The 54,053-nt window shown below is 46.1% G+C and overlaps 2 long non-coding RNA genes across 2 annotated transcripts; one reads left to right on the top strand and one right to left on the bottom strand.

The window, feature by feature from the left end:
• Nucleotides 1-23,373: 23,373 nt before the first annotated feature.
• On the bottom strand, nucleotides 23,374-37,707 carry LOC139226507 (uncharacterized). Its single transcript, XR_011587272.1, has 3 exons — nucleotides 37,523-37,707; nucleotides 24,118-24,271; nucleotides 23,374-23,809 (listed from the first exon to the last, which is right to left on the bottom strand). It is a non-coding gene; the product is annotated as an uncharacterized lncRNA (long non-coding RNA).
• An 11,640-nt stretch (nucleotides 37,708-49,347) lies between these two features.
• On the top strand, nucleotides 49,348-51,410 carry LOC139227044 (uncharacterized). The gene is made up of 3 exons (XR_011587363.1): nucleotides 49,348-50,328; nucleotides 50,853-51,007; nucleotides 51,254-51,410. It is a non-coding gene; the product is annotated as an uncharacterized lncRNA (long non-coding RNA).
• Nucleotides 51,411-54,053: the final 2,643 nt, after the last annotated feature.

Genomic DNA, 54,053 nt, shown 5'->3' with positions numbered 1-54,053 from the left:
CACTGGCTAGGACATCGGGCAAGCCGTGTGTGGCAAACATGGTTTGTAGGCTTTCAGTAGTGGCCGTGGACGTGCTTACTGACATTATTGCACATTCAATCCATTTTGAGTAAGTGTCCACAACAACCAAAAACATTGTGCCTAGAAATGGGCCCGCATAGTCTACGTGGATCCTCGCCCATGGTTTGGAGGGCCATGACCACAAACTTAGTGGTGCCTCTCTGGGTGCATTGCTCAGCTGAGAGCAAGTGTTGCATTGGTGCACACATGACTCTAAATCTGAGTCGATGCCTGGGTGGGCGCTGTGCAGTTCACCTTTCTTGGGCAAGACCACGCGATTGCCCCACAATCGACAGTCCGCCCGCAGGGACAACTCGTCTTTGCGTCTGTGGAATGGCTTAATCGCCTCCTGCATCTCCACTGGGACACCGGACCAGCTCCCATGGAGGACACAGCTTTTTTACCAAAGACAGTAAAGGAACCTGGCTGGTCCAGGTCCTGATCTGGCGGGTCGTAATAGGGGACTTCTCGTTCTCGAATGCCTCCTTGACCATAAGCAAGTCCGCTGGCTGTGCCATTTCCACCCCGGTCCCTGGTGGTGGGCAATGGCAGCCGACTGAGAGCATCTGCGTAGTTCTCTGTGCCGGTCTATGGCGGATTACATAGTTGTATGCCGACAGCATGAGCGCCCATCTTTGGATGCAGGCAGAGGCATTGGTATTAATCCCTTTGCTCTCAGAGAACAGTGATATGAGGGGCTTGTGATCAGTTTCAAGCTCAAACTTGATGCTAAATAAGTACCGGTGCATTTTTTTCACCCCGTAGACGCATGCCAGAGCCTCTTTTTCAATCATGCTGTTGGCCCTTTCGGCCTTGAACAAACTCCTGGACGCATAAGCGACTGGTTGCAAAATCCTCTATTCATAACACACATCCGACCCCGTATGAAGACGCATCGCAAGCTAGCACTAATCGTTTACATGGGTTATACAGGACAAGCAGTTTGTTGGAACATAACAGATTTCTGGTTTTCTTAAAGGCAGTCTCTTGTGAATTCCCCCATACCCAGTCGTCTCCCTGGCGCAGTAGCGCATGTAGGGGTTCTAGTAGGGTGCTTAACCCAGGTAGGAAATTAGCGAAATAGTTAAGGAGTGCCAGGAACGACCGCAGTTCCGTCACGTTCTGTAGTCGTGGCGCGTTCTTGATGGCCTCCATCTTGGTGTCGGTGGGTCTGATACTGTCCGCTGTGATTCTTCGTCCCAAGAATTCGACGTTCTGTGACAGGAAAACACACTTCGAGCGTTTCAACCTGAGCCCCACGCGATCCAATCGACTAAGAACCTCTTCCAGATTCTTCAAGTGCTTCATGGTGTCCCGACCTATAACCAATATGTTGTCCTGGAAAACCACTGTGCATGGAACCGACTTTAGCAGGCTCTCCATGTTCCGCTGGAAGATTGCCACGGCCGACCGAATCCCGAACGGGCAGCAGTTATAGATAAACAGACCTTTGTGCGTGTTGATGCAGGTGAGGCCTTTCGAAGACTTCTCCAGTTCCTGCATCATGTAGGCTGAGGTCAGGTCCAGCTTGGTGAACGTCTTCCCTCTAGCCAGGGTCGCAAATAGGTCGTCTACCTTGGGTAGCAGGTACTGGTCCTGCAGCGAAAAACGGTTAATCGTTACTTTATAGTCCCCGCAAATTCTAACCGTGCCATCCTCCTTAAGTACCGGGACAATCGGACTGGCCCAGTTGTTGAATTCCACCGGCGCGATGATGCCTTCACGTTGCAGCCGGTCCAGCTCAAGTTCCACTTTTTCACACATCATGTACGGTACCGCTTGAGCCTTGTGGTGGATGGGTCGCGTACCGGGAACCAAATGGATCTCTACTTTTGCCCCCTGGTATCTTCCAATGCCTGGCTCGAACAACGATGGAAACTTGCTCAGAACCTGAGTACATGAGGCGTCGTCGACGGACGAAAGCATTCGGATGTCATCCCAGTTCCAGCGGATTTTTCCCAGCCAGCTTCTGCTAAACAACGTGGGGCCATCCCCTGGCACAATCCACAGCGGGAGTTCATGTACTGCTCCATCATAGTAGATTTTGACTTCTGCACTGCCAATTAAAGGAATTAGTTCCTTGGTGTAAGTCCTTAGTTTGTGTGAATGGGGCTGAGCTTGGGCCTGTGTGCCTTTTTGCCCCACAGCCTGTCGAATGCCTTTTTACTCATTATGGACTGACTTGCCCCCGTGTCCAGATCCATAGATACTGGAATACCGTTCAGTTCAACTTTCAATATTATTGGTGGACATTTAGTAGTGAACGTGTGTACCCCATACACTTCTGCCTCCTCCATACGAGTCTCCAATTCAGTCTGATCCACAGTGGATCGACCTTCCTCTGCAACGTGGTGGTTTGCAGGGTTTTCAGCTCGTATGCACATTCGCTGGAGGTGTCCCATTGTTCTGCAACCATTGCATGTATAGTGCTTAAAGCGGCATTGATGGGGCCGATGATCACCTCCGCAATGTCAACAAGGTGTTAACTGCCTCGCATTAACGATTGATGGCAGATGCTGGGTCAATTGAGGTCGGGCCACAGCAGCCGGCGTGTACGTTCTGCCATGTACATTTTTGCTTGAGACCGACATTACTTTATGCACAGTACTCGCCGAAACTTCTTTACTCTGCGAAATCTGTTTGGTGTTGTCGCTGGTGGACATAAATGCCTGGGCTATCATTATGGCTTTACTTAGATTCGGAGTTTCTACTATCAACAGTTTGCGAAGGATTGTCTCAGGTCCAATGCCCAGTACAAAAAAGTCTCTGAGCATTTGTTCGAGGAAACCCTCAAACTCACAATGTCCTGCGAGGCGCCTTAGTTCGGCACTTCCTGACCCTCCAATCGTTGACACGTGTAGAACCGATACCTTGCCATCAAAACGCTTTCCTTAGGATTTAGGTGCTCCCGGACCAGCGTACACAATTCTTCGTAGGATTTCTCTGTCGGTTTTGCTGGGGCCAGGAGATTCTTCATGAGGCCACAGGTTGTCGCCCCACAGACAGTTAGGAGGATCGCCCTTCATTTGGTAGCGTTCTCGTCTCCTTCCAGCTCGTTGGCCACGAAGTATTGGTCGAGTATCTTCACGAAGGCCTCCCAATCGTCCCCTTCTGAGAACTTCTTTAGGATGTCAACTGTTCTTTGCATTTTCACACGGTTGTTCGTTACTTCATCGCCAATTGGTACACTCATGATAAAGGATGAAACTGAGTAATGTGTACAGTGAGCAAGTGTGACCTTAGCTCCTTTAATAAAACTCCAGAGTGCAGGTACCTCGTGGGTGGCCTGCTTATATACTGTGCTCCCAAGGGATGCCGGGATTCCTTGGGATTCCAACAGGTGGGCCCTCTGGTGGTCAGGTGTCATGTAGGTTACACAGGGTTAAATACATTACACTTGGTACAGCTTGTATTTACAAATTGAGACGGTCCGGGGCCTTCCGCTCCCTGGTTGATCATCTCAGTTCGAACCCAAGCTTGGGTGAGTTAGTAGAACCATTGCTGCATTGCAGAGCAGTCAGTCTGACAGGACTGTCAGGGATGGTAGGTTCCTCTTCGTGAATGACATAAGGATCAACTGATGGTTGGATGTGTGTTTGTTGGTCGATGATGATGTCATCTTCAATTTGTTCTAGGTTGCCTGTGAATCGCAGTTTGGTTTGGTCCATGTGCCTCTTGCACGTTTGGCCATTTAACAGTTTGACTACAAACACCCTGTTCCTCCTTGGCCAAAACTGTGCCAGCAACCCACTTTGGACCATGACCTTAATTCAGAACAAACACAGGGTCATGAACAGCAATGTCACGTGATACGGCCGCGCGATCGTGATACCATTACTGCCGTTGCCTTCTGGTTGCGACGTGATCATTGAGATCCGGGTGTACAAGGGAGAGCCTGGTTTTGAGGCCTCTCTTCATTAACAGCTCGGCAGGCGGGACCCTGGTGAGCAAGTGGGGTCTCGTCCGGTAACTGAGCAGAATGTGGGACAGCGGATCTGTAGGGGGCCGTGAGTCACGCGTTTTAGGCTCTGCTTAATAGTTTGGTCAACCCGCTCCATTTGACCATTAGACACGGGCTTGAAAGGGGCAGACCTGACATGCTTGATGCCATTACAGGTTATAAACTCATGGAACTCCGAACTGGTGAAACATGGTCCGTTGTCGCTGACAAGGACTTCGGGCAGGCCATGGGTGGTGAACATGACCCGGGGGCTTTCAATAGTGGCTGTGAACGTGCTGGATGACATGATTACACATTCAATCCATTTGGTGTAAGTGTTCACTACCACTAAAAACATTTTGCCGAGAAAGGGGCCAGCAAAGTCTATGTGGATGCTTGACCTCGGTTTGAATGGCCATGACCACAGACTCAGCGGAGCCACCACAGGTGCGTTACTCAGTTGCATGCAAGTGTTGCACTGATGCATGCATGACTCCAAGTCCGAGTCAATGCCGGGCCACCAAACGTGAGACCTGGCAATGGCCTTCATCATGACAATGCCTGGGTGGGTACTGTGTAAATCGCGCACAAAAGTTTCCCTGCCTTTTTTTGGCATAACAACACGATTGTCTGTTATGGGGTAATCAGACTGAATAGACAATTCATCTTTGCGGCGGCTGTAAGGCTTAATTTCATCCTGCATTTCCTTGGGAATGGCAGACCAATTTCCATTTAGGAAACACCTTTTTACGCTTGGCAGTACAGGATCCTGGCTGGTCCAGGTCCTAATTTGGCGAGCTGTGATGGGTGACCCCTCGCTCTCGAAGACGTCCATGACCAGCAGCAAGTCTGCGGGCTGCGGCATTTCCACCCCGGTTGTGGGCAATGGTAGCCGGCTAAGCGCATCAGCTCTGTTTTCAGTGCCTGGTCTGTGGCGGATGACATAATCATAAGCGGATAATGTCAGTGCCCATTTTTGGATGTGGGTTGAGGCATTGGTGTTTATATCTTTGCTCTCAGAAAACAATGAAATGAGCGGCTTGTGGTCTGTTTCAAGCTCAAATCAAAAACCAAACAGGTGATGGTGCATTTTCCTAACCCCATATATGCATGCTAAAGCCTCTTTCTGTACCATACTATCGGCTCTTTCAGCCTTTGACAGACTTCTGGACGTGTATGCAACTGGTTGGAGTTTGCCTGATACATTGGCTTGCTGGAGCACACAACCGACCCTATATGATGAGGCGTCGTAGGCCAGCACTAACTGCTTACATGGATCATAGTGTACCAGTAATTTATTGGAACATAGCAGGTTCTTGGCCTTCTCAAAGGCTCTGTTTTGAGATTTGCCCCAAACCCAGTCGTTACCTTTTCTCAGCAACAAGGGCTCTAGCAATGTGCTCAAACTAGGTAGAAAGTTACCAAAATAGTTGAGAAGACCCAGGAATGAATGCAGCTCCATCACACTCTGGGGTCTGGGTGCATTCTTGATGGCCTCTGTCTTCGAGTCTATAGGCCTAATGCCATCTGCTGCAATCTTTCTCCCCAGAAATTTGACTTCTGGTGCCATGAAAATGCACTTGGAGCATTTTAGCCTGAGTCCCACTCTGTCCAGATGACGTAGAACCTCTTCCAGATTGTGCAGGTGTTCGGTGGCATCGCGACCGGTGATCAGGATGTCATCTTGGAACATGACGGTTCTCGGGACGGACTTTAGCAAACTCTCCATGTTTCTCTGAAATATGGCTACGCCGAGCGAATTCCGAAAGGGCATCTGTGGTATATAAACAGTCCTTTGTGCGTGTTAATACATGTCAGTTTTTTCGATGATTTGACCAGCTCCTGCGTCATGTAAGTGATGCAAGTCATGTCAGGTCCAATTTGGTGAACGACTTCACCCCTCCGCTAGCGTTGAAAACAGGTCGTCAGCCTTGGATAATGGGTACTGATCCTGTATCGAGACTCGGTTGATCGTTACCTTGTAGTCGCTGCAGATCCTGACTGTGCCATCACTTTGAAACACCGCGACAATTGGACTGGCCCATTCGCTGAACTCGACTGGTGATATGATTCCTTCCCGCTGAAGTCTGTCCAGTTCGATCTCGACCTTCTCCCTCATCATGTACAGAACCGCCCGAGCCTTGTGATGGATGGGTCTTGCATCCGGGCCTAGGTGGATCTGCACCTTGGCTCCCGTGAAGTTGCCGATGCCTGGTTCGAACAACGAGGGAAACTTGCTCAGCACTTGAGCACACGAAGCATCATCCACTGATGATAAGGCTTAGATATCGTTCCAGTTCCATTTAATTTTCTCAAGCCAACTCCTGCCGAACAGCGTTGGGCCATTGCCTGGAACGATCCATAACGATAAATCATGCACAGCGCCATCGTACGATACCTTTACTGCCACGCTGCCAATGATTCGTATGAGCTCTTTGGTGTAAGTACGCAACTTCGCATTAATTGGGCTCAGTTTGGGTCTTTTTGCCTTAGTGTCCCACAGCTTTTTGAAAGCCCTCTGGCTCATTATCACACCCATGTCCAATTCCATGGATACTGGAACCCCATTTAATTTAACTTCCAGCATTATCGGAGGACTTTTGGTAAAAGAATGTACTCCATACACTTCTTTGTCCTGTACCTCGAGTTGAGTTGCCTATGCCGCTTGATCTATGCTGGATTGATCATCCTCAGCCACGTGGTGTGTTGCAGCACGCTTGCTCAGTTGTGGACAAATTCGCTGAAGGTGCCCCATTGTTGCACAGCCTTTGCACATGTACTGCTTGAATTGGCATTGGTGGGCCTGGTGATAGTCCCCGCAACGTCAACAAGGCGAGATTTGATTCACGCCCGATGGCGGATTTTGAGCAGTTACAGGTCGTACGAACGTGGACAAGTAGGCCCTGCCATATGCAGCTCTGCCTGCCGACGATATTATTTTATGCACAATACTTGCCGGTGAGTTTTGATGCTGGGAAGATATCTGTTTCGAATTTTTATCCATGGACATGCATGCCTGGGTGATCATAATGACCCTGCTCAGGTCTAGAGATTCAGCAGCCAGCAGTTTTTGAAGGATGACCTCGTGGCCAATGCCAAGCACGAAAAAGTCCCACAGCCTTTCCTTCAATGCAGTTCCGAAGTTGCATGGCCCAGTGAGACGTCTCAGATCAGTGACAAATTCCGCCACGTCCTGGCCCTCGGAGTGATTGTGCGTATAGAAACGATACCTCACCATGATGATGCTTTGCTTCGGTTTAAAGTGGTTTTGAACCAGCGTACACAATTCATCGTAAGTCTTATCCATTTGTCGAGTCGGTGAGAGTAGATTCTTGATAAGGCCATAAATTTTTGACCCACAAACGGTGAGGAGAACCGCCCTGCGCTTAATTGCGTTATCGGTTCCTTCCAATCCATTGGCTACGAAATACTGGTTGAGGCGACCAGTGAAATCCTCCCAGTTTTACCCTTCCACAAATCTCTCCAAAATTCCAACAGACATGGTTGAATGAAAGTTCGCATTTTTAACTCATCGCCAATTGTTAAACATCGAATAACTCCACAAGGCTAAGTACGGTGAGCTAGTTCAGGCATGACCTTACTCCAGTTTATTTATTCTCAAAGTGAGGATTCAACATGGCTGCCAACATTATATACACGGCTTGTACGTGTCTGCCTGTGACCATTAGGACTCCGACAGTCGTGCTCTCTGGTGGCAGGTAAAACCCAGTTAACATACATAACCAACACATTGTACCAGATAAGATAGGGACAAACATGGTCTGACAAAGAGCCCGATCTGAAACTAGTTATTAAGAAGCTATAAAGTAAGGATTAATTATTCACAATGTGGAAGGGCTCAACTATTATAGAATCATATAATAGTACAGCACAGAAGGTGGTCTATTTTGTGCTAGCTGACAGATGTGGAAGAAATGTACTCAGATAACCTGTAATTTTCTACTACCCAAGAAATAGTGTACATTTACTCATTTAATAAACGTCTTAAGTACTTTCCTTCCACCCCTGTAATCTAATCAGGCTGCAATTAGCTTTAAGATTAGGGACACAAAACTATACACAATGTTAAAAGTTCAGTCAAATGTGAAAATACTCAAATAAAAACAGAAAATGCTGGAAATCTCAGCGGCTCAGGCAGCATCTGTGGAGAGAAACAGAGTTAATGTTTCTGGTCGTAGTATTTTGCTTTTACATTAGCGCTCACTGCCATTTCTCAGTTTGTCTCTTCTGAAGAATCTGTTCATTTCGAACATTCGCCAGTTCTGACAAAGGGTCATCGACCTGAAATGTTAACTCTGATTTTCTCCACAGATGTTGCCTGACCCGCTGAGATTTCCAGCATTTTCTGTTTATTTCAGATTCTAGCATCTGCAGTATTTTGCTTTTGTATTAGTGAAAATACTCAAACTGGAGGAGGGCTAATTTCAGTGAGTTTAAAAGAGGATCTGGCCCAGGTGGATTGGAATCAAAGATTGGCAGATAAAACAGTAAATGTACAATGGGAGGCCTTCAAACAGAAGATAGTTCGGGTACAGACGAGACACATTCCCACGAGGGGGAAAGGCAGGGAATCCAAAGCTAGAGCTCCCTGGATGACTAAAGATATAAGGGATTAAAATTCAACAGAAAACAGAGGCTTATGATAAATGTCAGGCATAATACAGTAGAGAAACATACTGAATATGGAAATTACAAAGGAGCACTAAAAAGGGGAATAAGAGGGGCAAAGAGAGAGTATGGGAATAGATTAGCAGCTAGCATAAAAGGGAACCTAAAAGACTTTTATAAACAGATAAATAGAAAAAGAGAAGTCAAAGGAAGATGGGGCCGAATGGAGATATTCTTGTTTAGGCGCTGGCATGACAAAGGTATTAAATCAGTACTTTGCATCTGTTTTCACGATAGAAGAGGATGCTGCCAATGTAGCAGTACTGGTGATATTGGATAGGATAACGATTGATAAAGAGGAAGTACTTAAAAGGTTGGTAGTGCACAAAGTAGAAACGTCACCCGGTCCAGGTGGGATGCATCCCAGGTTACTGAGGGAAGTAGGGGTGGAAATTGCAGAGGCTCTGGCCACAATCCTCCAATCCTCCTTAGATATGGGAGTGGTGCCAGAGGACTGGAGGATTGCAAATGTTACACCTCTGTTCAAAAATGGGGAGAAGGATAAATCCAGCAACTACAGGTCAGTCAGCCTAACATTTGTGCTGGGGAAACTTTGAGACAATAATCCAGGACAAAAAGTAATTATCACTTGAAAAATGTGGGTTAATAAATGACAGCCTTTGTTAAAGGCAAATTGTGTTTGACAAACTTGATTGAGTATTGATGAAGTAATGGCGAGGGTTGCTGAAGGTAGAGTAGTTGATGTGTATATGGACCTTGAATAGGTGTTTGATAAAGTACCACATAATAGACTTAGAGATTGAACTTCTCTGGTCCGGCACCCTCGGGACCTGACTGGTACCGAAAGAGAGAATTTTTCGAACCCCACGGGGAGGTCAGTGCTGGTGATCACTGAGTGAGGGAGGAGAGGCGGGGAATGTTTGTGATTGGTCATTTCTCTGTCAGTCTCGGGTCTGATGCCCCTTCACTGCACCGTCAAGTCCCACAATGAGGAAGCAGAATGAGATGCTGAGCATTACGGGAGCGCTTAACAGTGAGCTTCAAGCCCAGGAAAGCAGCAGTTCTGCCACGGATGCCGAACTATGGATGTTTCCGGACCAGAGAGGTTCAACCTGTATTAGTAAAATTGAAGCCCATGGGATTAAAGGGACAGTGGGAGTGTGGTGTAGATACAAAGCTTTTCTGCCACAGGAGACCCCCAGTAAGCCATGGTTAGTAGAGCACCCTCTAGTGGCAAGGAGCAATATTGCAGCATTAAGATTCACTGCTGCATCAATTGGTACTAAGTCTCCCTCGAGTTAGGTCAAATATCACCAACTCCGCCCCCTTCCCCCCCCAGCACAATTCTCACTAACCCTTTTCTGCGCATGCGTCCAACACCATGTTGCCTCCAATCCATCCAGCAGCCGCCCTGAGGCCCGAGTAGCCGAACCTCCCAGAGCGCCGGGGAGAGAGAGAGAGCTGGGGGTGGGGGAAGAGAGAGGAGAAAGAGCTTTGGAGAGGGAGAGAGAGCTTGGGGTCTGGGGCAGAGAGAGCTGGGGGCTGGGAGGTTGGGGGAAGAGAGCTGGGGGCTGGGGGGAAGAGAGCTGGTGGCGGCGGGGGGGCAGGAAAAAGAATTTGGGGGGCAGAGAGAGAGCGCGAGCTTGTGGGGAGAGAGAGAGCCTGGGGGTGTGGACGAGAGAGACACAGGTGTGCGGGGGTGGGGGGTGGGGGGGATGGGGGTGGGGGGGGGAAGAGGGAACTCAGAAGACGGATCACATTTTTCCTACTCCCTGGTGCATGCAAGCTCGGTGCATGTGTTACAAGGGACATCGTTGGGGTGGATGAAATCCAGAAGTCACAACATGTCACTATTTACTTCATACCCAATAAACATGTTAACAATCCATACACAATGCCCCATCTATGGGGGTGGGTACGGGGTTATAAGGTCTTGCGCTTGGGTAATGGACTTCAGCTGGCGGAGGGATTGCTGGGGTAAGGGTCTTCAGCTGGCGGAGGGATTGCTTGGGTAAGGGTCTTCAGCTGGCAGAGGGATTGCCGGGGTAAGGGTCTTCAGCTGGCAGAGGGATTGCCGGGGTAAGGGTCTTCAGCTGGTGGAGGGATGCACTTGCGCTGATGTAAGGGACCTGGAACTTGGTGGCTTTGGGGGAGATCTATCCCCTGTAGCTTCTGAAGTCAAAATGGATCGAATTACAAATTGGAAATTCACTCAGAACTTGGGCTGGACGGTTCCAGTTACACATTCCAGAGGAACTTCAGGGTGTGGCTTATCCTCCAAGGGGACCAATCAGCAATAGGTCTGGAAAGCCAATCAGAGAAACGGCTGCATTTCATTTAATACAAATAGACACATCCTTTTTTCTTTAAATTGAGCTTTTCATAGTTGTCCCCAAACTCGAACTGATTTCCCATTCTGAAGAGGAAAGCTGCTGGAAAGGAGCCCTGCAAGGGGTCCTTGAACTGTGTGTGGCAATTCAGGCAGGAATGTGTCCTGATGTCTCGTACAGCAGAGATGGCACTCAATTAATGAGTGCATTGCGGGAATTTTAATGTGAGAAATGACAATTTCCATTTATATTGTGTCTTTTAAGATATATGGAGAATATCTGAAGCGGATGTCAGTCCAGGGAGAGATTGTGAGGGATGACCAAAGGATAGCTTGATAACACCATGCACAAACAAATAATGGACTGGTCAAGTGGGCAGAAAAGTGGCAAATGGAATTCAGTCTGGAGAAGTGGAAGGTTCGGGGAGGACTAACAAGGCAAGGGAATACACAATGAATTGTAGGGTACTGAGAAGTGCAGAGGGACCTTGGGAGTGCATGTCCACAGATCCCTGAAGGTAGCAGGACAGATAGATAAGGTGGTTAAGAAGGCATACGGGATACTTGCCTTTATTAGCAAAGAAATGAGGCCTGAAATTGGGCAACATACCACCCCTACCGCCAAAAATGCAATTTTGGTCAAAAACACCTACACACCGCTGACATACCGCTTGGTGGAATATCCATCATTGACATACCGCCGAGCGGTATGCACACTGTCCGCCATGCAGGACCGTCCGCATACCGCCCAAAAAGTCCCATTTTCATTGCATACCACCGACATACCACCAGAGCTGCATACTGTTGTATATGCTGACTATGAATGTACTCTATGTGTAGTCACCGTGAGATTGTATAAGATGGAGACTTGTTTACTATTAATAAGGTTCACACTGTGCACATGCTGGCACCACTAGAGCGTGCAACTAGTGGAGATCGGGGGTTTCCCGCCCTGGTGGCAGGGCCCTGTATAAAAGGCTGCACACCATGCTTGCAAGGCACTCTGGAGTTTGGAATAAAGGACCAAGGTCACTAGAGTTTAAGTACAACACATTGTCTTGTGGAGTCATTCATTCTAGACATAACAACTGGCGATGAGAATAAGGACTTTCACGTGATCATGGCTACCTTGAAATACACTAAAATACTTTGCAGAGGGTGATGATTGGGATGCCTTTACGGAAAAGCTCGAGCAATATTTTTTGGCAAACGACCTGACAGGGGAAACTGACACATTGGCGGAGAAGCGCAAGGCTATACTGCTGACCAGTTGTGGGTCGAGGCCTACCGCCTCGTCAGGGACTTGCTGGCACCCACGAAGGCCAAGGATAAGACATACGATGAGCTGACTGAACTAATTCATGACCAACTTAAACCAAAGGAGAGCATCCTCATGGCCAGGCACAGATTCTACACGCATCGCAGACCTGAGGGCCAGGAGATTTCAAAATATGCTGCCGACCTCAGGAGACTTGCGGCACCATGTGATTTTGGCATGCACCTCAACGAAGCATTGCGAGACATCTTCATTATAGGAATTGGCCACGAGGGCCTCCTTCACAAGCTACTATCTGCCGACACCACAGTCAACCTGCAGAAAGCCATCGGCATCAATCAGGCATTCATGACCTCGACCTACAGCACCGAGCAAATCATTCAGCCTGTGGATTCAAACTCGGTAAGTACTGTACACAGGATGGTGCTTTCACAGGCAAAGCTGTAGAATATGGCTCTGCCCAGGGCATTGAGCATAGACCTCAGGGTTCCAGACCTCAGAGTCCGCCAATGGGTGCTAATCGAGTAGCACCATGCTGGTGTTGCGGAGGAAACCATTGGGCTCACCAGTGTCGATTTGTGGAGTACGTATGTAACACTAAGGGCCACCTCCAGTGCATGTGTAAAAGAAATACAACTTACCGTCTAGCAGAGCAGTCGGTAGATGACTTTGAATCCAGCAAGGAGTATGATGATTTGGCCAGAGAGGCAGTTCAGCCCCAAAAAGAAGTGTATGGAGTGTATACCTGCACCACTGATTGTCCTACAGTGAAGATGGAAGTCGAGATAAGCGGCGTTCCAGTTTTCATGGAAGTGGACACGGGAGCGAGCCAGTCAGTGATGAGCCAGGATGCCTTCGAGAGGCTGTGGAATGAAAAACGACCCGAACTGGTTCCATTGCAGGAAAAGTTGCACACCTACACCAAGGAGCCGATCCCAGTCCTTGGTAGTGCGGATGTAAGTGTAATCCATAATGGCGTGATGCATAAGTTACCTCTGTGGATTGTTGCAGGTGATGGCCCAATGCTACTCAGAAGAAGTTGGATGGGGAAGATCTAGTGGAAATGGGAAGACCTCTTCATTCCAGCAATCAATGTCCCCCATACTGTGTCTGACCAGTTGAAGCCTGAGCCACAAGGTAAATGCTAGATGCTGGGGGACAAAGGGTATGGCCTCGCCACCTGGCTCTTGAGCCTCCTGCGGAACCCTCAGACAGAAGCCATGTAACGATATAATAAGAGCCATATAGCCACATATAATATTATCGAAAAGACAATTGGAGTGCTGAAGCAGCGCTTTCGATGCTTGGACCACTCGGGAGGCAGGCTGCACCCTGAGCAGGTTGCTCAGTTCACAGTGGTGTGCTGCATGTTGCATAATTTAGCAATTATGCGGGGGCAGGAATTGCCACAGGGGACTGCGGGACCACCTGAGGAGAGAGTGCAGGAATTGGAGAAGGAAGAAGAGGACAATGACAGGCAGGAGGATGAAGAGGAGCTTACAGATGAACCGAAGGCACCCCACACCACCCCCCAACACCACAGCGAACGGCACGCGGAGCGTATGCCACTGCAAAATTACCAACAATGTCTCCGCAAGATCCTGCAAATCCCTTGGGAGGACAGACGCACCAACGTTAGCATCCTTGATCAGGCCAACATCCCCAGCATCGAAGTACTGACCACACTTGACCAGCTCCATTGGGCGGACCACATTGTTCGCATGCCATGATTTCCAAAGGTGGACACCCTGAAAGCCTCCTTGATTAAATGCAACATCCCCATTGACACCTGGGAGTCCCTGGCCAAAGACCACCCTAAGTGGAGGAAGTGCATCCGGGAGGGCGCTGAGCACCTCGAGTCTCATCACCTAGAGCATGCAGAAATCAAGAGCAGGCAGCGGAAGGAGCGCACGGCAAACCATTCCCATCCACCCTTTCCTTCAACGACTGTTTGTGACAGAGACTGTAATTCCCGTATTGGACTGTTCAGTCACCTAAGAACTCATTTTTAGAGTTGAAGCAAGTCTTCCTCGATTTCGAATGACTGCCTATGATGGTCCGGCAGTGTGATGACTCAAGAGTCTTTATTCCAACCCAAGAGTGCCAGCATAACAAAGACACCCAGCTTATATACAGGTGACCAAGCACACATGCCACATGCGTACAGCCCGATGACCTCCGACCACGGCGTCCTCTGGTGTCTGGTGACCCCCAAGCATTAATACATAACAACATCCCCCTTTTAAAATCTTAACAACAGTTTTTTTACAAATTAAGACAGTCTGGGGCTTTCCTCTCACGAGTTGATTGTCTCAGTTCAACTTTGGCTCTGGACGAACGTTCTGAGTCCGTTGAGGCTGAGGGCTGAGTAGCCGATTGAATATGCAATGAATATTGAATATTGAATATATTCAATGACCCAGCCTCCACAGCTCCCTGGGGTAGAGAATTCCACAGATTTACGATACTCAGAGAATTTCTTCTCATCTCAGTTCTAAATCGGTAACATCTTATTCTTAAACAATGTCCCCTAGTTCTAGATTCCCTATGAGTGGAAACATCCTCTCTGCATCTACCCTTTATGAGCCCCCTCAGTATCATATGTTTCAATAAGATCACCTCTCATTTTTCTTAACTGCAATGAGTATAGGCCCAACCTGCTCAACTTATCTTCATAAGTCAACCCCTTCATCTCAGGAATCAAACTAGTGAAGCTTCTCGGAACTGCCTCCAATGCAAGTATATCCCTCCTTAATTAAGGAGATCAAATACCCTATACAGTTGTAGCAGGACTTCCCTGCTTTTATACTCCATCCTCCTTGCAATAAAGGCCAGCATTTCTATTGCCTTCATAATTACTTGTACCTGCATACTAACTTTTTGTGTTTCATGCACAATGACCCCCAAGTCCCTCTATACTGCAGCATTTTGTAATATCTCTCCATTTAAATACTAAATTGTATTTTTATTTTTTCTGCCAAAGTGGATAACCTCACACTTTCCCACATTATACTCATTTGCCAAATTTTTGCCCACTCACTTTGCCTGTCAATATCCCTTTGCTGACATCATGGCCCCCCGACCTGCGAGGAACAGCTCCGCAGGTCGGCAAGTAAAAGAGCTGGAGCAGCATACCACTTCAACCTCCAGCGCGAGCTGCTCCAAGTATGCGATGATTTTGAGATGAGCGACTGGGTGATGTCATCAAAACCCTGGTCGCCGTTTTGGCACGTGGGCAGGAACATCGGCAGTGCCCAGGTACAGAGGAGTGGGAAGGTTGGCGCAGATGAGCGGCAAGTGTTTGTGGCGAGATGCGGTGAATGTTTGTGGCGGAGGAGCGGCGAGAGATTGTGGCGGAGGTGCGACAGATGAGGGTACAGGGCCCAGAAGAGCCGAGGGCCCAGGGGTAGCACGGGCCTGCCCACACTGTGATATGTGTGCGCTCTAAGTTCGTGCAACAAAGCAGGTTTCCAGTTGTCCTGGTTTAACCCTTGCCACTGGATAAAGGCCTAGCTCTGTCAAGCCCGTATGGTGGCTGATGTGCAACGGCCACCACACGTTAAAAAAATCCATGCACAGGCATCTTCCACCCCCTCAATTGGAGTTCAGGACTGGAACATCGGGTCCTTTATCAAAACACCTGTGAACTCGTGGAAGCAAGTCATCCTTGTTCGAGGGACCGGCTATGATGATTGTTGTAGGCATTAGGCACCCTAGGGCAACGGCACCTGTAGTATAAGGTTAGAACTATATGTAACTTGTATCATAAAATGGCTACCAGTGAAGCCTCAAGGGATTTCTGTTAGCTGAATTAGACCGCATTCCTGGAAACTGATAATTGTTGTTTCCCACACACAGGAATAACAAGCAAATTCTGTCGGTGTCTTTAATCAGCCAGGCCTCAGGACTAAGTGTTCTGGTGGAAGTAAGGACAATACGACTCTGTAACAGGATTAAGATAAGGAGGCTACCAAAGACAGCACCCAAGGACAGTAAGATAAGGGGGGCCTGGAACATGAGTCATTCCTAGCAACACACCCCTTAGCAACACATCTCTTAGCAACACATGAGCCACTTTATGTTTAGAAACTAACTCTATCTATTGGTCTAATTGAATTTATAATCTATATGATGTAACTGTAGTAAACTGTTGTAAAACATATAAAGATCCATGAAACCCTTTGTTCTGTGGAGTGAAGTGCCTGGATCCAGTCCTGAGGCTTCCTCCCCGCTGGCGTTAATAAAGGCCGCATTGGCGTTGGAACCGACTCTGAGTGTTGAGTGATTCTTCTGATAAAACACTAACACTAACAATGATGATGATGATGATGATGAGTAGTCGATCTGATGGGCATGGTCATGACCACATCAGAGACTGAAGGTTCAGAATCAGTAATGTCAGCAGAGTCCTCTGATGAATGAACAATGGTTGGTTGGTCACTGTCTGCATTTTCCTCACTTGGTTCCAGTTCATCCGTGTGCCGCAGTTTAACCTGGTCAAGGTATTTCCTGCATGTTTGCCCATTCTTGAGCATGACAATAAACACTGTTACCCTCCTGGGCTGTAACAGTGCTGGCGATACACTTTGGACCTTGACCATAGTTCAGTACATAAACCAGATCATTGACCGAGATGTCACGTGACACGGCAATACGATCATGACACCATTGCTGACTTTGACGTCTGTTTTCAACACGATCATTCAAATCAGGATGAACAAGAGAAGCATGGTCTTGAGAATTCTCTTCATCAGTAGTTCAGCAGGAGGAACCCCAGTAAGTGTATGAGGTCTTGACCTATAACTGAGCAATATACATGACAACCATCTCTGCAGTGAGCCCTGAGTTACACGTTTCATACTTTGCTTGATCGTTTGAATGGCACGTTCTGCCTGACCATTAGAAGCAGGCTTGAATGGAGCTGATCTCACATGTCTGATGCCATTGAGTTTCATGAACTCCTGGAACTCAAGACTTGTGAAGCAAGATCCGCTGTCACTCACAACAATGTCAGGCAAACCGTGAGTAGCAAACATGATATGAAGGCTCTCAATGGTAGCTGTAGACATACTGGATGACATAATAACACACTCTATGCACTTAGAATATGCATCTACGATGACAAAAAACATCTTTCCTAGGAACAGGCCCGCAAAATCAATATGGATCCTCGACCATAGTTTGGATGGCCACGACCAAAGACTCACCGGAGATTCTGCTGGTACTTTACTTAGCTGCATGCAAGTATTGCACTAATACACACATGATTCCAGATCAGAATCAATTCCAGGCCACCATATATGAGACCTAGCAATGGACGTCATCGTGACAATACCAGGATGAGTGCTATGAAGTTCACATACAAATTTTTCTCGACCTTTCTTAGGCATGATTACACGATTACCCCACAGTTACCAGTCTGACTGAATGGACATCTCATCCTTGTGACAGTTGTAAGGTTTGGTCTCCTCACGCATCTCCATAGGTATGGCAGACCAATCACCACTGAGTACACACCATTTCACAACCGATAAAATAGGGTCATGGCTGGTCCAGATCCTAACTTGTTGAGTAGTGACAGGGGTTCCTTCACTCTCAAAAGCATCCATTACTAACAGTAGATCTGCAGGTTGAGGCGTCTCCTTCTCAGTTGTGGGTAAGGGCAGACGACTCAGTGCATCGACACAATTCTCAGTACCAGGTCTATGACGGATGATGTAATCATAGGCAGACAATGTCAACGGCCGCCTTTGAATGCGGGACAATGCATTGGTATTAATACCTTTGTTTTCCACAAACAATGAAATGAGTGGCTAGTGATCCGTTTCTAGTTCAAAACGAAGACCAAACAGTTACTGGTACATTTTTTTTTACCCCATACACACAGTCTTTCTCTACCATACTATAAGCTCTTTCCGCTTTAGACAGACTTCTTGAAGCAAATGCAACAGCTTGTAGCTTGCCCGATTTCATTTGCTTGTTGGAGTACGCAGCCAACCCCACATGATGAAGCATCGCAGGCCAATACAAGATGCTTACGCGGATCATAATGAACATGCAACTTGTTTGAACATAGCAGGTTCTTGGTTTTCCCAAAGCCTCTGCCTTGAGACGCACCCCAGACCCAGTTGTCGCCTTTTATTAGTAACACATGCATTGGCTCTAGTAAAGTGCTCAATCTGAATAAGAAATTACCAAAGTAGTTAAGTAGCCCAAGGAACGAACGCAGCTCTGTTAGCCTGGGTGTAATTTTGATGGCCTCGGTTTTTGAATCAGTGGGCCTGATGCCATCTGCAGCAATCTTCCTCCAGAGGAATTAGACTTCGGGTGCCATGAATACATTCTTCGAGCGTTTCAACCCAAGTCCCATTTTGTCCAGACGCTGTAGGATTTCTTCAATATTGTTCAGATGTTCAGCAGTGTCACGATCTGTGATCAGAATGTCATCTTGAAACACGACAGTTCTAGGAACGGACTTCTATAAACTCTCCATATTCCTCTGAAATATGGCTGCATCCGAACAAATCCCAAAAGGACACCTGTTGTAGACGAACAGTCCTTTATGGGTGTTGATGCAGGTGAGTTTCTTCGAAGTGACGACAAGCTCCTGGGTCATATAGGCCGACGTCAGATCCAGTTTCGTGAACGACTTTCCACCAGCTAGCATGGTGTACAGGTCATCAGCCTTCAGTAATGGATACTGATGCTGTTTCGAAAATTGGTTAATTGTAACCTTGTAGTCTCCACAAATCCTGACAGTGCCATCACTCTTCAACAAAGGAGCAATGGGACTTTCCCACTCGTTAAACTCGACCGGTGATATAATCCCTTTACACTGGAGTCTGTCAAGTTCAATTTCAACCTTCTCCCTCATCATGTACGGAACAGACCGAGCTTTGTGATAAAAAAGCCTTGCATTGGAGTCCAGGTGAATCTGCACCTTGGCTCCCGTAAAATTACCAATGGCCGGTTCAAACAAAGAAAGAAACTTTTTCAAAATTAAGTACATGAAGTATCATCCACCGAGGACAACATCTTGACATCATTCCAGTTCAGTTTGATTTTCTCGAGCCAATTCCTGCCGAACACCATTGGATCATTAACTGGGATGATCCATAATGGTAGCTCATGAACCACACCGTTATACGACACCTCGATTGTTGCACTGCCGAGTACCGGTATGAGTTTCTTAGTTTAAGTACGCAACCTGGCATTGACTGGACTCAGCTTCAGTTTCTCAGCCTTAGTATCCCACAGCTTGTCGAATGGCTTTTGGCTCATTATCGACTGGCTCGCACCAGTGTCCAGCTTCATTGATACAGGCACGCCATTCAGCTTCACATTAACGACTATCGGCTGGCTCTTGCTCAGGAACGAATACAGTCCATTCACTTCCTCCTCGGGTTGCGTATCTGGGCCATCACTGAACTGGTCCTCATCAACCACATGGTGAACAGCATCACGCTTGCTCCGTTGTGGACACATCCTGTGAAGCTGCCCCACTTTCGAACATCCATTGCATGAGTATTATCTAAACCGACACTGATGAGGCTGATGATTGCCCCCACAATTCCAGCAGGGTGAAAACTGGATCGAACCAGTTGGTGGGCTCTGAGCAGCGGCAGGCATGTTTCGCGTAAGCAGCTCTGCCCGAAAACGATGCCATCTTGTTTACAGTACTCGCTGTGGAACTCCGACTCGTCGATGATATCTGCCTCAAATTATCATGCGTCGTCATGCATGGCTGGGCAGTCATGATTGCCTTTTCCAAATCCAGCGTCTCTGCAGCCAACAGCTTCCTGAGGGTCGCATCGTGGCTGATGCCTATCACGAAGACATCACGCATTATGTTTTCCAGCATGTTCCCGAACTTACACGGCTTAGCAAGACGTCGCAGGTCAGCGACAAATCCCGACACGTCCTGGCCCTCAGCATGAACATACTGTAGAAACGGTAGCATGATATGATGAGCCCCTCTTTTGGCTTCAGATGGTTACCCACCAACGTACACAATTCCTTGTTCCCTTTTTCCACTGATGTACAGGCGAGAGAAAATTCTTCATGAGGCCTTAAATATTTGGACCACAAACGGTAAGAACTGCCCTGTGCTTAACTGCATAGGTCTCTGCCTCCATGCCATTGGCCACAAAATACTGATCCAGGCGGTCGACAAAATCTGCCCAATCCTCGCCCTCCACGAATCTCTCCAAAATTCCAACTGTGCCCATTGTGCATGCGAAGGTTCTTACATTACCTCGTCGCCAATTGTAATGACTCAAGAGTCTGGTTACTGTAAACTCACTCAGGTGCAACCTGATCCATTTTTATTCCAGCCCAAGAGTGCCAGCATGACAAAGGCACCCAGCTTATATACAGGTGACCAAGCACACATGCCATATATACATATAGCCCGATGACCTCCGACCGCGGCACTCTCTGATGTCTGTTGACCCCCAAGCATTAATACATAACGGGCAGAATCAGAGGAGCCATGGGGAAATCCCCTGAATACAGACTCTGTGGTGGAGGATGTTCCAGCTGTCCCACATGAAGCTGGTGTATCTCCTCCCTCCACCCCCACCTCCACTGGCTGCAGGATCAGCGGCTCATAGAAACACAGAAAATAGGTGCAGGAGTAGGCCATTCGGCCCTTCAAGCCTGCACCACCATTCAATAAGATCATGGCTGATCATTCACCTCAGTACTCCTTTTCTGCTTTCTCTCCATACCCCTTGATCCCTTTAGCCGTAAGGGCCATATCAAACTACCTCTTGAATATATCCAACGAACTGGCATCAACAACTCTCTGCGGTAGGGAATTCCAACAACACTGAGTGAAGAAGTTTCTCCTCATCTCAGTCCTAAATGGCTTGCCCCTTATCCTTAGACTATGTCCCCTGGTTCTGGACTTCCCCAACATTGGGAATATTCTTCCTGCATCTAATCTGTCCAATCCTGTCATTATTTTATATGTTTCTATGAGATCCCCTCTCATCCTTCTAAACTCTAGTGAATACAGGCCGAGTCGACCCAGTCTCTCCTCATATGTCAGTCCTGCCATCCCGGGAATCAGTCTGGTGAACCTTCGCTGCACTCCCTCAATAGCAAGAACGTCCTTCCTTAGATTAGGAGTCCAAAACTGAACACAATATTCCAGGTGAAGCACAGCTGTAATAAGACCTCCCTGCTCCTATACTCAAATCCGCTAGCTATGAAAGCCAACATACCATTTGCCGCCTTCACCGCCTGCTGTACCAGCATGCCAACTTTCAATGACTGATGTACCACGACACCCAGGTCGCGTTGCACCTCCCCTTTTCCTAAAACCGCCATTCAGATAATATTCTGCCTTCGTGTTTTTGCCACCAAAGTGGATAACCTCACATTATACAGCATCAGCCATGCGTTTGCCCACTCACCTAACCTGTCCAAGTCACCCTGCAGCCTCTTAGCATCCTCCTCACAGCTCACACCGCCACCCAGCTTAGTGTCATCTGCAAACTTGGAGATATTACACTCGATTCTAAATCATTAATGTATATTGTAAATAGCTGGGGTCCCAGCACTGATCCCTGCGGCACCCCACTAGTCAATGCCTGCCATTCTGAAAAGGACCCATTTATCCCGACTCTCTGCTTCCTGTCTGCCAACCAGTTTTCTATCCATGTCAGTATATTACCCCCAATATCATGTGCTTTAATTTTGCACACCAATCTCTTGTGTGGGATCTTGTCAAAAGCCTTTTGAAAGTCCAAATACACCACATCCACTGATTCTCCCTTGTCCACTCTACCAGTTACATCCTCAAAAAATTCGAGAAGATTTGTCAAGCATGATTTCTCTTTCATAAATCCATACTGACTTGGACCGATCCTGTCACTGCTTTCCAAATGCGCTGCTATTTCATCTTTAATAATTGATTCCAACATTTTCCCCATTACTGATGTCAGGCTAACCAGTCTATAATTACCCGTTTTCTCTCTCCCTCCTTTCTTAAAAAGTAGTGTTACATTAGCTACCCTCCAGTCCATAGCAACTGATCCAGAGTCAATACACTGTTGGAAAATGATCACCAATGCATCCATTATTTCTCTGGCTACTTCCTTAAGTACTCTGGGGTGCAGACTATAAGGCCTCGGGGATTTATCGGCCTTCAGTCCCATCAATTTCCCCAACACAACTTCCCGCCTAATAAGGATTTCCTTCAGTTCCTCCTTCTCACTAGACCCTCGGTCCCCTAGTATTTCCGGAAGGTTACTTGTGTCTTCCTTCATGAAGACAGAACCAAAGTATTTGTTTAACTGGTCCACCATTTCTTTGTTCCCCATTATAAATTCACCTGAATCTGACTGCAAAGGACCTACATTTGTCTTCACTAATCTTTTTCTCTTCACATATCAATAGAAGTTTTTGCAGTCAGTTTTTATGTTCCCAGTAAGCTTCCTCTCATACTCTATTTTCCCCCTCTGAATTAAACCCTTTGGCCAATTTATATGCCTCTTCCTTGGATTTAACACTATCCTTAATTTCCCTTGTTAGCCACGGTTGAGCTACCTTCCCTGTTTTATTTTTACTCCAGGCGGGGATGTACAATTGTTGAAGTTTATCCATGTGATCTTTAAATATTTGCCATTGCCTATCCACTGTCAACCCTTTAAGTATCACTTGCCAGTCTATTCTAGCTAATTCACGTCTCATACCATTGAAGGTACCTTTCCTTAAGTTCAGGACCCTAGTCTCTGAATTAACTGTGTCACTCTCCATCTTAATAAAGATTCTACCATATTAAGGTCACTCTTCCCCAAGGGGCCTCACACAACAAGATTGCTAATTAATCCTTTCTCATTACACTTCACCCAGTCTAGGATGGCCAGCCCTCTAGTTGATTCCTCGACATATTGGTCTAGAAAACCATCCCTAATACACTCCAGGAAATCCTTCTCCACCACATTGCTACCAGTTTGGTTAGCCCAATCAATATGTAGATTAAAGTCGCTCATGATAACTGCTGTACCTTTATTGCACGCATCCCTAATTTCTTGTTTGATGCTGTCCCCAACCTCATTACTACTGTTTGGTGGTCTGTACAAACTCCCACTAGCTTTTTCTGCCCTTTGGTATTCCGTAGCTCCACCCATATCGATTCCACATCATTCAAGCTAATGTCCTTCCTTACTATTGCATTAATTTCCTCTTTAACCAGTAACGGCACCCCACCTACTTTTCTTTTCTGTCTATCCTTCCTAAATGTTCAATACTCCTGGATGTTGAGTTCCCAGCCTTGGTCACCCTGGAGCCATGTCTCCGTGATGCCAATTACATCATATCCATTAACTGCTATCTGCGCAGTTAATTCGTCCACCTTATTACGAATACTCCTCGCATTGAGGCACAGAGCCTTCAGGCTTGTCGTTTTAACACTTTGCCCCTTTAGAATTTCCTCTTTCTGTTCCTCTTCCTCATTTCTGCAAGTGGTGAAGTCGGGAGAGGGCTTGATGACGCTAGAGGTGGAGGCAGTGGGTCTGTCATCTGTGTCGGTCTGAATCATCCGAGTCTGGAAGTATCAAAACAACATTTAAAAAAGCTTGGCACCAGGGGAGGGGTCAGGGTTACATGAGTACATAGTACAGTGATTTATCGCAACTTACTTAAATGTCCACCACTGCTGCAGTACTGCATTACATATCGCAGACAGACAATACATATATGCATTGCATTACATGGCCACAACATTGCAATACATCACATGAGGCTAACATTACAGTGCAATAAACTTTCATTACACCAGGCCAACATTACAGTTACAGTTACATTACATGACATGAGAGGACCGCAACACAGACTACATTTTATTCAACTTACCATCTTGTGTGAGTGGGTCAGCTCCAATGTCGGTGGTGGCACGGTTGCTATCCTCAACCAGGGACAGGGCACGGATTCCGATGTCAGTAAGAGGCTCCTGGGTTGTGTGTCCTCCCCTCGTATGCCGCTGATAAGCTATTATTGCAGATGTCTTCTTTTGTAGAAAGTAAAATAAATCAAAGTAAAAATCTTCAATCCATTTAACATCGCACACACACACAAAAAAAGTACTGCGTTGATCCTCTTGTCATTGCCCGAAAGCAAGAATACATCGCTGTAACAAGATAAATATCATCCGTCTGACACGGAACCTACATTTACATGGTACATGGCACATGGGGGGTGCATAAATAAAATCATTACTTACTCTTGCTACCCTCACCAGTCATTCCACCTCTTATGGCACCTTTACCCGGTGCGTACCCTGGTACTTTCAGAGGACACAGCCGCCCCGATCTCGTCTCATATTCGGTTGTACTCCTTTTGGGGAGCTTTCCACGACCACCCTTCATTAGCTTGGAGTACCTCTGTTATGTGCTCCAGAAGGGCAGGTAACTCCATCTCATCGAAGGCAGGCGCCCTCAACCTCCCCTCCTTCTCGATGTTCCTGCGCTTTGATTTATTTTTTTAACATTGCCATAATCTTTCTATTTGTATGATTTTTACTTTGTTAAATATCTCTTCTTGGTCTTGAAACTGAAGAATTATTAGTTGTTAGGAATATATTTGCACTGTGCTATGTATTTTTAAAGTAACTGCCTGTTGATTAGCTTGCTGCTCCTTCTCCCTCTCTCTCTCCCCTCTTCAACTCACTGCGCATGCACAGGTGATGCCTGACCCCCAAAATCGCGAGTAAAACGCTTCTGTAAAAAAAAGGGGAAAAAAAATTTGCGCATGCGCAGTTCCGTGCCGCACCGTCCATGGAAGTGAAAGTCGATCTGGTTCGACTACTAGGAGACATACCGTCTGATGCAGACCGCTGGCATACCTCCGAGAAATGGGCGGACCTCAAGAAATGGGTGGATATCGGCTGCATAGAATATAAGAGCAGGGAGATTATGCTTGAACTGTACAAAACACTAGTTAGGTCACAGCTAGAGTACTTCATCATCATCATAGGCAGTCCCTCGGAATTGAGGTAGACTTGCTTCCACTCTAAAAATGAGTTCTTAGGTGACTGAACAGTCCAATACAGGAATTACAGACTCTGTCACAGGTAGGACAGACAGTTGTTGAGGGAAAGGGTGGGTGGGACTGGTTTACCGCACGCTCTTTCCGCTGCTGCTGGTTTCTGCATGCTCTCGCCGATGAGACTCAAGGTGCTCAGCACCCTCCCGGATGGACTTCATTCACTTCGGGCGGTCTTTGGCCGGGGACTCTCAGGTGTCGGTGGGGATGTTGCATTTTATCAAGGAGGCTTTGAGGGTGTCCTTGAAATATTTCCTCTGCCCACCTTTGGCTCATTTGCCATGAAGGAGTTCTGAGTCGAGTGCTTGCTTTGGGAATCTTGTGTCAGGCATGCGAACAATGTGGCCTGCCCAGCGGAGCTGACCGAGTGTGGTCAGTGTTTCGATGCTGGGCATCCATAAGACAAAGGTCCTCCACCAGCCTGTCCACACCGCACAGCACTTCCCCCCAATCATCAAGTTCCACGGCGCGGCCCTGGACAACGTGGACCATTTCCCATACCTTGGGAGCCTCTTATCAACAAGGGCAGACATTGACGATGAGATTCAACACTGCCTCCAGTGCACCAGTGCAGCCTTCGGCCACCTGAGGAAAAGAGTGTTCAAAAATCAGGCCTCCTCAAATCTGCCACCAAGCTCATGGTCTACAGGGCTGTAGTGATACCCGCCCTCCTGTATGGCTCAGAGACATGGACCATATACAGTAGACACCTCAAATCACTGGAGAACCACCAACGTTGTCTCCGCAAGATCCTTCAAATCCCCAGGGAAGACAGATGCACCAACATTAGCGACCTCGACCAGGTCAACATCCCCAGCATTGAAGTACTTTCATCATCATAGGCAGTCCCTCGGAATTGAGGTAGACTTGCTTCCACTCTAAAAATGAGTTCTTAGGTGACTGAACAGTCCAATACGGGAATTACAGACTCTGTCACAGGTAGGACAGACAGTTTTTGAGGGAAAGGGTGGGCAGGGAGCCTGGTTTGCCGCACGCTCTTTCTGCTGCCTGCGCTTGATTTCTGCATGCTCTTGGCGATGATACTCGAGGATCTCAGCGCCCTCCGAATGCACTTCCTCCACTTAGGGCAATCTATGGCCAGGGACTCCCAGGTGTCAGTGGGGATGTCGCACTTTATCAGGGAGGCTTTGAGGGTGTCCTTGTAACGTTTCCTCTGCCCGCCTTTGGCTCGTTTGCCGTGGACGAGTTCAGAATACAGCGCTTGCTTTGGGAGTCTCATGTCTGGTATGCGAACTATGTGGCCTGCTCAGCGGAGCTGATCAAGTGTGGCCAGTGCTTCAATGCTGGAGATGTTGGCCTGGACGAGGACGCTAATGTTTGTGCGTCTGTCCTCCCAGGGGATTTGCAGGATCTTGCGGAGACATCGCTGGTGATCTTTCTCCAGTGGCTTGAGGTGTCTACTGTACATGGTCCACATCTCTGAGCCATACAGGAGGGTGGGTATTACTACGGCCCTGTAGACCATGAGAGCTTGGTGACAGTTTTGAGGTACAGTTGTGGTCACCACATTACAGGAAAGATGTGATTGCACTCGAGAGGGTGCAGAGGAGATTCATGAGGATGTTGCCAAGACTGGAGAGCTTTAACAATGAGGAAAAATTGGATAAGCTGTGGTTTTCTTTGGAAGACTTGATTGAGGTGTATAACATTGAGATAGAGCGGATAGAAAGGACCCATTTCTCCTAGCAGAGAGGTCAATAGCCAGGGGGCATAGGTTTAAAGTAAGTAAAAGAAGGACTGGAGGGGAGTTGAGGAGAACTTCTTTCACCCAGAGGGTGGTGGGTGTCTGGAACCCACTGCCTGAAAGGGTGGTAGAGGCAGAAACCCTCATCACATTTAAAAAGTACTTGGATATGCACTTGAAGTGTTGTATCCTACAAGGCTATGGACCAAGCACTGGAAAGTGGGATTAGGCTGGATAGCTCTTTTTCAGCTGGCACGAACACCATGGGCCGAATAGCCTCCTTCTGTGCTGTAAATTTCTATGATTCTGTGAAATAGGCCAAGAGACAGAAAACAGAGAGTAATAGTGAACGGTTATTTTTCAGACTCCAGTCTTGGCAACATCCTCATGAATCTCCTCTGCACCCTCTCGAGTGCAATCACATCTTTCCTGTAATGTGGTGACCACAACTGTTTGCTAGTGCTGTTGGGGAGGAGTTAAACTAATATTGCAGGGGGATGGGAACCTATACAGGGAGACAGAGGGAGACAAAAATGAGGCAAAAGCAAAAGACAGAAAGGAGATGAGGAAAAGTGGAGGGCAGAGAAACCCAAGGCAAACAACAAAAAGGGCCACTGTACAGCAAAATTCTAGAAGGACAAAGGGTGTTAAAAAAGCAAGCCTGAAGGCTTTGTGTCTTAATGCAAGGAGTATCCGCAATAAGGTGGATGAATTAACTGTGCAAATAGATGTTAACAAATATGATGTGATTGGGATTACGGAGACGTGGCTCCAGGATGATCAGGGCTGGGAACTCAACATCCAGGGGTATTCAACATTCAGGAAGGATAGAATAAAAGGAAAAGGAGGTGGGGTAGCATTGCTGGTTAAAGAGGAGATTAATGCAATAGTTAGGAAAGACATTAGCTTGGATGATGTGGAATCTATATGGGTAGAGCTGCAGAACACTAAAGGGCAAAAATCGTTAGTGGGAGTTGTGTACAGACCTCCAAACAGTAGTAGTGATGTTGGGGAGGGCATCAAACAGGAAATTAGGAGTGCATGCAATAAAGGTGCAGCAGTTATAATGGGTGACTTTAATATGCACATAGATTGGGCTAGCCAAACTGGAAGCAATACGGTGGAGGAGGATTTCCTGGAATGCATAAGGGATGGTTTTCTAGACCAATATGTCGAGGAACCAACTGGGGGGGAGGCCATCTTAGACTGGGTGTTGTGTAACGAGAGAGGATTAATTAGCAATCTCATTGTGCGAGGCCCCTTGGGGAAGAGTGACCATAATATGGTGGAATTCTGCATTAGGATGGAGAATGAAACAGTTAATTCAGAGACCATGGTCCAGAACTTAAAGAAGGGTAACTTTGAAGGTATGAGGCATGAATTGGCTAAGATAGATTGGCGAATGATACTTAAGGGGTTGACTGTGGATGGGCAATGGCAGACATTTAGAGACCGCATGGATGAATTACAACAATTGTACATTCCTGTCTGGCGTAAAAATAAAAAAGGGAAGGTGGCTCAACCGTGGCTATCTAGGGAAATCAGGGATAGTATTAAAGCCAAGGAAATGGCATACAAATTGGCCAGAAATAGCAGCGAACCTGGGGACTGGGAGAAATTTAGAACTCAGCAGAGGAGGACAAAGGGTTTGATTAGGGCAGGGAAAATGGAGTATGAGAAGAAGCTTGCAGGGAACATTAAGGCGGATTGCAAAAGTTTCTATAGGTATGTAAAGAGAAAAAGGTTAGTAAAGACAAACGTAGGTCCCCTGCAGTCAGAATCAGGGGAAGTCATAACGGGGAACAAAGAAATGGCAGACCAATTGAACAAGTACTTTGGTTCAGTATTCACTAAGGAGGACACAAACAACCTTCTGGATATAAAAGTGGTCAGAGGGTCTATTAAGGAGGAGGAACTGAGGGAAATCTTTATTAGTCGGGAAATTGTGTTGGGGAAATTGATGGGATTGAAGGCCGATAAATCCCCAGGGCCTGATGGACTGCATCCCAGAGTACTTAAGGAGGTGGCCTTGGAAATAGCGGATGCATTGACAGTCATTTTCCAACATTCCATTGACTATGGATCAGTTCCTATCGAGTGGAGGGTAGCCAATGTAACCCCACTTTTTAAAAAAGGAGGGAGAGAGAAAGCAGGGAATTATAGACCGGTCAGCCTGACCTCAGTAGTGGGTAAAATGATGGAATCAATTATTAAGGACGTCATAGCAGCGCATTTGGAAAATGGTGACATGATAGGTCCAAATCAGCATGGATTTGTGAAAGGGAGATCATGCTTGACAAATCTTCTGGAATTTTTTGAGGATGTTTCCAATAAAGTGGACAAAGGAGTACCAGTTGATGTGGTATATTTGGACTTTCAGAAGGCTTTCGACAAGGTCCCACACAGGAGATTAATGTGCAAAGTTAAAGCACATGGGATTGGGGGTAGTGTGCTGACGTGGATTGAGAACTGGTTGTCAGACAGGAAGCAAAGAGTAGGAGTAAATGGGTACTTTTCGGAATGGCAGGCAGTGACTAGTGGGGTACCGCAGGGTTCTGTGCTGGGGCCCCAGCTGTTTACATTGTACATTAATGATTTAGACGAGGGGATTAAATGTAGTATCTCCAAATTTGCGGATGACACTAAGTTGGGTGGCAGTGTGAGCTGCGAGGAGGATGCTATGAGGCTGCAGAGTGACTTGGATAGGTTAGGTGAGTGGGCAAATGCGTGGCAGATGAAGTATAATGTGGATAAATGTGAGGTTATCCACTTTGGTGGTAAAAACAGAGAGACAGACTATTATCTGAATGGTGACAGATTAGGAAAAGGGAAGGTGCAACGAGACCTGGGTGTCATGGTACATCAGTCATTGAAGGTTGGCATGCAGGTACAGCAGGCGGTTAAGAAAGCAAATGGCATGTTGGCCTTCATAGCGAGGGGATTTGAGTACAGGGGCAGGGAGGTGTTGCTACAGTTGTACAGGGCCTTGGTGAGGCCACACCTGGAGTATTGTGTACAGTTTTGGTCTCCTAACTTGAGGAAGGACATTCTTGCTATTGAGGGAGTGCAGCGAAGATTCACCAGACTGATTCCCGGGATGGTGGGACTGACCTATCAAGAAAGACTGGATCAACTGGGCTTGTATTCACTGGAGTTCAGAAGAGTGAGAGGGGACCTCATAGAAACGTTTAAAATTCTGACGGGTTTGGACAGGTTGGATGCAGGAAGAATGTTCCCAATGTTGGGGAAGTCCAGAACCAGGGGTCACAGTCTAAGGATAAGGGGTAAGCCATTTAGGACCGAGATAAGGAGAAACTTCTTCACCCAGAGAGTGGTGAACCTGTGGAATTCTCTACCACAGAAAGTAGTTGAGGCCAATTCACTAAATATATTCAAAAGGGAGTTAGATGAAGTCCTTACTACTCGGGGGATCAAGGGGTATGGCGTGAAAGCAGGAAGTGGGTACTGAAGTTTCATGTTCAGCCATGAACTCATTGAATGGCGGTGCAGGCTAGAAGGGCTGAATGGCCTGCTCCTGCACCTAATTTCTATGTTTCTATGTTTCTAAGTGTGCTGTGGTGTTCCCCAGGACCATTGATCTTTTTAAACCTGTATTAATGACCTGGACCTGGGTATATTGGCCATAATTTCAAGGTTTTCAGGTGACACAAAGCTCAGAAATGTAGTAAACAAGGAGGCTAGCAACAGACTTCAAGAGGACATAGACAGAGCGCTGAAAGGGCAGACACATGACAGATGCAATTAAACGCAGAGAAATGTGAGATGATGCATTTTGGTAGCATAAACTAAATGATACAATTTTAAAAGGTATGTACGTACACAAATCTTCGAAGGTGGCAGGACAAGTAGAGAAGTCTGTTAAAAAGGAACGTGGGATCCTTGGCTTTATAAATATAGGCAAAGGGTACAAGTGCAAGGAAGATACACAGAAGTCAAAAAAGAAGTAGAAAGAAATCAAAAGGTGACGTCACAGCCAACGTGGTAAGTGATTGGCTGCTGATTGGTGAGTAGTTTTTCTTTTTCTTTATTAGTCAGTAACTTTTAACATTGTTGTCGGCAATTTAAGTGTATCTAAGGGTTAAGTCATGGCAGGACAGCTCGGTCACGTGATATGCTCTTCCTGTACCATGTGGGAACACGGGGACAACACCAGTGTCCCTGACGACTACATGTGCGGGAAGTGTGTCCACCTCCGGCTACTGACGGTCCGCGTTGCGGAGTTGGAGCTGAAGGTGGATTCACTCTGGAGCATCCACGATGCTGAGAATGACGTGAGTATCACGTGTAGCGAGTTGGTCTTACCGCAGGAGAAGGGTCCACAGCCAGCGAGGGAATGGAAGACCAGCAGGAAGAGTAGTGCAAGGAAGGTAGTGCAGGGGTCCCCTGTGGTCATCCCACTGCAAAACAGATACACTGCTTTGAGTGCTGTTGAGGGGGATGACTCATCAGGAGTGGGCAGCAGCAGCCAAGTTCATGGCACCGTGGCTGGCTCTGTTGCACAGGAGGGCAGGAAAAAGAGTGGGCGAGCGATAGTGATAGGGGATTCAATTGTAAGGGGAATAGATAGGCGTTTCTGCGGCCGCAACCGAGACTCCAGGATGGTATGTTGCCTCCCTGGTGCAAGGGTCAAGGATGTCTCGGAGCGGGTGCAGGACATTCTAAAAAGGGAGGGAGAACAGCCAGTTGTCGTGGTGCACGTTGGTACCAATGACATAGGTAAAAAAAGGGATGAGTTCCTACGAAATGAATTTAAGGAGCTAGGAGCTAAATTAAAAAGTAGGACCTCAAAAGTAGTAATCTCGGGATTGCTACCAGTGCCACGTGCTAGTCAGAGTAGGAATCGCAGGATAGCTCAGATGAATACGTGGCTTGAGCAATGGTGCAGCAGGGAGCGATTCAAATTCCTGGGGCATTGGAACCGGTTCTGGGGGAGGTGGGACCAGTACAATCCGGACGGTCTGCACCTGGGCAGAATCGGAACCAATGTCCTCGGGGGAGTGTTTGCTAGTGCTGTTGGGGAGGAGTTAAACTAATATGGCAGGGGGATGGGAACCAATGCAGGGAGATAGAGGGAAACAAAAAGGAGGCAAAAACAAAAGACAGAAAGGAGATGAGGAAAAGTGGAGGGCAGAGAAACCCAAGGCAAAGAACAAAAAGGGCCATTGTACAGCAAAATTCTAAAAGGACAGAGGGTGTTAAAAAAACAAGCCTAAAGGCTTTGTGTCTTAATGCAAGGAGTATCCGCAATAAGGTGGATGAATTAACTGTGCAAATAGATGTTAACAAATATGATGTGATTGGGATTACGGAGACGTGGCTCCAGGATGAGCAGGGCTGGGAACTCAACATCCAGGGGTATTCAACATTCAGGAAGGATAGAATAAAAGGAAAAGGAGGTGGGGTAGCATTGCTGGTTAAGGAGGAGATTAAGGCAATAGTTAGGAAGGACATTAGCTTGGATGATGTGGAATCTATATGGGTAGAGCTGCAGAACACCAAAGGGCAAAAAACGTTAGTGGGAGTTGTGTACAGACCTCCAAACAGTAGTAGTGATGTTGGGGAGGGCATCAAACAGGAAATTAGAGGTGCGTGCAATAAAGGTGCAACAGTTATAATGGGTGACTTTAATATGCACATAGATTGGGCTAACCAAACTGGAAGCAATACGGTGGAGGAGGATTTTCTGGAGTGCATAAGGGATGGTTTTTTAGACCAATATGTCGAGGAACCAACTAGGGGGGAGGCCATCTTAGACTGGGTGTTATGTAATGAGAAAGGATTAATTAGCAATCTCGTTGTGTGAGGCCCCTTGGGGAAGAGTGACCATAATATGGTGGAATTCTGCATTAGGATGGAGAATGAAACAGTTAATTCAGAGACCATGGTCCAGAACTTAAAGAAGGCTAACTTTGAAGGTATGAGGCGTGAATTGGCTGAGATGGATTGGCGAATGATACTTAAGGGGTTGACTGTGGATGGGCAATGGCAGACATTTAGAGACCGCATGGATGAACTACAACAATTGTACATTCCTGTCTGGCATAGAAATAAAAAAGGGAAGGTGGCTCAACCGTGGCTATCAAGGGAAATCAGGGATAGTATTAAAGCCAAGGAAGTGGCATACAAATTGGCCAGAAATAGCAGCGAACCTGGGGACTGGGAGAAATTTAGAACTCAGCAGAGGAGGACAAAGGGTTTGATTAGGGCAGGGAAAATGGAGTATGAGAAGAAGCTTGCAGGGAACATTAAGACGGATTGCAAAAGTTTCTATAGATATGTAAAGAGAAAAAGGTTAGTAAAGACAAACGTAGGGCCCCTGCAGTCAGAATCAGGGGAAGTCATAACGGGGAACAAAGAAATGGCGGACCAATTGAACAAGTACTTTGGTTCGGTATTCACGAAGGAGGACACGAACAACCTTCCGGTTATAAAAGGGGTCGGGGAGTCTAGTAAGGAGGAGGAACTGAGGGAAATCCTTATTAGCCGGGAAATTGTGTTGGGGAAATTGATGGGATTGAAGGCCGATAAATCCCCAGGGCCTGATGGACTGCATCCCAGAGTACTTAAGGAGGTGGCCTTGGAAATAGTGGATGCGTTGACAGTCATTTTCCAACATTCCATTGACTCTGGATCAGTTCCTATCGAGTGGAGGGTAGCCAATGTAACCCCACTTTTTAAAAAAGGAGGGAGAGAGAAAACAGGGAATTATAGACCGGTCAGCCTGACATCGGTAGTGGGTAAAATGATGGAATCAATTATTAAGGATGTCATAGCAGTGCATTTGGAAAGAGGTGACATGATAGGTCCAAGTCAGCATGGATTTGTGAAAGGGAAATCATGCTTGACAAATCTTCTGGAATTTTTTGAGGATGTTTCCAGTAGAGTGGATAAGGGAGAACCAGTTGATGTGGTATATTTGGACTTTCAGAAGGCGTTCGACAAGGTCCCACACAAGAGATTGATGTGCAAAGTTAGAGCACATGGGATTGGGGGTAGTGTACTGACATGGATTGAGAACTGGTTGTCAGACAGGAAGCAAAGAGTAGGAGTAAATGGGTACTTTTCAGAATGGCAGGCAGTGACTAGTGGGGTACCGCAAGGTTCTGTGCTGGGGCCCCAGCTGTTTACACTGTACATTAATGATTTAGATGAGGGGATTAAATGTAGTATCTCCAAATTTGCGGATGACACTAAGTTGGGTGGCAGTGTGAGCTGCGAGGAGGATGCTGTGAGGCTGCAGAGCGACTTGGATAGGTTAGGTGAGTGGGCAAATGCATGGCAGATGAAGTATAATGTGGATAAATGTGAGGTTATCCACTTTGGTGGTAAAAACAGAGAGACAGACTATTATCTGAATGGTGACAGATTAGGAAAAGGGGAGGTGCAAAGAGACCTGGGTGTCATGGTACATCAGTCATTGAAGGTTGGCATGCAGGTGCAGCAGGCGGTTAAGAAAGCAAATGGCATGTTGGCCTTCATAGCAAGGGGATTTGAGTACAGGGGCAGGGAGGTGTTGCTACAGTTGTACAGGGCATTGGTGAGGCCACACCTGGAGTATTGTGTACAGTTTTGGTCTCCTAACCTGAGGAAGGACATTCTTGCTATTGAGGGAGTGCAGCGAAGGTTCACCAGACTGATTCCCGGGATGGCGGGACTGACCTATCAAGAAGACTGGATCAACTGGGCTTGTATTCACTGGAGTTCAGAAGAATGAGAGGGGACCTCATAGAAACATATAAAATTCTGACGGGGTTAGACAGGTTAGATGCAGGAAGAATGTTCCCAATGTTGGGGAAGTCCAGAACCAGGGGTCACAGTCTAAGGATAAGGGGTAAGCCATTTAGGACCGAGATGCGGAGGAACTTCTTCACCCAGAGAGTGGTGAACCTGTGGAATTCTCTACCACAGAAAGTTGTTGAGGCCAATTCACTAAATATATTCAAAAAGGAGTTAGATGAAGTCCTTACTGCTAGGGGGATCAAGGGGTATGGTGAGAAAGCAGGAATGGGGTACTGAAGTTGAATGTTCAGCCATGAACTCATTGAATGGCGGTGCAGGCTAGAAGGGCCGAATGGCCTACTCCTGCACCTATTTTCTATGTTTCTATGTTTCTATGTTTCTATGTTTCTAAATCACGAGTTAGGCCTTAGCTGGAGTTTTGTGTCCATTTCTGGGCACCACACTTTAGAAAGGATGTCAAGTCCTTGGAGAGGTACAGAGGAGAATTACCAGAATGGTACCAGTGGGAATTCAGTGGATGTGGAGACACTATTGAAGCTGGGGTTGTTCTCCTTAGAGCAGAGAAGGTTAAGGGGAGATGTTGCGCAAAGCTGAATACAATACATTTCTAAGCCAGTTGGAGAAATATTGGGCCCAAAATTGCAGCCTCATCGGGTGCGGGTGATGCGCATGCGTCAAGAACCGGCTTTAGCAATCTGTCAAAATGTCTTTGGACAGATCGCACGCATCCCCGCAGGAAGGACATCCGCGGGGCAGAGATTGGGCTATTTGCCCAACTCTTGCCCAGCAAATGTCCTTCAAACTCTTATGCCTGGTACAAGCAGGCATATAGACTACTTTTACCAGCATAAGAGTTTTAATACATAGAAAAATTTAATTTAATCACTCATTTTTAGATTTAAAAAACTGTCCATTAAAGTAAGTTTAATTTTAATCCTATTAAAACACATTTAACAAAAATTCCCAAAAAACATTTTTTCTTCTAAAACATTTAAGGACGTGTTTATTTGTACAATAAAAATGGCCGCCCTTTGTCTCTGATTGGTCCCCTTGCAGTATAAGTCACACCCTGAAGTTTCTCTCGAATGTGTAACTGGAACCGCCCAGCCCAAGTTCTCACTGACTCGATCCACTTTGATTTCCAGAAGCCAGAGGATCGATCTCCCCAGAAGCCACCAAATGTCAGCAAAAGTCACTTACCCCAGCGAAAGTACATCCTTCCCCCCAGCCAAAGTGCCGCACCCAGCACAAGTGCTGCCTCCCCCACCAGAAGTCTCTCCTTATGCCAGCGCAAGTGCATGATCTTACTCCCCCCCCAACCCTCCATAGATGGGGCATTGTGTGCGGATTGTTAACAGGTTTATTGGGTATGAAGTGAATAGTGACAGTGTCGTGACTTCTGGATTTCATCCACCCCAACGATGTCCCTTGAAGGGGGTTGGAAGAACGTGATCCATCTTCCCCGAGTTCCCTCTCTCCTCTCGGATCCCCCCACCCATGTCTCTCTCTCCACCCCCGGCAAGGCTCTCTCCCTCCCACCCACCCCAGGCTCTCTCTCTTCCCCCGCCCCAGACTCTCTCCCTCCCTCTCCCCACCCCCCGTCCAGGCTCTCTCTCTCTCTCTTCCCCTCCCCCCCCCCAGGCTCTCTCTCTCTCTCTTCCCCTCCCCCCCCCAGGCTCTCTCTCTCTTCCCCCCCCCCCCAGGCTCTCTCTCTCTTCCCCCCCCCCCCCCAGGCTCTCTCTCTCTTCCCCCCCAGGCTCTCTCTCTCTTCCCCCCCCCCCCCCAGGCTCTCTCTCTCTTCCCCTCCCCCCCCCAGGCTCTCTCTCTCTCTTCCCCTCCCCCCCCCAGGCTCTCTCTCTCTTCCCCCCCCCCCAGGCTCTCTCTCTCTCTTCCCCCCCCCCCCCAGGCTCTCTCTCTCTTCCCCCCCAGGCTCTCTCTCTCTTCCCCCCCCCCCCCAGGCTCTCTCTCTCTTCCCCCCCCCCCCCAGGCTCTCTCTCTCCCTCCCCCCCCCCCTCCAGGCTCTCTCTCTCCCTCCCCCCCCCTCCAGGCTCTCTCTCTCTCTCTCTCCCCCCCCCCCCCCTCCAGGCTCTCTCTCTCTCTCTCTCTCCCCCCCCCCCTCTCCAGGCTCTCTCTCTCTCTCTCTCTCTCCCCCCCATCCCCCGCCAGGCTCTCTCTCTCCTTCCCCCCCCAGGCTCTCTCTCTCCTTTCACCCCCCCCCACCCAGGTTCTCTCTCTCTCTCCCCCCCCAGGTTCTCTCTCTCCTCTCTCCCCCTGCCCCCCCCTCGGTTGCCCATTGGGGCGGGGCTGCTCGGGTCGGGGGCTCAGCGGGCAACGTGGTCGGAATGATTCAGGTTCGGGGCCACACTTCCGCTTCAGGCGGGAGGCATTGGGGGCGGGGACTCGACAGACGCATGTGCAGAAGGACAGAAAAAACACAGTACAAATAGTCAGTCCCAACATGTAATTACATTCAATTTCAATCAATTATAAATATGTGAGATGATTTTTTATTTATTGTGTTTAAGAAAATAAGAAATAGGAGCAGGAGTAGGCCATCCGGCCCCTCGATCCTGCTCCACCATTTAATAAGATCTTGGCTGATCCGATCACGGACTCAGGTCCACTTCCCTGCCCATTGTTTTAGGGGGGTACTCTCATTGGGAGTAATGGGAGCTCGCATTATTATCAATGAGAATACTACATAGTGATTGGTGGTCCAGGCCCACGTGATTCCAAGATACAAATCCGTACCTGGAGGATATGTTCCAATGCGCTGCGCAGCGAATGGAGGCCTCCGACTGCAATCCTACATTCCTCCGGTACAACCAGGTATTTTCGTGAAATGTTTTTGGGTCGGAGGCATTCGGCTGAAAGACGCCTCCGACCGCAATTTTTCCCCCATTACTTTATGAAAAAGTAACTGACCTCAGAACTCAAGAGCCTCTTTCCTGTTTTTGCCTCTTGTAGATCCTCCCCTGGGTCATGTGCTTCTGTGGGGTGTTTTGATGTGCAAAACCAAGTGTGCAATTTATATATTTGATTGATTTAAATTAAGAACCTGCAGTGTAAAAACTGTTTAAGACACGGCGATGAGTATAGCAATTTTACCTTCAGTGTATGTACACGGTATACATAATCATTTAAAAACTGGACCCCAAAAACCTCATTGTAAAATTATAATGGTTGGTGGCCTCAGTAAGCCGTGATTCCTAATTTGATCAAATTATCGGTTGTTTGAAGGACATCGGAATGCCTTGTGCTGATTTAATTCCAGCCATGCAGATGCAGTTGTGCTTTTCAATTGCCAAATCTCTTCAAAGTCTCAGATTATGCTTGACCAGTCTACGTGATTAATCAAAATGCTAACTGTTTTAAGATTAAACAAATTCTTCTCAAAGGAATGTGAATCGGAACTCTGGGATAGATTTTTATCCATGATTACCATCGAAGACTGTTACAAAGAACCGCAAGGGTTTCAGACACGTTCCTTTTATGCTGTTTTATACAGAGACCAATTTACATATTATGTAAAGCTGGTCATTGTGCTCTTCAGTATCATTGTGCAACAAATTGTATGACGAACCAAACACCCCGCCCATCCATCCCTTCAACCACCACCTGCCCCACCTGTGACAGAGTCTGTAGATCCCACATAGGACTCATTAGTGTGGAAGCAAGTCATCTTCGACTCCGGGGTACTGCCCAAGAAGGATCATTGTGCAAGGCTGGTCATTGTACCCTTCTGTATCATTGTGTAAGGCTGGTCATTGTACCCTTCAGTATCATTGTGTAAGGCTGGTCAATGTATCCTTCTGTATCATTGTGTAAGGCTGGTCAATGTATCCTTCTGTATCATTGTGTCAGGCTGGTCATTGTACCCTTCAGTATCATTGTGTAAGGCTGGTCAATGTATCTTTCTGTATCATTGTGTAAGGCTGGACATTGAGCATTTTAGAGACACGAGACTCCCAAAGCAAACGCTCTACTTGGAACTCGGAACTCCTTCACGGCAAACGAGCCAAGGGTGGGCAGCGGAAATGTTACAAGGACACCCTCAAAGCCTCCCAGATAAAGTGCGACATCCCCACTGATACCTGGGAGTAGCTGGCCAAAGACTGTCCTAAGTGGAGGAAGTGCATCCAGGAGGGCACTGAGCACCTCGAGTCTCGTCGCCAAGAGCTTGCAGAAATCAAGCGCAGGCAGCGGAAAGAGCGTGAGGCAAACCAGTCCCACCCACCCCTTCCCTCAACGACTATCTGTCCCACCTGTGACAGAGACTGTGGCTCTTGTATTGGACTGTTCAGCCACCTAAGGACTCACTAAGAGTGGAAGCAAGTCTTCCTCGATTCCGAGGGACTGCCTATGATGATGATGAATGATGTGTAAAGCTAGCAATTGCATTCTGTAGTATTTGTGTGAGGCTGGTCATTGTATTGTGTAGCATCAGTGTGTGAGATTGATCACTATACCCTTCTGCTCTCTGAGGTAGCCTGAGAAGCCACTCCATTGTATCAAACCACTAAAAAGAATATGGACTGCAGTGGCTCAAGAGGAGGCCTACCACCTTCTAGGGATGGGAAATAAATGCCAGCCTTACCAGAGATGCCCACATCCCAAGAATACATTTTTTTTTTAAAGTTGCATCAAACAATGCAAGTCAAAAACAAGGGAAAATAAATAGAGTGAGAAAAGACAAACAGCAGATGGCAGATTGTATATAGCAGCAATGCATGTGGTAAATCGCAGGACTAGGGGCAATGGTTGTCTCAAAACTAGGAGGCTCAGCAGCAAAAATGGAATCTGGACATCTAACCGAATGAGGAATTGCAAAGGGCTGGCTAAATATTGGTCATAGAATGGGAAGGGAGGAATCTACAGGATTATAAACTGCACCACCATGATAGACGGAACAAAGTGGGTGACATGATAATAACCAATTGAGAAAAGTGGATCCTGCACAGATGAAGCCAGAGACACTACTTGAAAGGGAAAAGTAACTATTGGGATCTGTTATAGACACCAAGTCAGGAGGAAGACTAGACCTGGAAATTTATACTCAAATAAGGGAGTGTGTGAGGAGTCAATGAAACCTAAGGGAAGTTTCAACTTTTGAGGGATAAATTGGGAGATTTATATAGGAGTGAAAATGTGTTTGTGGACATGATTCTGGACTGCTAAACTGAAAATGGTCAAAAGAACCTACTCGTAAGTGGGGTGTGGGGATAAAAATATGGGGCCGAATGTGTTATGTATGCATGCTAATGTTGGACTGTAACATTAGACCTGAATGTACCTTCATCCTGTATATACTATACCTGTACACCAAAGGGTGCTGCTGCTGGTGACCCAAGGGTCACCTGTACACTGCAGGTAATCAAGTATAAAAGGGAGCTCACCTCTTGGTGTCCTCACTCCAGGAGCTGCAATAGAGGACTAAGGTCACTACAGTTCAAGTGCCATAACCCTACCTCATGAAGTCATTAAGAGAGTGCTTGCATAGACAACAGAATCAATGTTCCCTCTAATTATTTTTCATGTGCTGTCCCTTTAACTGGTTGCGTGGTCCATTCAAATTTTTGAGCTTCTTCCATGTAAAAGCCAATGAGCAGCCTGTGTGGGACCTCCAGAGCACTGCATGGCCGCGCAGCTTAGCGAAAATGTTGGGCCTATTACTATGCAACAACTCTGAAGGGACCAAGGGATTATCAGAGGTCATGCTTCGTCACTAGGATTGAGACAATTCGTTCAGGTGCCACTGCTGCTTCTCTCCCTTCCCCAGTCTACCAAGCCAAACTTCCTCTAAGGTCTCTGCTGCGCTAGCCCTGAACTCACATCTTTCTCTAGTTTCTCCCCGAGGGTATCTTGCCTCATACCCTTTCAGACCTTGTTTTGTCCATGAGACCTCTTTCTGCTCCCTCGATCGTATTCCACCTGACCACCCAACTTCTCTTCCTGGCTCCCATGTTAGCAGATATTGTTAACGGATCCCTTTTCTCAGGCACCGTCACCCTCTCCTCCAAATTTTCCGTCATCAACCCCTCCTCAAAAAAAACATCCTTGACCCCTCTGTCCTTGCCAACTACCAATACATCTCCAATTTCCCTTTTCGTTCAAAAGTTCTGAATGTGTTGTCACCTCACAAATCTGTGTCCATCTTTCCAACAACTCAATGTTCGAACCCCTCCAATCAGGTTTCCTCCACTGCCGCAGTACTGAAATGACATTGCAAATGACATCCACTGTGATTGTGACCATGTTAAACTAACTCTCCTCATCCTTTTCAACCTGTCTGCAGCCTTTGACATGGTTGACCACACCATCCTCCTCCAAAGCCTCTCCTCTGTTGTTCAGCTGGGAAGTACTGCCCTCTCCTTGTTCCCTTCCTATCCATCAAATCGTAGTCAGAGAATCACCTGCAATGGCTTCGGTTCCTGTTTCCACACCGTTACCTCGAGTCCCCTAAGGATCTATCCACGGCCCCCTCCTATTCCTATCATGCTGCCCCTCAGCGACATCTTACAAAAATAAAACATCAGGCTCCACATGTATGCTGACGATACCCAGTTCTACCTCACCACCGCCCCTCTTGGCCCCTTCACCGCTTCTGATTTGTCATGCAACTTATCCAACATCCAATACCGGATGAGCAGACATTTCTTCCAACTAAATATTGGGAAAATACAAAGCCATTGTCTTCGGATCCTGCCACAAACTGCTCCATAGCCACCGACTTCCCATCCCTCTCCACTGTCTGAGGCTGAACAAGACCATTCACAACCTCAGCGTCCTATTTGACCCAGAGATGAGCGACCATATATCCACTCCATCACCAAGACTGCCTATTTCCATCTCTGTAACACAGCCCAACTCCTGCATCAGCTCATCTGCTGCTTAAATCCTCATCCATGCCTTTGTTACCTCTAGACTCGACTATTCCAATGGTTTCCTGGCCAGCCAGCCATCTTCCATAAGCTCTCCATAAACTTGAGCTTATCCAAAAACTCGCACCAAGTCCCATTCATAGAAACATAGAAATTAGGTGCAGGAACAAGCCATTCTGCCCTTCGAGCCTGCACCGTCATTCAATAAGATCATGGCTAATCATTCAACCTTAGTACCCCTTTCCTGCTTTCTCTCCATACTCCTTGATCCTTTTGGCCGTAAGGGCCATATCTAACTCCCTTTTGAATATATCTAACGAACTGGCCTCAACAACTTTCTGCGGCAGAGAATTCCACAGGTTAACCACTCTGAGTTAAGAAGTTTCTCCTCATCTCGGTCCTAAATGGCTTACCCCTTATCCTTAGACTGTGACCCCTGGTTCTGGAACTCCCCAGCAATGGGAACCTTCTTCCTGCATCTAACCTGTCCAATCCCGTCAGAATTTTATATGTTTCTATGAGATCTCCTCTCATTCTTCCAAACTCCAGTGGATACAAGCCCAGTTGATCCAGTCTCTCCTCATATGTCAGTCGTGCCATCCCAGGAATCAATCTGGTGAACCTTCGCTGTACTCCCTCAATAGCAAGAACATCCTTCCTCAGATTAGGGGACCAAAACTGAACACAATATTCCAGGTGTGGCCTCACCAAGGCTCTGCACAACTGTAGTAAGACCTCCCTGTTTCTATACTCAAATCCTCTAGCTACGAAGACCAACATGCCATCTGCGTTCTTCACCGCCTGCTGTACCTGCATGCCAATCTTCAAAGACTGATGTACCATGACATCCAGGTCTTATTGCACCTCCTCTTTTCCGAATCTGTCACCATTCAGATAATATTCTGTCTTCCTGTTTTTGCCACCAAAGTGGATAACTTCACATTTATCCACATTATACTGCATCTGCCATGCATTTGCCCACTTACCTAACCTGTCAAAGTCACCCTGCAGTCTCTTAGCATCCTCACAGCTCACATCACCACCCAGCTTTGTGTCATCTACAAACTTGGAGATATTACATTCAATTCCTTCATCTAAATCATTCATGTATATTGTAAATAGCTGGGGTCCCAGCACTGAACCCTGCGGCATTCCATAAGTCACTGCCTGCCATTCTGAAAAGGACCCATTTATTCCGACTCTCTGCTTCATGTCTGCCAACCAGTTCTCTAAACGTCAATACATTACCCCCAATACCATGTGCTTTCATTTTGTGCACTAATCTTTTGTGTGAGACCTTGTCAAAAGCCTTTTGAAAGTCCAAATACATCACATCCACTGGTTCTCCCTTGTCCACTCTACTAGTTACATCCTCCAAAAATTCCAGAAGATTTGTCAAGCATGATTTCCCTTTCATAAATCCATGCTGACTTGGACCAATCCTGTCACTGCTTTCCAAATGCGCTGCTATTTCATCTTTAATAATTGATTCCAACATTTTCCCCACCACTGATGTCAGGCTAACCTGTCCATAACTCCCCGTTTTCTCTCTTCCCTCCTTTTTTAAAAAGTGGTGTTACATTAGCTGCCTTCCACTTCATAGGAACTGGTCCAGAGTCAATAGAACGTTGGAAAATGATCACCAATGCATCCACTATTTCTAGGGCCACTTCCTTAAGTACTCTGGGATGCAGCCTATCAGGCCCTGGGGATTTATCGGCCTTCAATCCCATCAATTTCCTAACACAATTTCCTGACTAATAAGGATTTCTTTCAGTTCCTCCTTTCCGCTACATCCTTGAACCCTTAGTATTTCTGGAAGATTATTTGTGTCTTCCTATGTGAAGACAGATCCAAAGTATTTGTTCAATTGGCCTCCCACTTCTTTGTTCCCCATTATAAATTCACCTGATTCTGTCTGCAAAGGACAGGTTGGTCTTCACTAATCTTTTTCTCTTCACATATCTATAGAAGCTTTTGCAGTCAGTTTTTATGTTCCCTGCAAGCTTCCTCTCATACTTTATTTCCCCCTCTTAATTAGACCCTTTGTCCTCCTCTGCTGAATTCTAAATTTCTCCCAGTCCTCAGGTTTACTGCTTTTTCTGGCCAATTTATGTGCCTCTTCCTTGGATTTAACACTATTCCTAATTTCCCTTGTTAGCCACAGTTGAGCTACGTTCCCTGTTTTATTTTTACTCCAGACAGGGATGTGCAATTGCTGAAGTTCATCCATGTAATCTATAAATGTCTGCCATTGACTATCCACTGTCAACCCTTTAAGTATCATTTGTCAGTCTCTCCTAGCCAATTCACGTCTCATACCATCGAAGTTACCTTTCCTTAAGTTCAGGACCCTAGTCTCTGAATTGACACCGTCACTCTCCATCTCAATAAAGAATTCTACCATATTATGGTCACTCTTCCCCAGGGGGCTTCGCACAAGATTACGAATTCGTCCTCTCTCATTACACAACTCCCAGTCTAGGATGGCCAGCTCTCTAGTTGTTCCTCGACATTTTGGTCTAGAAAGCCATCCCTAATACACTCCAGGAAATCCTCCTCCACTGCATTGCTACCAACTTGGTTAACTCAATCTATATGTAGATTAAAGTCGCCCATGATAACTGCTGTACTTTTATTGCACGCATCCCTAATTTCTTGTTTGATGCTCTCCCCAACCTCACTACTACTGTTTGGTGGTCTGTACCCAGTCCCACTGGTGTTTTCTGCCCTTTGGTATTCCACATCATCCAAGCTAATGTCCTTTCTTACTATTGCGTTAATTTCCTCTTTAACCAGCAATGCTGCCCCAGCTCCTTTTCCTTTCTGTCTATCCTTCCTAAATGTTGAATACCCAGCCTTGGTCACCATTTCTCCATAATCCCAATTATATCATAATCGTTAATAGCTGTCTGTGCAGTTAATTCATCCACCTTATTACGAATACTCCTCGCATTGAGGCACAGAGCCTTCAGGCTTGTCTTTTTAACACTCTGTCCCTTTAGAATTTTGCTGTAATGTGGCCCTTTTTGATTTTTGCCTTGGGTTTCTCTGCCCTCCACTTTTACCATTCTCCTTTCTATCTTTTGCTTCTGCCCCCATTTTATTTCCCTCTGTCTCCCTGCAAAGGTTCCCATTCCCCTGCCATATTAGTTTAACCCCTCCCCAACAGCACTAGCAAACACTCCCCCTAGGACATTGGTTCCGGTCCTGTCCAGGTGCAGACTGTCCGGTTTGTACTGGTCCCACTTCCCTCAGAACCAGTTCCAATGTCCCAGAAATTTGAATCCCTCCCTCTTGCACCACTCCTCAAGCCAAGCATTCAGCTTAGCTATCCTGCTATTTCTACTCTGACTAGGACGTGGCACTGGTAGCAATCCTGAGATTACTACCTTTTGAGGTCCTACTTTTTAATTTAACTCCTAGCTCCCTAAATTCAGCTTGTAGGACCTCATCCCGCTTTTTACCTATATCGTTGGTACCTATATGCACCCATCATCCTTAAGCTCACTGACCTACATTGGCTCCCAGTCCGGTAACATCTCCATTTTAAAATTCTCATCCCCCTTTTCAAATTCGTCCCTACCTCTGTAACTTCCTTCAGCCCTACAATCCTGAGATCTCTGCGCTACTCTAATTCTGGCATTAATTGCTGCACCATTGGCGGCCATGGTCCTAAGCTCTGGAACTCCCTCCCTAAACCTCTCCGCCTCTCTCTTTCTCCTCCTTTAAGACGCTCCTTAAAACCTACCTCTTTGACCAAGCTTTTGATCATCTGTCCTAATATCTCATGTGGCTTGATTTGATATTTTGTCTGCTAACGCTCCTGTCAAGTGCTTCGGGATGTTTTACAACATTAAAGGCACGATATAAATGCAAGTTGTGTTTGATTTAACAAACTGGCCAAGAGCTAAAGTAAAAAATAAGATTAAAATTGCGGGAAGTTTTAAAGCAAATTGTGAAAGGTTTTCAGGAATGCAAACAAGTGGTCAGGGTAGCAGTAGGACTCCTGGTGAATCCCAAAGGTAATAAACAAATGGCATGGCAGATATCTTAGCTAACCTCTTTGTGTCAGTCTTCATGAAGGAAGCTAAGGTTTTGGTAGAATTTCCAGGGAAGAGGAAATATCAAGAATAATGAAAACAGCAAATGAAGAGGTAATGGACAGGTGAAGGACACATGGTTTCCGGTCCAGATGGACTGTTTGCAAGAGCACCAGCGCAGTTAGGAAGTGTCTAATACAACAACTGCTTGTATTCATATTTATATAGCACGCTTAACGTAGTAAAACGTCCCAAGGCGCTTCGTGTTATAAGACAAAACAAATACATTTGACACCGAGCCACACAAGAAGAAATTACAGGTGGTGACCAGAAGCTTGGTCAAAGAGGTAGGGTTTAAGGAGCATCTTAAAGGAGGAAAGAGAGGTAGAGGGGTTTATGGAGGGAGTTCCAGAGCTTAGGGCCCATGCAGCTGAAGGCCTGGCCACCGATGATTGAGTGATTATAATCAGAGATGTTCAAGAGCACAGAATTTGAGGTGCGCAGACCAATCAGACCATAGCAGGTATCATTAGGGGAACAGGAGAGATGGCCAAGGAGTGAATGCAAACCAATTTATAAATGGAACTACAGGCCAGTGACCTCTCTAGTAGGTAAAATATTACAACATAGTAATACATTCTTGGGCCTTTACTCTTTTTATTCTATTTTGTTTCTTTTGGGTTCCACATGACAGACCTCTCTTGTAGGTGATGCTGAAGGGTCGATAACCAGAGGGCACAGATTAAAGGTGATTGGCAAAAGAACCAAAGGCGACATGAGGAAAAACTTTTTTTTATGAGGTTAGGATTTGGAATGCACTGCCTGAAAGGGTGGTGGATACAGATTCAATAGAAGCCTTCAAAAGAGCCGGCACAGACGCGATGAGACGAATAGCCTCTTTCTGTGCTGTACTATTCTATGATTCTATATGTCTCAGAGAGTGCTTTTACTTACCCAGATAGCGAGGTAGCATGGCCAGGCATCAAACGAAGAACCCCCTTCACTTCAAATAGTTCTTTGGTTTATCGGTTATATCAAGTGCTCTTCCTTAATTTTGGAAGGCGGCAAAATAACACGTCACCAGAATGTAACTAACAGTAAAAGATAAGTTAAATACAAGAATAGTAGCTATGACAACTGTTTTTTTTGACAGCTTTTAAGAGTGAATAGGAAATAGATGTGACTGCTGTGCTAAATTATTAGGCATGTAATTCTTACAGGGTAGATTTTTCTTTCTTCGCCTTCCATGGAATTCTCTGGCCTGACTATCTCTGAACATTGGGATGACTGGGGCCAAACAAATTTAAATGACACTGTTCGCTCAAAAGGAGCTCCCAATCAAATATATATTTGAAATAATCCCAGAAAATGTTTGTATTTGAATTGAATGACTTGGCCCCTCCCTTAAGTCTGGCTCAAACAAATGACCAATTCTTGCTGCCCAAGTTTGCTGCTGATGAACTTGGGGTGGTTGCAAGTAATATAATGCAAGAGTGGACCAAATACAGAGATATTTGGGTAGAACAGAAAGTTGTGCTAACAAGCGTGAGATGTGGCTTACTGAGGATAAATGCAAGGTGGTGAAACTAGGGAAATAAGTAGCGGGAATACAAGCTAATCAATATTATTCTGCAGAGCATAACACAAGAGAGGCATCCGAGGCATGTGTGGCCATCTCGCCAAACTATCAGCACGGTATGCACCAGCAGTAAAGAAGATAAACAAGATCTTATGATGTGTAGCCAGGGAGATAAAGTACTAGGAAATTATGTTCCAATACCTTAGCGCACTTTTGCTTGAGTGCTAATGTGCTTGAAGGGGACACTGGGCGAATTCAGCAAGGCTATACTTGCAATTCTCCAACCCGCTCTCCAGCTACATGAGGCTCTGTGCCAGAGGAACAGCCTTGCTGTATTGAGACTGACAATAGGAGCATAGGAACAGGAATAGGCCATTCAGCTTGCTCCACCATTCAATTAGATCATAGCTGATCTGTACCTCAAATCCATTTAGTCACCTTTGTTCCATATCTCTTGGTACCTTTACCTAACAATACTTTATCAGTCTTGAAAGCTCCAATTGCCCCAGCATCCACCACCTTTTGGGGCAGGAATTTCAGATTTTTACTAGCCATTGTGTGAAAAAGTGCATCTCAATTTCCCTTCTAAATGGCCTAGCTCTAATACTAACAAGCTAGAAATAAAGTCACTGTCCAGCTAGGGCTTCAGCTATTCTTGCCTTACAACGATCACTAATAAAAATAAAAATGTTACGTGGGAGAGGAAGAAGCAATCTGGGAAATGTGGGCTAAATACTGCATTTCACCTCTGGGATCTAGGTTCAAATCCAGTCCAAAGTCTTCTCTGTCTGCAGATTGCGAGGCTAATTCATTAAAATCCAATTGGCTCACATTGTAAAACTGCCTCTAGTTTGGCACTAACTCACAATCTTATTCTGAGAGACCACAGAATGGGAGAAGGAAATGTCAGACTGATGCAATGAAAGGACCATTCCTGAGCTTGGGACCATTAAAGCCATAGTGGAGGCAGCTATACTCAGCATCCAATTATGCTATACAGGACAATGACTGCTTGGGATGGAACTTATTCCATTCCTTGGTGCTAACATTCCTTACTTGAGCAGCACAAAAAAATGACTTGCCACAACCAAATTGGATTTAAATCTTTGGAATAATGAAACAAATAGAATCAGTATAGACAGGTTACGAATCTCAGGAAATGCAGAAAGTATTTATAGTTTCCCTGTAATTCATTCTCTTTCTCTCCTTCTAACCATATTATGACTTAAGCAAAACAAGCTTCCAACAAAGAAAAATGGCTAGGAACACATTGCAGGCCATCAGCATCTGAAATAGGAAAGTACAGAATTGGAAAAGACTCTGCAGTCCATCTGGCCAGTTCCAAAAAACGAATCCCCTCAATCGTCAACTCCCTCAGACATCCATCCAAATTCTCCACGCACTCTCTTCCCCCCCCCCCCGCCCTGCCCACCATAGAAGTTTGTTCCACACATTCACCTTCACCCTCTGAGTAAAGTGGTTGGGAGCAATCCTTGCACCTTGCCTCTTTTGATAGCAGGCAATCTTGGGATGCGATTGCACATTAGAACTGGCCTGAACCATTAACCCATTTTTGTCTTTCAGCTGCTGAATTGCTCACTGTATATTTCCAGCATTTGCTGTTTTTATATCAGATTTCCAACATTCACAGTCCATTTAAATAGCAGACCTGGCATGGTTCAACACAGCATTCTTCGTATCCATTAAAATACCAGGACAAGCAGAACAATTACCACAGTGTTGTATCACTGAGCTGCAACCCTTGTTGCCAGACTTTTACTAGCTATGGGGAAGTGGATTAGCGCAAGCAGAATAAATCCACTAGCAGCACGCTGGATTGCTTGTGTTCGAGTCGTGACCCATGCATAGCTTTGAGTTTACTAATAATAAAAAGCAGTTCATACTTTTACCAAAAAAGGCTTTAGTGGAACTTAGACGGGTTGCACCTCAGCAGAGCCAGGACCAATATCCTCACCGGGACAGGGGGGGGGTGGTGTTTGCTTGAGTTGTTGGGAAGGGTTTAAACTAGCTTGGCAGGGGGATGGGAACCTGAGAATAGATTCAGTAGGGAGGGGAGTAAAACTGGAATTAGAAAGCAAAAATGTAGAAAGTGAGTTTGAAGGACAGAGGAAACAAGCAGGAAAAAAGGGTAAAAAACAAATGTAAAAGCTCTTTGTCTGAAAGCACATAGCATTCGTAACAAAATAGATGAGTTGACGGCACAAATAGATACAAATTGGTATGATCTGATAGCCATTGGTTGCAAGGTGACCAAGACTGGGAACTAAGACTAGACTTTCCACTAGGTGGCTAAGGCCCCAAAAAATGGGCCATGGGTCAAGCAATGCGTGTCGTATCGCCCGTGCTGATCGCCGGCACAAGGCCCATTTTTTTTTGCGATTTTCCACTCGGCCATACCCCGGCGATGTCAAATGGGCGATCTGATTTTTCAGCGATCTCACGATTGCTTAAAAAAAGCGGAAGTCAAACGGAAGTCATAGAAGAAAAAAGCTTCCCTAGCAATGCTATTGTGCGCACGTGTAGGATTTTTTTGGGGGTTGATTTTCTTTGCCGCTTTTGGAGAGTCTATAGGTCATCACACATGCTCAGAAGCACAGGGAGGATCAGAGAGAGTGGGAGAGAGAAGGAGAGAGGACTTGGTCGTTTGCTGCGAGAATAATTCAAATAAATCATTATATTTGACAAATCTAGTACATTTGAATGATCTATTAGCTAGTATATAGTATCTAGGATCGATTACCTAGCATCTATTATCTCGTATCCTAATTATCTCGTAGCAATGTCGATGCAAATGCAACTGCAAAAAGAAAGGGAGATGGAAAGGAGAAGGGCCAAAGCCTTTAGTGAGGAGGCCAACGAGGCCCTTGTTAATGTTGTCAGAACGAGGTGGGAGGACTTGACACGGGGTGGGCATGGGAAACCCTCACCCCGTGCATATCGTAGAATTTGGCTGGAGACTCATCGGCATCTAATGAGGTGCGGACTGCTGACCAGTGCTGCAAGAGATGGAACAGCCTGCTGGCAGCTGCCAGAGTAAGTTGCATTATATATTCTATATTTAAAACATATTTAAAATCACACATATGTAGTATTTACTTGATGCTTATAAATTATATGTAGTATTTGCTTGATGTTTATAAATTGTAAATAAAATCCTGTCATTTATTTATAATGTAAAGTAATTAAATTAAATTATAAATACATTTATTCACTCTAAGTTGAATGTTATAGTATTAAAAATTATTCATATGCAGCTACCAGAGTAAGTTGCATTTTAAATTCTATATTTAAAACATGTCATATTTAAAATCATACATATGTATTTACTTGATGTTTATAAATTGTAATTAGAATCCTCTGTCATTTATTTATAATATAAAATAATTAAATTAAAAATACATTTATTCTCAACATTAAGGTGAATCATATAGTATTAAAAATTATTCATATGCACTACAATGTTATGTAATAAATTGAATATTTAAATCAGTCAGTCTTAAATGTTTATTGTCAAGTCCATTAGCTTATGCCGTTCAATGTTAAATTATAATTTACAGAAGGAGATAACTATCAACCGCGCGGAGCAAAGGAGGACAGGTGGCGGCTCCGTGACGGTACACGTTCTTATGCAATACGAGGAGCTTGCGGTGGCCTTGGTGAGGCCTGAAAGCCGTTCGGTCATGACCCGTGGCCGAACCCACCCTTCAGTCTCGTGAGTAATGGGAACTGTGCAATGTGTCAAACATTACTAAATACATACTAAAAATATCGTAGTTACGCATGTAATGTTATGCAGTTATAATTCAATAATTTTGATGGAGTCTTGATCTACGAATGAGGCCATGTTAACCCTGGTGAACCCTTGTGCATATGGGGTTTTGACAATTATTGCAATGTTTTAGGTTATTGAAATATTGATATTGATATATATTGATATGTATTGTTATGAGTTGTTTAGAAATGTCATTCATCGTTCTAAGATGAAGTGTCCGTTGAGCAAGGTGAAGTAGCGGAGACATCCACAAATATCAACCCTCCAACAGCTCGCAGGAGGAAGAGATGGAGGAGGAGGACGTTATCACGCAATCCATCAGACAATTTGAGGCGGAGCAAGAGGAGGACGATGAGATTGTTTTTGTTGGGGGGGGGGGGGGGGGGGGCAGAGAAACAACCTGCGGCCATCTCAATTGAGATGGAAGAGGCACCGGAACCAAACGGTGTGCAGGTGGCGACGTCAAGGAACGTAATTTTGCAAACGCCGACCCCACGGAGGTCCGGTCAGCGGGATGAGCAATCGCCTACCAAGGAGGGCCAGACTGAGAGCTTAATAATCCTGTGCAGGGAGACGGTCGCGGTCTTATCCAGGGTTTCGCAGGATTCTCTGCCAGCTGGAGCCAGCTCTCCACAAACTGGAGCCAGTTTCCAGCAACCTGGAATGAGTTCTGCACGAACTTCTCCGACTGGTCTTCCGAGCAAGCACGGACTGCAAGTGAGACGTTGAAGGCCATTCGGCAGCAGACAGCCGCAACCAATGCCCTACGGCATGCGTTGCTGGCTGGACACGGTGCTGCACCCAAAGGTGTCGTGTCTGCTCGCAGCGAGACCCAGTTCCTCCTGACTCGGAAGTGGAGCTTCAGGCTTCCGCTCCGTCACCTCCACCACGGCAGAAAGTCTTGCCGTCCCACTCTGCACGACGTCTTGGTGTCGGTCTGCGTAGACCAAAATGGGCGGGTGGGGTACAAACACGGGGTGGGACTGGACCTGGAGGGAAATGTGGCCGCAGGTTTGGGGGGGCGGGGGGAGTTTTTTCCCACAAAGTTTGTTCACTGTTTACTTGTTCAATTGTTCTTATTTTGTTAGTTGTTATTTGTTAATTGTTAAGATTTTATGTATTTGAGGGGTGGGTGGGTTGGTGCGGGGGGCAGGGGGTTGGAGGGATAGTTTATCAATTTTTTTTTCATATTTGTTAATAAAAAAAATGTTCTTTAATTCAATAAATTGTGTCTTCTCTCAGTTACATTTATCAACTATACAGTTAATCCATATTTGTTTATTCTTTTAATATACAAGTACTTTAGTAACACTTTAGTAATATTAAACTTTATAAAATAAGCATAAATTCTGATGATAGGCCAGTGCAGGCAAGACAACAAGGACACCCCATGCAATTGAAACTTTTGGTTAACCCTAACTGTAAATCAACATCTGAATGTCCACGTTTAGCGAGTGGAACCCCTTTCTGTTACGAAAGACCTCTGCGTTCTTTAAGGGTCCTTTGAGGGCAATGTGCGTACAGTCTATTCCTCCCTGCAACTTGTGTAAGTCTGCTATTCTCGAGAAACCGAAAGTACTCTTGGTCTGTGCCTCCCTGGTTATTGTGAAGCTTATGAAGTCCCTCCACGAGCGTAAAGAGCTTCAGTCACCTGTCAAATGCAGCAGTGTGTAGCGTGCTGATGTCTCATTTTAATAATCACTCAACAATATCTAATCACTTTGTACGCTCTATGCTGCATGTCAGTTTGATAGGTCCCAACAATATCAGTAAATACCTTCACGATGTAAAATCTATTTAATAAATTCAATATATATATAAAACCTAATAAATTCTATTATATAAAACCTATTTACTAAAAATAACATAGTAATACCTATTTATATTCCCTGTCCCAATATTCTGAATACAACTAACTCTCAATAAATCACAACTAATCCTCCACCCTTCCATTGAAGTCAAAATGGCATCCGTAGTGCCCATTTTCCTTCTCTTAGGCCCAGAAAAAGCAACTATTTCTTAGCACTCTTTTGGGCCTTGCATCGGCCCAGCAAAATGCATGCTAGATGCTGAAATTTGGGATGGGCCTTGTGTGGGCTATAATTTTGGCAATCTTCTCGGCGATCAAAGTGGAAACTTAGACACCTGTTTTTCGGGCGATATTTTAGGCCTAATTTCCACTTCTTGCTCAAAATGGGCAATAAAGGTCCGTTTTGGGCCATATATGTGCCATAAATGGGCAATGTGAAGTGGAAAGTCTAACCCTAAATATTCAGGGGTATTTAACAATTTGAAAGGACAGACAGAAAGGAAAAGGAGGTGGGGTAGCACTATTAATAAAGGATGGGATCAGTGTGTTCATGAGAAACGATATTGGCTCAGAGGATCAAGATGTTGAATCAGTTTGGGTGGAGATAAGGAATAATAAAGGGAAAAAGTCACTGGTGGGCATATCTATAGGCCCCCTAACAATAGCTACACTGTTGCACGGAGTATAAATCAAGAAATAATGGAGGCTTGTAATAAAGGAACGGCAATGATTAAGAGAGGGAAGATAGATTATGAAAGTAAACCTGCACAAAATATAAAAACAGATAGTAAGAGTTTCTACAGGTACATAAAAAAGGAAAAGAGTGGCTAAAGTAAATGTTGGATGAGACTGGGAAAATAATAATGTAGAACAGGGAAATGGCAGAGATGTTGAACAAATATTTTGTATCAGTCTTCATGGTAGAAGACACTAAAAACATCCCAATAGTGGATAATCAAGGGGCTATAGGTAGGGAGGAACTTAATACAATCACTAATGAAGTAGTACTAGGTAAAATAATGGGACTAAAGGCAGACAAGTCCCCTGGACCTGATGCCTTACATCCTAGGGTCTTGAGAAGTGGCTGCAGAGATAGTGGATGCATTGGTTGCAATCTACCAAAATTCATTGGATTCTGGGGTGGTCCCAGCAGATTGGAAAACCGCAAATGTAACG

This window comes from Pristiophorus japonicus, chromosome 16 (assembly GCF_044704955.1).
Source record: "Pristiophorus japonicus isolate sPriJap1 chromosome 16, sPriJap1.hap1, whole genome shotgun sequence".
Lineage (NCBI taxonomy): Eukaryota > Metazoa > Chordata > Chondrichthyes > Pristiophoridae > Pristiophorus > Pristiophorus japonicus.
The sequence above is the reverse complement of the archived record's forward strand: the minus strand, read 5'-3'. Positions and strand labels throughout refer to the sequence as shown.